Source organism: Ammospiza nelsoni, chromosome 4 (assembly GCF_027579445.1).
Source record: "Ammospiza nelsoni isolate bAmmNel1 chromosome 4, bAmmNel1.pri, whole genome shotgun sequence".
Lineage (NCBI taxonomy): Eukaryota > Metazoa > Chordata > Aves > Passeriformes > Passerellidae > Ammospiza > Ammospiza nelsoni.
The window spans coordinates 70,151,820-70,223,908 of NC_080636.1; the positions used below are offsets into that span (position 1 = coordinate 70,151,820).

General features: G+C 35.4%; 1 long non-coding RNA gene across 2 annotated transcripts; it reads left to right on the forward strand.

The window, feature by feature from the left end:
• The first annotated feature begins 17,067 nt into the window (after positions 1-17,067).
• On the forward strand, positions 17,068-38,794 carry LOC132072788 (uncharacterized). Of its 2 annotated transcripts, XR_009418393.1 has the most exons (6): positions 17,068-17,195; positions 19,088-19,189; positions 25,942-26,106; positions 35,284-35,306; positions 37,687-37,789; positions 38,398-38,794. It is a non-coding gene; the product is annotated as an uncharacterized LOC132072788 (long non-coding RNA). The 2 variants fall into 2 exon arrangements; XR_009418392.1 differs by lacking the exon at positions 25,942-26,106.
• The last annotated feature ends 33,295 nt before the right edge of the window (positions 38,795-72,089 follow it).

Genomic DNA, 72,089 nt, shown 5'->3' on the forward strand with positions numbered 1-72,089 from the left:
TGAAAAGGAAGTAATTTAAGACAATCCTGCCTCTGCAAGACTGTGAAATGGAGACCTAAAACAACTAAAATGTCTTATTTTGTAATAACAGTCCTTGTTGGGTTCCAACAAAACTAGTGCAGTGTTTGTCCAACATCAACATGCTAACTTTGTAATAGTAGTGCAATTGATTCTCTGAGATGATGATGAAAACTAATACTAAAACTATGCAAATTGTGGAACATAAAGGACACATTTCAGGTGGCCATGCATAACTGAGCCTTTGGTATTTGGGCAAAGAGTTGATTTGCATACTTGAATATATTTTGCACCTTATTTGATCACTAACTAATCAGTGCATACAGATGGCAATCAGATTTCTGATCTGAATACACAAATAGTACCTTGTGAATTCAATCAAGGGCTGTGAAGCTGCAGATGGGGAGCCCTACTCAGTTGGAGTGAAAAGTTATTAATATATCTCCTATGATTATGAAAGTGGAGGAAACAGGGTTTTTCATTAGTACTTTGAAAGGACTTGCTAATTTATTCATATGTGCAAGACAGTTGAGAAAGTAAAAATTGGCTGTGGACTGACTCCAGCTCCACTTCCCAATTTTTATTTTTAAACCTTATCTGCAAGAGTGCTATAAGTGTTATCACTTACTGAGGAACAGGTGAATGGTTATGAGTACTTTCAGAGTACTTTCAAAGATTTTTCCCATTTCTTTCTTTCACTTTGCTTAGGAAAAAGAAGAATTTCTGTGGATGCTATGTGAAGGTGCCCACATGGGCTTGCATATTCCAGACAAGATCACTGAGATTATAACACTGGAAATGATTCTTTCTTCCTATATGATGTAAGTTTTCCTGGCAGTTTAAGAATATGTATGGATGAGTCTGAAATCTGAAGATTTCACTTGATGTTTGCCTGTCTTTCTCCTAATTTTTAATTCTGTGTTGATAGTTGGATGGGTAAATTGCAATGAAAGATGTCCCTGCCCACAGCAAAGAAGTTAAATGGTCTTTAAAATCTTTTCAACTTAAGAAATTTTGTAATCTATTAGAACATCAAGCAACTTTTATATGATCTTCGGATTTCTATATTGTCTTGTAAAACATTGTATTTTTGCTTTGTATTTCAGCAGCTTCTGGGAGATACATTACCCAGCTTTACTTATCAGTCATGCAAGTAGCATTCTTTAAAAAGCTGGTAAATGGGGATCTTAAATACTTTGTGACTTGTAGAGCTACTTTTTTCCCAATCTTGTTGTTCAGTGGTCCATAGCCACTTCAGCCTTGGAAGTTATTTTTTCCCATGAATGTTGTCAGCTATAAAACTCAAGCTATTGACCTATCAACAGGCTTCTCCCTGAAAACAATTCAATTTCAGAGCCCTGTTCTTTCAAGGAACTTGACTTCTAACTGGCTTGACCTTCCATTGACTCCCCAGCCTGCTTTTCACTGAACTGAAATTTCTGTAATGGTAACATCATTAAGAGTGCAATTTCCTTTCCCTCTGAAATATTACCTACATTGGCAAAAGCCTTTGTACAAGCATTTTCATCTGTGCAAAAAGCTGCTGTTCAAGAGAAAACACTGGTGTTGCTTCTTGCAATAGGGTGTTGATTAGATATGTTGCAGTGATAAAGTACCATGGTCCCTGCATTAAGTGACTCTATTGGCCTGTCTCTTGAAAGGTTTCAATCCAGGTGTTGTAATCCTGGCCAGCATTTTATTATTTGTGTATTTTACTGAAAGATGCAATTGATATGCAAGCTGTGTTTTTGTTGTCTTTTATGTTGCAAACCAAGCTGCTGCTGATTTTTAACTGGAACTATTGTGTAGCTGTTTCATTACTAGTTTACTCAGCAGCAACTTACAACAATATTATTTTAAATGTAAAAATTATAAGATAAATGAGTTTTATGTTTTGTTATTTAATTTACATTCCTATTAGATGGAGTAATCAAGTAGACTAAGGCAGCTTCTTAAAATAATGAGATTTTATTTTATCAGAGTAGACATTTGTTTTAAATGAATCATTAATCTTGTAGTTAAGGCACTGATTAAGAATATTCTCTGATTTGCATTCCTTTGTCTAAATTTGATTTAGGACAGAGGCTATTATAAAAGAGGTTGACAAACCTATTTATTATAAAAATTAATTTCTCTGGTATCTTGTATATCCTTAGCTATTCATCATCTGTGCTCTGTTTTACTTATTGGACCTAACCTTTCAAGCTCTGAGACAAATTGGTTTAATATTTTTGTTTTCAATAACTCAAGAACTATGGGACTTGTCAAATTAATTTGAAGTGCTCACTCTGCATCATCAGAGGTGTCAGTGAGTGCTTGGAACTCTGGCTTCTGGGGCTCTCCACAGGCCTTTCTGCCCCTGTTAGCTTTGCTGTGGTGACCACTTGTACCCAGCCTAGGGAAGGGCAGACACACTCTGCAGGGCCTGTGCGGGGCTGGGTTTTGGGCGGGAGGAGGCAGCTGCTGCGTGTGAATTGCTGCTGCCTGCCAGCACAGCCCAGCAGTGCCAGGACTTGCTTTTCCACAGCTGGGGAGCAGAAGGCTTGACGTTCCGAGGTGTGAAACCTAAAAGATGTGGAATCACTGTAAAGAATGAACTCTAGAAATAGAAATAGTTCTAGAAAACTGCCTGTTAGATGATATCTGAGTCTTTTTTAAATATATATATTAGCACAGATTTTTATGCTCTTCTGTTTGAAATCCTTTTTGTCATTCAAGTTAAGCATGTAGGGAGTTATTAAAGAAGTGCAGTGAGTCCCAATTGCACCAAAACAAGTTTGATGTGAGTGTCCTGTAATGGGCTGGGAAACTGGTCACTGTTTCTACTCTCCACCTCTCATCTCTTTAATTGCAGGTAGGGTACTCTTTGCAAATTCAAGATCAAGACTTCTGTTTCTATGCAAGAGTGTATGACTTTCCATGTTTGTGCTTTTTCTTTCTCACTTGTTTCCTTACACTGTATTTTACTCTTTGCTTGAAGAAAATAAAACGTGTAACACTAATATATTCTCTTAATTCAGAGGGCAGGAACCCACCAGAAGTTTGCAATTTTTCTCCCTTCCCCTCTCTCCACTTAGACAGACACATTTCAGAACTGAAGCTTCTGTTTTCATAAGTTTTAGAAAAAAATGACTTCTCTTGCCCAAAATTAAAAGCTCTAAATATAAAAAATGATTCCCTTATGAAATCTCGCAAAGATGCTGCAGGGAAAGTAAGAAGGTTTTAATGTGATGGTAAAAATATCTAATTTCTCCATTGCTGAGCAGCCCACTAGTATGAAATATTTGTTTTATCTCTTAAGTAATTATAAACTAAAATGGAAAACAAAAATCTTTGTGGTAACATTTTGGATGCTAATTGTATTTCAGAAGCATATCTCTTAAACAGAATTCTTGTTTAAGAGTCCTAAGTGTAAGATTTGGAAATCTAAATGTAAACTAGCAGTTAATACCTGTAAATTATGATTTTTTTTTTTTTAGTTTGTTATTACTCTGTTCCTTTTGTGACTTTGAAACTTTGCCTCAGGGTCAGATTAGAAAAGAGTTGTACATAGCCAGTCATAGGTTCCTGCAATTCCATGTTTACAGACAGAGTTACAAACATCACTTTGTAAAAGATTCCAATAAAAAGAATGTACCACTCTAATGCTCCAGACCAAAGGAGGATATGGAAGTGATGTTTGTCTGAAAGAGAAAACATCTCCATCTCCTTCGTGCAAAGATGTGAACAGTAGTGCAATGTAAATCAAGAACTTTCAGGTGGTGGTGCTCCATCTTCTCTCCTTCAGGAACACAGAGACCACTTAACAATGACTGCCAATATTCCATGCAGGAATTTAGAGCTGTAGGTTGGGTTTTCTTTCTTGGGGTATTGACATATATTGTCTCAATTGTTTCTTTTGTTAAGTTGCATTGATAGATCGTTCATTGGCACAAGTTCCACAGGTCTGTTTTAGTTCTGCAGGTGTGTGCTAGGCTGGGCTGTGCTTTGTTATACACCCAAGTCATGAGATCCCAAAAGCAGAAGAAATGTGTTTTCAAGTCAAATGGTCAATGAGTATTTCTAAGTTAATTTAATACTTCTTTTTATGACTAGGCTATTTTGTGATAAAGGTAATAGTATTAAGATTGGACATTATTTTTTATTTCATTAACTTTCAGAGCTATAGTAAACCTGTAGAAGAACTAGGGCTCACCTTCCCTTGTGATGCCTTTCCTAGGAATTGTTCTCTCATAGTGGCTATGTCTGGGCTCCTTGTTTGAAACCATACACTGAAGTGGGACATTTGTGTACCTTGGCTGTAGCTGAGGCTTTGGCTTGTGTACAAACTGCTGGGTATGATTGAACTTGTTGTTAAGTAATGTTTTTTGCTAAGTTTGTGTTGTCCTGCTTTTGCTGGTTCCCCCAGTGTTACAGTCAAAGCTTAGAATTGGATACCTTTTGTTGGGTCAGTGAGATTCTTTTTGAACTCTTCACTTTTGGTTTCATGTCAGGTAATTACCATTTCTGGTGCTCGAGTATCTTCTGTGGAAAGGCTTGATCTGGCACCATTAATTGGAGATGGAAGCTGAGTGCTTTATCTGTGAACCTAAGAACAGCCTGGGAAGCACAAAAGTGAAAAGGAATAGGTTGGTCATTCTCTGCATCCAATTGTGCAGGGCTGCCATAACATATGTGGTGATTGGCTGTGTCAGGGCACACAGTGACAGTTCCTCAGAATTCATACTCATGGCAATGTGCCATTTATCCACTGCTGATGTGACAGCTCCTGCCCCCATAGCAGAGTGTTTGCTCTCCAGCCAGAAACTTGTCCTGGTAGCTTAGTCTTAGATTTCAGTTTGCAGCCTGCTCATCTTCAGAGATGGCAGTAAATTCTCTTGATGGAGTGCAGAGATTGTGTTCCAGAGGCCCAACTTCCATCTAATCCCTCCCTAGCCTTTAGCCACCTAACTTTTCTTACTCTGGCTCAGAGCTTCATGCCAATGCAGCACATGGCCTTCAGAAATGATTGGTTTGTTGTGCTGTGCTGAAAGAATCTATCTGCTTTAAAGGAAAAAAAAAGAAGAAAAGAAAAAACCCACAAATAGTATCCACCATTTTTAAATTGCAGGAAACATGGTTTAAAAATATCAGGACTTGGACTTTTTTATATGTACTATTTTCTGTGGTCATTTCTATAGACTCACTGGGAATCATTTCTGCCTATGGCTGTTTTGTAATATAGAAACAAATTTTCTGTAATAGTATCTTTACACTTTCCTCTAAAATACTTATGAGCAGTGTTTTTGTACTTTCCTAATTACGATGCATTGTGGATTTCTTCTAAGAGAAAAACATAGTAGCAAAACATAGTTGTGTTTCAGATTTCAGGCAAGATAAAAAGGTTGGGAGCAGTGGTGGAAGCTTTTAAAATATTGCAGTGGGCATCTCAAATCTGGAAATATGTTTGGAGGAAAAGGGAATAAAGCCAGGAAGAAAAGCAGGGAACTGGTACTGGTCAGTGTAAATCTTCATTGGGATGGGAGAAAAGAAACCTGGGGCAGCAGAGGGAGACAAGTTGCGATCTGAGTTTCAGAGCATTTGGTGCCATGAAGCATGACTGTCCCAGCACCTGTGAGTAACAGCCTGCTTTTGGGAGGAAGGGGTGGGGGATTGTTGGTTTAGAACTAAATTCTGGCAATGGTTCTCTACAGGATAATACGTAAGGAAGGGATCAACAGTGGGATGAAAGACTAGCGAGCTGGATCCTGGTTTTTGATCCATAAAGTGAAGTTCCTAGGCCAAACCTGAAGAATGTAGGGTGACAAATGCCTTCCTGAGGATATAGGTATAAGAAAAAGAAATGCCCCATGAGCTGCCTGCAAAGCTTCTATTGTCTAGATTTGAACTGTATGGGAAAGAGAAGGTCTCCTGCAGGACCTGTGGAGATAGCATTTTTCTGATGAATAAACACTGCCTTGATGGTCTCAATTGGAGTCTCAGATGCTTCTGCAGTCCTATCAAAACTATATTTTCTGATTGCCTGACTTCTTTTTCTAGGTAAATGTAAAAAATCTCCATTGTCTGAGAAAAACTCAGAAGTTTTTACTAAAATGTGGGAGGTATTTCCATTTCTTGGGAAGTAAGATTAAAGAGAAAAAAATATTCATTATCATGCTGGGCAATGTCTTACACAGACTAATATTGATTGACCATACTGATTATTCTAAAAGTTATCCACAGTTCCTGATTTTGATTAGTATACTTGCTGGTAGATATGATGGCAGGGAACATTTGCATTTGTTTGGAGTTTTGGAGTTCAAACATCCTAACTTCAATCTGCCAATTGGAGAGGATTAACACATCACTTAAATGTGATGTCTGTTTTAATTACAGAGTCTCCCCAATTTACTCTGTAACTGTGAGATTATGGGACTATTTAGGATCTCTGTATTATCTCTGTTCCTTTAAACTCTCTTACCCAGCTGTTCATGCTGAAATGTTTGTGCCTTTCAGGGTGATTTTTTTTATTTTGCTTAGTTTTGCTTTGTGGAACCCAGTCTCTGAGATTTTTGAATAGTTGTTAAAAGCATCTTTGTTTCAGTGGTAAAATATTGTTTTGTTCTGACCTGTATGGGGATTAGTATATTTTCATACTTCTCTTTATTCCTTCAAGTGAAAAATGTCCTCAAGATATTTTGTTATTAGGATCTTTGCATAGATCAGGACAACACAGACACTCATGAATAATACTTGATCTAATTGTGTATTTATTAATCATGTGAATCACACAAGGTCTATTTTTTTTTTGTTTGTTTGTTTTTTTTCCGGAAAACAAGTTTTTTTATCCTTAGGCCACTGTTTTCTCCTTTTTCATGGTCAACAAATATACTAGTATATAGGCAGTTTATTGATCATTATTCTTTACTCTCAGGGAAAATATTCTATGTGTGCAGTGGGCACAAAATTCCTCAGTAAATGAACTGGATGTGCTATTGCTATTTATTCCCATAAATCCAGACCGCTGGAACAAACCTCAAATGAAATTTCCATTATCAAATCTGCACAGAAAAAATCCCCCAGCCTTTATCTGCCAATTGCTATTAAAAACAGGCATGCTGAGAAGCCAGAAGTCTGCAGTAGGAAAGGGCTGGTTTTCTATTCAGTGGCTGGTCTTCTGCAGTGGGAGTCCTGGATAATCATTCTAGTGTGTGATTTTCTCTTTTTGATGGAAGTTCAGAATTCTGATTTATTATCCAGGAAAGCATATTTAGTGTAAAATAATTCTGTGTTGAAATAGAACAGTTCAAAGGTGTTTGATAGGACAGCTGCAGCAGTGTAGCTAAGAAATAAAACTTGGATTGAATTGAGGGGGAGGAATTGCGCCCTTTAGTTCATATTATAGTACAAGTGTCAGGCCTCTAATGCATCAATCTCCTTGTTTTCATGGTTTACAATTTACAGAGCCTCAAGAACATTGGTTAGTTCTTAGCCCTTATTTGAACAGGGTGAGTTTTAATGTCCTGAATACTGGCATGTTGATCTCTTTAGGCCAAGCCAGAGCATGTGGCTCTGGTTAAGTCTGTGTGTCAATGCTGGCTTATGGAACTGGTCTGGAAGTCAGTGGAGATTCGAAAATTGGAGGGTGGTGGGGATTTTGCTGTTGTTGTCCTGTTTTTTTTATCTCACTGCAGAGAAGCCTGTTTGACTTCTGAAATAAGGGAAATAAACATTCAGAAAACACTAATTGCTCTATTATTCTTTGTAAATACATTAATGCATCATAAATATGCCAAATATTTTTTTTTAAGTAGCCATAGGAAAAATTACATATTGTCTTAAGGGTGAAAATTAAAGGTGTTGCAACTATCAGTAGTTGTAGTATGAGTGGCTCAGAGTTGCACAGCAGTTATATTCCTCATCTGCCAGGAACAGGTTCACACATGCTCACTTGTTTTATGAGCATCAGTATTTGATTTCCTAAGCAGTCTCTTGGGAGATTAGACTTGGCCACAGCAGCAGCCTTAGAAAGTTTTCTTGATCTCCTTGCATCTGGTAAGTGTTAATATGGATCAAAATAAAGACTTGTTTACATAGTACATGTGTATTTTTATCTTACCTTAAAAATGAAAGCAGAGGTTACAGCAGCCCAACTATCCCTGGATTTTTCAAGCACATGCTGACCTGATCACTCTCTGTAATGCATTTTCTTTACTCATTCATCTTTTTCACCTGTCAGGGAAATGTAGTAGAGATGGTTGTACCTGTTTCAAGTGCAAAGATCATATAAAGTGTCAGCACAAAGCTTTAGAACAAGTTTGTAAAACCATTGTAAAATATTACCTTTGCATTTTAGAATTCTAAGTATGTGACTGTAAGTCTTCTGGCATGTCTCTCAAGTCTGTTCTTAGTGATATGCTGTCTTCTTTGCAGCATGTCTGACATGCAGACATGTCTCCCATGTTCGCCTTAGCTGCCACTCTGGTCAGTTCCTAGGAGTGCTTTTGTGCTCTCAGTGATTTCCCAGTGCTCTGACTCCACTGACAGCACATGGTGACTTCTGCATGTGACCTGTGTCTGTAGCCCTGTTAGTAACTGTAGGGCTATACAAATTGAGTGAAACTCCCTTGTGAGACCCCACCTGCATTACTCTGCCCAGGTCTGGGGTCTTCAACACAAGAAGCACCTGGACCTGTTGGAGGAGGGCACGGAGATGGTCAGAGGTATGGAGTACCTCTCCTTGAAGACACCATGAGAGACCTGGGGTTGTTCAGCTGCACAAAGAATTAGATTTGGGGAGACCTTACAGCAGACTTGCAGTGCCTTGAGGGGGCCTATAAAAAGGAGAGAGAGAGAGAGAGAGAGGGCCTTTGTATGCAGGCAGATAGTGACGGGACAAGGACAGTGGTTTTAAACTGAAAGGGGAAAGGTTTACTCAGATGTTTGGAAGAAATTTTTTTGCTATGATTTTAGTGAGATACTGTAGCAGGTTGCCCAGAGAAGTTAGGGATGCCCCATCCCTGGAAGTGCTCAAGGCCCTGAATAAATGGGTCGAGTGGGTTGCATCCCTGCCCACAGCAGGGGTTTGGAACTAGGTGATCATTAAGGTGTCTACCAACCTAAACCTTTGTGATTCTGTGGTTCTCTACTGATTGTTTGGGACTGTAATACCAATTATTTGGGAAAAGATTCAGTGCCATTTGGGCATACAAGACACACTATCTTGTTTGCAGTCTCAAAGTTCAAATTCAGACAGTTCAGCATTTTTCAATATTTTATTTGTGAGAACTCACAAGCTCTGTACAGTAAGCATGAGATTATTCATCTGTAGAAAATTTATCTCAACACTTTCAGTTAGACTTTAGACATATAGTTAAAGTGCCTCAATACTTCAATGGGTTGAGTATCATATAATCTTTCAAGCATTCAGTGATAAATCTGTCAAAACACAATGTATTTTCCTTAAGCTGTGCAATTAAGAGTTTCTATTTTGTTATAGTATTTAAGCATTTGCAGACTTCACAGAAGATATGTTTTTAAGGTGGGTTTTGTAGCCTATTTACCTTACCTTAGTATGAAATCCCTTTTTGTATACATAAGGATTGAAAATCATGTGATTTACTGTAAATAAAAAGCAAACTTTATTGTTGTCCAGAGTAACATGGAGAAAAGAAACTCTTGTATGTTTAACTCCCCACTCCACCTCCTACTCTACTGGAATGCTGAACTATTTTTTACTGTAGCCAGTAGCACTAAGAATTGGTATCTATAAAGCAGTATTCCTTCCAAGAGTCTCATAGTTCATTTCACAGTCCTTGCTACAATTACAGATTAAAGGCAAGCTCCCTCTCTTCTCTCAAGAATCTCTAGAAACATGCCCTATGATACTTGTAATTTTGAATGGTAATAAATCTGATAGGTTTTATTCCTAAAATAATGATTTAAGTGAAGTAGTGATGGTAATGAGTTGATAGCTCCACCAGACAAAGTGAAAACATATGCATCTAATTCCAGCTTTTATGAAATAGAAATGTTACAGGGCTAATACAATGAGCAACATGCATGGAGGTGCTGTTAACTATTCAAGATACATCCACTGAATATGCTCTGAAGTAATTTAGTGACTAAAGATACCTCCATTTTTGTTGGTTTTGGTTTTTTTAAACAGATATTGTATAACAAGTCCTAAAAATGTTTGAATGAACAACAGTTACTTGTCATTCCATAGGTTTGCTGAGAAAATACAGTAATTCCATAAATGTTTCCATAAAGATTTCTGTAAAGATTTTTAGTTTTTAAAACTATCTTAATTATTACTCAGTTCACTTTGAACAGCAGTATTTAAATTTTGCAGCATTTATTGCCTTAATTCAGGATGTCATTCTGAGAGTACCACTCCCAGTTTTCAGGTAATGAGTTTTGCTTCATTTCAACAACTTTTAATTGTGATGTGGCATCAAATATAAAACCTTGCTTTGATTTTCTTTTCACTTTTTTTTAAATTGCCTTTACTAAATACAGATTTTTTTGCTTGCTATTATTCAGTAGGAGAAAATGTGTGTCAATATTTGCGTGTTCTTCCTCTTTTTTTTAAAATGTTCTCTACAAGGTGTATATGTATAATCCTGATATCTTTAGAGAAATATCTACATAAAAGAATAGGTAAATATGTTCTCCTAGGGAGAACCACAGATGTATCGGTTTTATGGCAGGGAGGGAGAATCAAGCACTTCCTTGACCATAAGGATTTCATCTGTGTTTCCACTTGTTTTGAAATTGTAATACACGGTATATTGTATAAGGTTGAGGAATCTTTTTATTGCAGTGAATGTACATCAACCTTAATACCTGAATGTGTTTCATCATAAATTATTTTTTTCTTCCCATTTTTCAAATGTTACTTGTAAAATAATAGTTTATTACTGTTTTCGAATGGTTTATTACTATTTTACAGAATATGTTGTGGTAGAGGTTTTTTCTTCAAAGATATGTTGGCATATTTCATGTTTTACTCTGTGATTTCATTGAGACTGACTCACTAATTCATCCTTTTTGTGTTGTGTCCTATTTTACTTCTGCTGATGTCAATGACAGTAATTTATTTTACCTCACTTGGTATAATTTTGCTATAATTTGGTATAATTTGCAGTGTAAGAATTATTTTGTCAAAAATTTTTTAGGACTAATATGTAAGAAAAATTAGTATGGGACAATTTAACTATCACTTGTGCAACTTGGTAGAAGTTCACCCTGCATACCTGGTGAAGAATAGTGAGCATGCAAAAATTTATTCAAGTTTATGATGAGCACAGGGTGCCAGTGGGGAAAGACAAATAAAAACTTGAAGCTCTAAATCAATACCACTGAAATGGGAAAATTTCCAATGAGTTCATAGATTAGTCTTAATGGAAATGCGGCATTTAAGTATTGGTGATCTTGATATTTCAGCTGGCATGCAGAAGCATACCATTACCATAATTTTGCACAGGCTTGGAAAAACAAATCCTCAGATCTGTTTGGGAATGCCTTATGTAAGTAACTGGGAATATGGTTGCTTATCCTGTAAGCAACAGATACATTCTGTTCAACTCAGAGTTTGCATGTGGACCACTGAGTGAATTCCATGTGGCTGTCCAGGTCACATGAATTTTGCCCTCTAAAATGTTGTTCAATATTTTTCTCAAATACTTAACTGGAAGGAATTTTTCGCATTTCTTTCTTTCTATGATAGAATAACATTTTGACTCAAAATGTACTTATTTTTGGACTCTTTTTTCTAAAATTAAAAAAAAAGAGTTGAGTAATATGCAAAGCTTAAAACTACTACAGTTGTTATAATTTGTATGGCATTGTACTTCACAGGCAGTGGTGCAACACAAAGAATACATAAATTATTTTCAAAGCATCACATAAGAAATTTGTATTAAAGGTAAAATAGTTTTCCAAGTCAGTAGTTAAAGATCATTTTCATTTGGTCATTCTTTACTTTTATGTTTACAGAGAATGAGTCCATTGTATTCTCAATCCTTGCAGAAAATAAAATCAGGAGTCTTAGATATTATTTTTTATTTTATATACCTATTTCATTCTTTAAGCTCCACTTACCCTTTCTGTGCACCAGAGTGGGTTTTTCTTTTTTTTCTTTTTTTTTTTTTGATAATAAGTTATTAGAACTGCTACAGATGTGGTTTTGATTTTATTTTTTTTAACTTGAAAATGCACAGAACTTGTGTAGAAATAAAGCAGCCTGTAAAAGTTTATCTGGAAATACTATTCCAACTCAGGAATCGTATGCTGACCTATTCAAGGTTAATTTCTCACTTAAATGACCCGTAAGAAGTATCTGAATGTCAAAATAAGGTAGCCTGTCTAGGTAGTTACCTAGACAGTTATTTATATAAATGAGACTGAAATGGGCAGAGAGACTGACAAGGAGTCATTTCTGTCTGACTCCTCTCTTTTTGTTTGCTGCATGAAAATCTCAAAATGTCTTAGGTCCATTATGGAATAGTGCTTATGGAATTATGCTATGGAATACCATAATAGCATTATGGAATAATGCTATGGAAGTGCTTATATTTTGAAAAGGCATGATGGGTCATGAATGCCAGTTCTTTTCAAGTTCTGTGAAAAGTAACAACCTTTCAGAGTTTTGGTTTTGGTTGATTGATTGGATTTTTGTATGTACTTAGAACCTAGTTGATTAATAACCAAGAGTGGGTAGGTGTTCTGTAAATAAATATTTGTGTCCTAGCAGTGTGATTTAGCAGAATGAGAACGGATCAGTAGGAACCTGACTCCTTACTTCATCTGCCTTCTACATGGTGGATTCCACCTCTCTGTGTAGTCTGGAGCTTCTATCAAGGTGAGAGCTTAAAAATGCAAACAGCCCATTTCAGTAAAGTGCAAAGAAACCTCAGTTAATTTGGTTGATGATCTGTTTCTATAATTATCAAGAAAGATTTGCCTTGATTGTGATATTATGGAGAATGTATGATTTTTTTTGCTAAGTTGTCTTACATTTAATGTTTTCTGGGTTCATTTTTTTATTTTCTTCTTTGTTATTGTGGGATATGTCCCTTTAACATAATTCAAGTAAATGCCTTTTGTATAGTATATAAATACAGAACTTCAAAAAGCTCTATAGGTTGCTACTGCTATTTTAATCAAACTAAAATTGATAAGTGAAACAGTTGATACAGAAATGTCATTCTGACAATGTGATCTGTAGGAGTCTTCTGTGTGTTTCTGTTATGGGATATACTGGTTATATTGTTATTTCAGAAAAAGGTATTTTCTTATCAAACAGCTTTGAGTTTGTGGACTGTTCCTAGAGGAAGGCTCCCGTGGATATCCTGCATTTCCTATCTGAAGTATGACATTAAGCTCCTGTGTCAGGTATTTTGCAAAAAGACCCAGCATATGAGACCTTCCATGCTACCACTGATAGCCTTTATTTAAAAAAAGGTTTTAACCAATCTCTTGAGAATCCTTCAGTGATGTATGGATAATGATTTGGTGGGGAAGGAGTACAGGAAGGAGTGCCAAGCTGACCTGTGATTGTTTCAAACTGTTGGATAGTCTTGTACTTCCCATTAGGCATTTAGTGTATTATAGTGGTATATGGTCAGATTACAAAACTAAGTTTTTATAGTAGCTATCAACCTTTATTTTCTAGTTAAAAAGGGGAAAATTCATTTCATTAAACAGTAGAATGTAGAACATGGAATATAAAATTTAAGCACCTTTTTTAATTTTTCATAGTGACTCATTAAAAATGAATGGATATTGAAAGGTAGGACTTCAAAAAATTCACCCTTTGGCAGTCTCTTTTCCAGTTTCTCTTGTTCTTCCTCGTGGTAAATTCTAAAAAACGTGAAGTGTTCTGAGCTGTGTTTTGTGTCTGTTATTCCTTGTACTATTGATATCTTGTTTATATTCATCCAGATAATATATTTTTATTCACCTGTGGGTAATTTTGTATCCTGTCACACGTAGTAGAAAATGCATAGAGTGATCCACTGAACATTGATATAACAGAATTGTGGGGTGATTCATTTTGGAAGGGGTCTCAGGAGGTTTCTGGTCCAAAGTTCAAAGCAGGGTCAGTCCTCAGGCCAGCCTGGGCTGCTCAGGGCTTGATCCAGCTGGATCCTGAAAACCTCCAAGGCTGGAAATTGCACAGCCTCTTTGGGCAGCCCTTTACAGGGAAAGAACTGGCTGATCAGGCATGATTTATCCTTAGTAAATCCATGCTGGCTCTTCTCAATCACCAAGCTTGGCACGTACTAAGCAACATGAAGGCTAAATAACTTCTCAAGTGCATGAAATGTGACAGATTTGTTAAGCCATTATCCTAGCGAGTCATTTCAGAGGAACCTTGGTGTACATTGGAAACACAAATGGAAACATTTTAAAGGTCTGGTGGGTACTATTGACCTTGTATCCTTTATCTCAGATTCATAGTTTCTCCATGTCTTTGCATTTAATTTCTGTTTCTGCTGTGTAAAGTCCTGGGCACAAGGGAAATTAGGAAAATTTTATTTAGATCTTTTTTTTAGCTTCAGAGTGTGAATATCGATTTTTTTTTTTTTTTTTTTAGTTAGTTCTAAAATTTCTGTCAGTGTTTTGTCATTCTGAAATGTCTCTGAGCCACTGAAAATCTTTTACTTGGTACTGCAGTACAAATAATGGATATTTTAAGAAATTCATGGTTATGCAACTGATAAGCCTATCTAAAAGCGTGAACCTTCTTTGCTGTTAAGCGAGAAGCAGTTGACTATAAATGTAGCAGTACTTCAGTGAGTAATCTCAGTTTAATCAGCTTTCAGTACGTTTTTATTAGAGGAAATATTAGAGTTGCTTGACAGTACAAACCAATTTTTAATGTCACATTCTCTCCTATTCCTTATGTTTTTATGACATAGGCCGACATGACATGACTAGACCCAAACTCCAACAGAATGACATATTCTGTATTCTAGTCAGATTGTTCAGGCCTTACGTCTCAACTGGGACAGAAACCAACCCCGGAGCTGAATATAGATGTATTTTACAGCCTGACTGTCTGAGATATATGGCCCATAGGTAAAATTATTTTTTTTAATATGTGTAAGGAAAGAATTCATGAAAATCAATTAATTTAAAAACCTGTTTGGCAATGGGATCTGTTAGCTATGGACAGAAATGAGGAAGAGGGTAAAGGAAAGATCTGTAGTAAATGTTGAGGTAATCTCGAAGGTCTTTAATAAGTGTATTTCTTTTCCATTTGATTTTAAAATTCCATGAATGTTAAATTAGTCTAAACAAAATCTGAAAGAAGGTGGAGTATAGAAAGTTTAAATATAGTAGATCCATTGTAGCTAACAAATCAATTCTACATAAGCAGACTTTTCTTTAAGTGTTTCTTTTTCAGTCTGACTGAAAATTGTATTTGTTGGATGTATTCAAGATCAGCTAACCAAAAATATTAATATTTCTAATCTAATGTAGTATAGTAGTGATAACTGTGATAAAAAAGTGGCTCCTGGAGTCAACCTTCATTCACTAACATGGAATTAATGAGCTAGGTTTTATTACATTAATAAAAAATACTTCCAGTTTATAGAAAGAATTTATATTTCATAGAAAATAGAGTGTATAAACCATATATTGTAAATGCTTAATGAGAAACGTTTATATCTTGATTTTATATTTTGATTCAGAATGATTTCTCCCATCCCATTTTGGACAGAAGAGTTTGCCCATTGTGCAGTTAAAAGAAATAACTGAAAAACTCAGGAGTTCCAGGCTGGTGGTAGTGCCATTACTGTGCCTAATATAGATCACAAGACACTGAAATGCTGCCTGTGGGGGATATTCCTAAGAACACATTTTCACTACTGTAACTCTACTTCCCTTTTTATGTGTCTTGCCAATTTTATCTTTAACATATTTAGTTGGCTTTTAATTTCACCAGTCCATTTCAAGAGTGCAATGAATTATGTAGCTAATACACAAAAAACCACAAAAAGATGCTTGTGAACACAGACAAAGCAGATAAATTGCAAAGGCAGCAGGGGTTTTCAGTTACCAAATGTTTGGGCTTGTAGTCAGAGGTTCATCATACAAGGCTTGTTTTTATTAACTGTTTTTATTAATTCCTACTTTTTTTTATTAATTCTCTTCAAGATTGAAAGAACGAGAATGAGTGGGTTACATAATGCTTGAAATTACCTTTTTTTAGTGTAAAAAAATTGGGGTAGAAGTTGAAAAATTGAGAGCCTCTATTTTTTTCTGTACAAATGAATGTATTTGAACAAGGAAAAGGATCATTATGGTTTGCATAATCCTCTGTCACAGGGAAGTTACAATGCAAAATAGTATTTGAAGTTCTCTAACTTCTTTAGGACTAAACTTATGACTTTGGAGAGTTATGTCTAATGGTTCATCATTAATAATAAACATTTGAACAGCCTTACGGGTTGATTTTAACTTGTGGAGAAAAAAGACTATTAAAAAATAAGTTGTAAAATGTAATTCAAGTAATATAAAATTATTCTCAGGTCCAGATAATTATTTTATTCTGATCTTTTTAATAATTTAGTTTTGTATTGCATCACTCTTTCCGTTTCAAAGGTACCTGAAATGAACCAGAAAGAATAGTCCTAGCTGTCATCGCAGTACCTATTTTCCCCCAGCCCTATGCTGTTTCTTGCCAGCTTGTGGCTCTGTTCCAAGGTTACAATTACCCTGTTAGAGAAATAGAAGAAAGCGTCCTGTCAGTCAGCTATTAGATACCAGATAGTCAGCAAGAGATACTGGAAATAAAAAAAAAAACCTTCTGTATTTGTACTTACATATTGGATTGTGGAGCAGAGATAATCTGTAGCATTCAAGACTACAAATGCTTACACTGACCTTTATTCTTTCTCATGAAAGAAGCAACTATTTTCTCTTAAAATAAAACAACCCTCCCCAAATGCTTAACTGATTTTTCCACAGGCACTTTTTTAGGTCTATTCCCTCTTCTATGCTGCCACTGTCTTTTCTCTAGATACTGTGTTTTTTTGGTATTGTGAATCTTTTTCCAGGGAAACAGGGAGAAAGGAATTGAAAAAATAGCAAGGCTAGTCTCTGAATTGGTTTTGCCACTGCTCTTGAAGATTTGTAGAGATGGACCCAGAGCACCTGGCACCTGTTACCTTGCCAACCATAAAGTAAGTGTATTCAAGTTCTTTAATTGATAAATGAAGAGCTCAGTGGCTGTTCCATTGGTCTAGACTTTTAGTGCAGTGGCCAGGTCAGCAGGATCACTACTTCTGTGAGAAAAACCTTCTCTTCCTATATATATATATGTATGTATATATATATATATATATATATATATATATGCACAGAGCCCATAGCAAAGCTTTTGTTTTTTTTTTCAAAGGCAGAAAAACTGGCAAAGTTGAGCAGAGGAAGTCATGGGAATAGGGATCGGTGTAAAAAGGAAGGAATGGAGAAACTGGTCAACTTAAAGACAGACGACTTTGAAACACATGAAACATGCTGCCTGCTTATTTATCTTATAATGAAGAAATTTAATCCAGCTGTGGTTTAAATGACCCAAATCCAAGCCCTTTATGCAAAATCAGACCCTTCTTTACTAAATACCAAAATTAAACTCCTTCGAGTAAGAGGTTAGAAAAATTACAGTAAGGTAAGCAGGCATGATTGTAATGATTTTTTTTATTAGTAAGAAAACTCAGATCATGAATACAGATTGTTTACTTGTTTGCTTGGTTTTGCTGAGGAATTAAAACTATTTTAACTTGAACCTGTTAATTTTTTTTTTAAAAATACCTTTCTGTACTTTCTCCAACAGCCAGTGAGTGCTGTTCTTTTAATGAGAATTTTGTTGTTTCCCTGCAACTCTCCCTTTCCATGTTATTTACTGGGAGAATGTGACCTTATTCTGGGTCACGATTCAGTTTAATCTTTTGGTATGATTTTTATCATGGAAGAAAGGACAGTTTGTAATAGATCACAACATGAGCAAGGTTATTTTTGTGAAGATTATTTGCTGTAATTTTTCAGTAGCACGCTAGTAAAGAACCTTTATGCTTGCCATTAACCCTGAGTATAGAGTTATTTTATGCTTTCTGAATTGCTGGAAGGACTTTTAATGAAAATAAAGCCTTCTGACGGGAGAAACTAGAAATTTCTGTTCATAAAAAAATGTTTAAGGGCTGATAAAGTCTCAAACTAAGACAGAGTAAGCATGAATGATATGTATAGTTGTTATTTTACTGTAATTTATGGAGAGTGGGTGGATGGACAAAACATTTCTCATCTGTTTTTTCTACGGATTCTAAATTGGGCCTTGCAGAATTCTACATGAATATCTAAAACAAAAGTCTGCTCAGGTAGGCAGGTGTAGGAGGACTATTGGTCTTGTCAGATAGCCATATATTTTAAGAAATTTACCTTCTAAGTCCAGAATCTAGGCCTATCTGTGCAGATGTACTGTAAATATTCTGGTCCACAAGAAGAAGCATTTCCTTAAGCATTTTAAAATGTCAGAAATATTTTTATAATTAACAGAAGATCTGTGAGAAAATGAGAAATGTGAACTACCTAGGCTTTTTCGTGTATTGACAGCCCAGATGATACAGGAAATAGGAGAGATCTTACTGCCTTCATTGGTCTGCTCTGATCCATCAAAATCTCTGTAGAGGAAATTTATGTTGATTATGAGTCTAATTACAATTCCTTTTTTGAAATCTAATTGCTTGTAAAAGGTACAAGAATGAGCACGTAGGAAGTTACTACCCTCTGTACATGTTGGGTAAAATTCCAGCTGGCAGGGCACTGCTTTCCTCATCTCATTTATCCTCTGTGCTTTTAGCCTTGATGTGAATATAATAGTAGCTTGTTTTATTTTCAGCCTGATTTGGGTTCCACATTCTCTGGGAATTATTCCTGGTCTACAGATATGTAAGGGAAAGAAAAATAGAACTGTAATCCTCTTTTGAAAGAATCAGGGTCTTTTGGATATTTATACATATCTATATAATTGGCAGCTGATTCAGATTCATTGGAGGGCTCTTTTTCTTTCTGCACTTAGGATGTGGCCAAATACGAATCTCTAGGAATAAAAAAAATCTGCAGGACTGAGAACAATGAGGCTACAAAGGGGACAGTGGTTCCAAGGTTATACGTCCCTCAGGTATGTAACTGTGAATGGACTTTGTATTTTCATATGGAAGGGTCTTTTATCAAAACTGAGATAGCACTGCAGACTCAAAGAAACAGAAAAATCCTGTGAATTCTGCCAGAACTGAGATTAGTGCCATAGGTTACAGAACCACTTTATGACGATAAGACCATTCTCCTTCAGAAGCATCTATGCCCGTATGACTTATTGGAAAATGAGCAGCAGAATTTTGGACAGAAGTAGTGGCATAAGTACTGTTTGTGGAACCTTAACCTGGGCCCAGCAGGCATTTCCCAGAGGAAGGAGCTGTCAGGGGAAGTTTCCTTTGGCAATTCCCTTTGTCAGACTTTTTCTCGCCCTGTGCATCTGGGTTCTCTTTGGCAATCTCTTCCTAACTAGATGGTCAGATGAGGCTTTACTGTGGACCAACAGCCATGAGTCACAGAGAAAGGTTTCAGGGGAAATTTCTTTTATCAGCCTTCTTCTTTGGCAGGCCTTTTAGCCCTACTCATACTGCAACTCTAGCGCGCGTTGTTTTCTCAACCTTAATTCTATGTCTTCATCTGAGCCCTAACCCAAGAACTATAAAAATAATTTTCTGCAGCCCCCCTCTTGCTTTGGCAGCCCCTTTTCACACTTACCTGGCAGCTTTAGGCTTTCTTTCTTTACAAAATATAAAAAAAAATGACAGGTCTTAACTACAGTTTATGAGAGTGTGTTTGGCAACTTCTTTTACTCTTTTAGGGAAATGTATCAGTCTTTCATTGTTGTGCTGAATGTGCTGTAAATTCACATGCTGCATGCTGAATAGGCAGGCTGTTAGTGCTACTCTTCTCAAATACTTACATAATTAGTTTGTACTAAAATTCATTCTGAGGGGAGATAGTTATGTTTATGGTATGGAATAAATGGGAACTAAAGTCTAAGCTCCCTCAGATGAACATGTGTGATATCTAAAAGTCTGTTTAAAGGCTGTGTAAAGAAGATTGTCTTCCATCATCTGACTGCTATGTTCTTTCACTCCCCTAAAGTAATTGAAATACCTAATTTTGTGGATGCATTCATGATTCATACAGAACCAGAGTGCATAACAAGGATATAAGCACTTCTATATTTTACTTCAAGGAGGAAGTGGTCTCTGGTGATTTGAGTGAATATCACTGTCACACTTATTTTAACAGCAAGTCCAACTACATTTTAAACTTGAAATTTAATAATGTATGATTTCACTAGACCACTTGTCAGAAAAAAATAAATTTTCTTCTCTGTGTAGGGGGAAAAGAATCACCTTTGCTCATTAGGCACATGCAGAATGTAATTTCATCTGTTTTACTGGCAGATTTTGTAACATGGCTGGAGTGATAAAGCTCAAAACATAATTAAAGCGGCAAGAGTTTAACAATCCCCCAGTTTTATTGCCTAAAACATAACCTGATGATGTTTCAGAAATTCATGTTTTCAAGTGCTGGGGATAAAAAAAGTAAGTATGTAAGTAAGTAAAGCTACTTCATCTTGAAATATCCAGGAGAGGAGAATACTAACCCATGTGAGGGTGACTCCATTTTGGTAGGAAAAGGCTTAGAAATATATATGATCAAGGTCTGAAAAGTAATAGCTTAGGAGGAAAGTGATGACAAGCAAAAATGTAAATCACAAAAGTCCATGGTTCTGGAGTTAAGGGCAGTCCCTGAAACCACTACGAAATCAGTGGGAAATAAGTATGTTTTCATGCAGAATGTAGAAATTTTGAAATTTCTCACTCCAGGAAGTTATGGAGTGGCAGAGTTTGAGACAAACTCTGCATGGAACATAAGATGTCACAATAGAATCTTTTACATTCTTAAATGTCAATCAGTTTCACTTATGTTCTGGTTTGTTTGTTTTTTTTCTTGATTAAAGCAACACCTTTTCTGGTAACATCTATCAAAAATTTCATCACAATAAAGATGAGTATTTTAATAATATGAAGAATCTAATAAGATTTTAAATTTATTTTTTTAGCCTATTAAAATGAAATCTTCCATTTATGACCCTTTTCCTCAGTAAATATTGGAAAATCAACATAAGTGTTTCATCTCCTGTTCTTACACGCCAATACCAGCGGTCAGATAATCTTGTCTTTGTTTACCAGGGTCTTACTTGGGTCTCTTAGAGTCTGAGTCTCTTCATGATGGTTTGTTTTAGAAGAGACATCTAAATACGAGGCAGCCAGTTAGAGTTCTCCTGGAGGAGTGTGAACATCTAAAGTCTATTGGAAATTCTTTTTTATTTTTCAGTAAAACAGGTCAGATTTTTAAAGATAAGGAAATATGTATGTTCTAGACTCAAACAATTAGCTCTAAACAGAAAATTTCTGAGAAATTGTTTGGGTAAACTCTCTCCATGCAGTTTGCAAGGGTTCATGATAGAGGCTAGTTAGAACATTAAAGAGAAAAGGAATGGTGGTTTTTCTACCTAGAAGGGGATTGAACTGCTCAGCAGAAAACTGACAAAGCCTCCTCTACCATTAGGAAGAAGGAAACCAAGGATCCATTGCCTTTTCTTCCATACTGTGATCTTATTAAATAGCTCTTTTCCACCTTCATCCAATGCAGGACATTATATGTGATCTGGTCGAGAGGATTATATTGTGCAAAACTAGCATGCATGTTTTTCTATGTCCACTTAAAATAGAAAAGTATTGTTTGTAGATTTTTTTGTAAAGAAAATATTAGAATCAATACATACAGCATCCTGATTTAAATGATAGCACTGTGGTTTTTCACTTTTATTAGTTTTCTCTCAAAACTTGTTCTGCTAAAGGCTCTGCTGTTGACAAGATGATCTCATTTCTCTTTTTGTGAAGAGAACTTTCCAAAAGTTTGATTTAATAGAAAACAATACTTATTCTACTAGCACTAGGGGCTTAGAGAGGATTTTATTTCATTTTTCTTTTCCCAAAGTAAACATTTCCCCCAGAGTGGTGCAGTCCATCCTGAGATCAGCAGCAAAAATTGAGATAGTATTTACAGCAGAACCAATAAGGAGCTTGTCTGTCCTTTTGTATCCAATCACTTTTTTGGATTTTGGCTAGGCGAAAATAATTTTTGACTCAAATATATTCATAGTGCCTATGCAGAGAAGGCAGTAGACTCTAATTATCTTTTTAAAGTTCCATTAAAATATAAAAGCTAGAGTAACCAAAAATATTAGAGAGAAAGTATTCTTTGCAAGAACACAGAATTTTATTTCTGCCTTCAAGAAAGGCTTAAGAAATTTGAAGATTTTAAAGATAAGATTTCTTCAGTCACAAACATGACCTCTGCTTGCCCCCCGTTCCCCATTTTTTATTTTCCTAATTTCTTTTTTTCTTTGATATTCATTCTAATTTCAGGGTACTGACTTTTAAGAGACCAGGTAAAGTGTTGCACATTCTTGGGAGGAGTTTTACTTCAAGGTTTGAAAATATTTGGGTTTATCAACTCCTTTTTTAATACCCTTTAAAAAAAAAAATTCTTCTTAATAACCTTCTGGTTATGGAAGTTCACTCCTAGTCTGAATTTTTCGTGTCTGTTTCTCACTGTAATGTTTACTGTTATGTTTCTGTTGTGGAAGCCAGTCATGTTCGCTCTGAGTGATAAAATGATAGAGAATAGTTTTGTTTGTTTTTTAATCTCACTAATGCTTCCGGTAAATGAATGGACATTTATATATGATATTAAAGTAAATTTCCTGCAATATTATTTAAATAGACTTTTGGCATTCAAGATAAACCAAGGAAAATATTTAAGTACAAATTATGTTCTTTATTTATTTAATATAGAAGTAGATTTACCTGTTTAATTATATGTGGTTTTTTTCCTGCCCTTTGATAGTATTTTCTTATCTTATGCTTCAATGGAATTCTAGGAAATAGCCTGTATTTAGACTTGCAAGTATATCTTCCCAGAAACCTGTTAATTTCTGAGTGATGACTCTTTGTGGTGAAAGCATATTCATTTTTCATATTTTAGCCATCTTAAATGAACACTTTGTTTTAGAAAAGGTCATACTTTTTATATGATTGTGAATTGCTAGAAATAATTAAGCATTGGTTTATGTACTGGTAAACAGGATATAATGTAAATTTGCCTTCTCAAACTGTGGAACATTTTAAAGTTTCTTTTCATTGTTTATGTAATAATTGATTTCAGATTTTCTGTTTATTTTCCTATAGGTTGTTCTTGATGATATAAATTTCAGATTCGTTTTACACAGAATGTTCATCTTTGATGAAAACACATCATTTACTTCTAATAATGATTTCTAGAAAATGTAAATGATGGATTCATTTATGGCTGAGCCATAAAATTAGAATTTTAATTTATAATTATTTTTGCTTTGGCAAGTTCTCCCTAGAATGTTAGGAACCAGGACTTAGTCCCAGCAGACATTTGTGTATTTGATCTCAAATAGTTTCAAAGCAATCTTTTCTTGTAGTAGAGTTAGAGCTCATGATTTAATGTATTATTGCAGCATGCCATGGAAAGTTTAATATTTGTTAGTGTACAGTGAAATAGCATGTTTTCTTAGATCCAGAGCCTCAAAAGCCCTTGGGTCTCAGCTGTGGAATGGAGTGCCCAAATGGAATTACTTTCTGACATGGTGCTGCCTAACTTGCCTTCAGTTAAAGTTTTCTGGGCATCTAGGCACCTACAGGGAGTTTGCCTCCATTATATCACGGTTTGATGACCTGGTATATATTTTCCGCTCAAGGCTGCTCCAGATCCTCACAAAAAGGTCCTTCAAGAGTTTACTGAGAGAGACTACATTCAATCAGCCTCTTCTTTGATACACCACAAGCATGTGCTTGAATTCCTTTAGCTCAACATTGTAACTTCCTTTTGCAAAGGTATGGTAGTCTGAGACCTGCTGTCTTTTAGCGTGTGAGGAATTTTGCCTACTTTTTCCATACAGATGGATGTTAGAGCTGGAGGCTTTTGCTAATTTGTTTGGAGGCACTTGCCATTCTTTTATTGAAATTGTTCCGTTATGTCGTGAACAACCAAATTATTGTTGGAGCAGAAAAAAAGCAAGCAAAACTGTCTGAAGGGATTTGGAAATTCTGAAGAGGTCTGCTCTTCAACTCATACTTCCAGACAAAGTCAATTTAGAATAGACAGATATTTTAGTGAAAGCACAAATCCAATCTTCAGAACAGGTGTCCTTTCAGTTTCTCTTCTCCTGCCCACATTCCCTCTCCACAAGGTTGAGACATTTTGGGCTGCTGCAGTTACTAAAGGTCATCCTTCCCTGTCAAAATCTCCTATGAAAATCCAGTAGACAGTTGTTACTCTAGATCAGTTATGTTCAACTTTTTGAACCTCTTTAGAAAATTCACATTAATAGTGCTATCCAGCATAAGAACTTGCCTGTCTTTATGTAATGTGGATTTTTTTAGAGATAGTTGGGACATACCTTGTATTATCTATAGAACAGATATAGCATTACCTGTAGAAGAAGCAGAATTATTGCATCTTCATGGTTCCTTTCTGAGAATACCAATTCCCTTTGGATAGAAAACTGAATTTAGTTTATGTTCACTGCTTCTAATGATCTGGATTTAGGTTAATGATCTTTAAATAAGAATCTTCATCAATTACGAGTAATTTGGTTTAAATTCCACAGGGTTTTTTTTCAGCAGAGGAGGTTTAGGGCTAATGATTACTTTGGAGTAAATTATTTAGTGTGAGTGTGTAATGCATACATTGTAATATATTTAGTTCTTCAGACACTCAGATTTTTAGCCTGAGATACTCAATAAAAGCATTAAGCCTATATTTAGAATACCTTTAGTTCTTTTCATAAAGACAAGCCATCTGCAAGGTCTGTCTGTACATACATTGTGGGAGTGGGGCATTTAGAGATTATATCTCTAGCAGTCTGGTTCACTTAAAGTTAATTTATTTTCTTATGTAACTTGAGTCCTTTTCACTAGGGCTGAAAAAAAATCAATTTCTATGATACGTCACCTCTTCAAAGTCATAACCCATGCTGCTGATTCATGACATGATTACCATGCCTTCAAAACTTCAATTAGCTCAATCTGAAATAGAATTTCTAAAGGCAGTGTTGTCCTTTGAGGTAATATAAATGTCAGAAAAAATGTACTAGCTGAATAAATACCATCCACTTACAGTTAAATACTAGGACTGCAGATGGATTATGGCACTTAAGCAAATAGAGCTGTATTATAGAAAAGGTTGCAAATATGCCTTTCAGCCCTGTAAGTTCTGTCCAAGAAGAATCAATAGTAACAAAAAATGGACTTGCAGAGTTCTAAAGTAAGGTGCTTCTCTAAGTTGTGTATTTTTGTGAAAATTTTTCTGCTTTGAAGTTAAATGCACATGAATTTGTTTAGTTGCTGGTTTGGTTTTTTGGTTTTTTGTGTACTGCTGATATTCTTAGTTCTTAAGTTTCACTAAATTTCAAATTGAACTTCACATAAATTGAGAAAACAGTACTATTTCCATTTTGAAAGAGTTTAACTTTTTTGGTGCATGGAAACCTTGGCACCCAGTGCAGCATCCATGGATGTGGGCTGAGCTCTTCAACTTTGCACATCATGGATACACCTCTGGCTTTTCTTTGGAGAGATGACAATTGCATGCTTTGTACAGTCTTCACTTCTGTTAATCTGGTAATATGAAAAAAGGATTTAGGGTAAAAGTAGTCGCTGGAAAGGGAGGTTGATAGACAAAGTGGTTTAAACTTAGCCCAAGGTTACTGTGTGCTTTTTCTTAAAGGGGCAGAAGAATATCCCATAAAAGCTGTGAGCTGTGGTGACAACTGTGAGGAATGCTTGACTGGCAGGTTTATATGAAGAATTTGAATGGTTTTGGATTGTACAGCATGCAATATGATACAAAGCTGGCTTTAATAGTTTACCTACTGGGCCTCAAAGTCTTCCAGTAAGTTGTCACAACACCAGTTTCTTTTCAGAATGTTTGTACTCTCCTTCTCTTTGTGTTGCTGAGTGACTAATGTGGATGTGTGGTATACAGCTTACTGTAACAGATCTAAGGCTTAAGAATAGTATATGTTTAAAGCTTTAACATAAGAATATGAACAGTGAAAAACATACAGTGGAAGTCTTCAGAAAAAAAAAAAAACTCAGAAGCAGTGTGGTTATTCGTACATGGATTTTTTTGGGATATGTGATTCTGAATTCTCTGTATTCAATATACCTCATAGAATATACTAAGAGCTGCCTAGGCATGCAATGATGTGCTCTGTCCAGGTGTTGTCAACATCTTGCTGTTTTTTCTACATCAGACCCTAATTTAAGACAATGTAAAAATGTTTAAGGAGTCAGTAAGTGGAGTAAAAGCAGTATATTTGGTGCTTTTGCAACCCTCTTGATTCAGCTATGCTCTGCAAACCTATGTGTTGTGAAAAATATGCAGAAAATAACTAACGTTATAATTTTCTTCAGCCAAATTACGTTATGAGGGAACAGGTTGGGATTCCAGTGCACAGCTGAAAGTTATGGGGCAAGCAGGAATAATTTAGTAGGGATGCTCCTCTGTCTAGCATTATATCAATCAAAACAATGGTTTGGGTTCAACATTCTCATCAGCAAAAATTCCTCCATGAGCCAAAATGGAGAACAGGACAAACTGTTCATTTTCAGTTCCTGTGCAGTGAAAATGGTGGTGGTGCTATAAATCAGTTTCTGAAAGCTGCTAGAACTATCAGGCATAATCCAAGCCCTGCAATTTATTTTTCAATGTTATTCTCTAAATGGCAGATTTTAATACTGCTCACCATCATTTTTTCATCTTCTGGTTGGTGTATCTGAGATGCAGAGCTGTGATAATGACCTTATATTACACAGAACCCTGTGTAACAACTCAAGCATATTTTCCAGGGCATAATGAATGGATTTGATATGAACAGCTTACTTTTAGGTTTAGTGTTGGGAAAAATAATTACTACAAGGTAATTGCAATGCTGCTGGTTTTGTTTGGAACACAGGGTGATTATTCCAGCACAATTTAGGATGAAATCTGCTTAGATTTTGATAAAATCCCAAGTAAATATGCACCTGAAAGAATCATGTTCTGTCTGATAAATATCCTGTATCAATAAACAAAAGCTGTAGTGGAAACCAAGCAAAACTTCATGTTTCCTATGTTAATCAGATGACCCTGGTGCTGGACAAGATGGGTGTTGAGGGGAAAGACCCTTAATTGGCTGAATGTTTTGGTTTTTTTTTTCCATGGCATGTCAGCTTTTAATTTTGCATGGTATTTGCCATATTCTATGTTTTACTTTTTCTTGCTTAATAAGTAAAATATGAACTAGTTGTGCTTTGGGAATGGTGTTCTCCAGTTTATTAGTCTTGCCAAAACCATGCCACTGTTCACTTCTGCTCTCGCCCCGCAACTGGAAGCCCAAAGTCAAAGATCGTGGGTGGAGCTGCCTTGTGACATAGGAACTGGCTTTCTGACTATTTCTCTTTTTAATTACTAGAAATACTAACGTGAGCACAGAACTACAGGAGCCCAAATAGAGTCCTGTATTGTTCACTAAATAGTTACACCTTTGTGATGTTGTAACTGGTTATTGTAGAAGGGATTACAGGGTACCAAAAAGAATTGTGACTTTAAGTATTGAGTCAGAGAAGAAGCCCATTAACACCTGTGTGAAATATTGGAGTGATCTCAGAAAGAGACATATAACTGTCTTGATTTCTTCCTAAAGTAATTTTCTCCAGGTTTTTGAAAACTGAGTAAGAACTTTTCCCTTGCTGAGAGATACCCGTGAAGTTTGTCATGTAATGTTATGCAGAATATATGGTGTAGAAGTACAGGCATTTGGAAGAGCCTGTGGGAGAGGTGAATGGAAAGTGTTTGTATATCTCCTTTATCAAGTATTAAAAGTATTACCATAGAGAAGATAGCTCTCTGGCTGTGTAAAGCTATGGGAGGCAGATACTTTCAAGTACTTTCCAAATTCAGATCTTAAGCTGCATCAGTCTCTTTGAAAGGTTTGCTTTTGATTGACTCCACATAACTTACACAGTATCTACTTCATGATGTTCTCATTATTTTTTTTTTTTTTTGCAAAACCAAGTGATACCACTGAAAATTTTTGAAGCAAATCTATTCCACTCTTTTTGATGAGGAAAACAGGAATATAGCTTTACTGACAAGGAGTGCAACAATACTGAAAGAATAGCACCTCAATTACCTTATCTCTTCAGGACATAAATTACATAAGTATGGAATCTGAAAAATTGTATTTTTGTAAAGCTCCAAATATCTTGAAAATAATGAACTTGGTGTAATCAAATAAAAATATTTCTAACTTAGCTTTATGTTTAAAAGTGTACTTTCTTCAGCTAAGAAGTATATTTTTAATTGAAGTGTGTGTCAGAGAGTGGCCCCGCAGTTATCTGAGTAAGACACAATGAAACTGGAGAAAGCTGTAAAACTGATTGAAGTTCAAAACTGTTCTAATGAATAGGTTTTTCCAGAAAGAAATACTTTGTTTTATAAGGACAAAGAGCTGTTTTTTTTAATGTTATCAAATTAGAAGCACTGCTGCCACTGAGACTGAGACACTTTCTTGATAGGTCAGTGCTATTTAAAGATCACACAAAAAGCTATCAAAGGAAATACACAAAGAAAGGGCATACAGTTGACTCTTTACTGGAGGTGACCAATAACAAATATAGTTTATGTGGAGCTTGTAAGGAATGTGATTATTTTAGGAGGTTGGGCATGGAAAGAAAAATTGGAACATCTGAATCTGGTAACACTTTGCACTTAATAAGCACTTTGTGTGTAATAAGTGGTGTTATTTGTAATTGTAAAAGTCATATTCTGAAGCCTTTAACTTAAGATATTTTCATGTGACTTTCAGAGAGTCAGAGCTAAAGGATATGGAAATAATAATGTACTCCACAGCAGAAATGATTCCTAAGCTTTTGGTTATGCAAGCTCTGAAATGGGATTTATCAGTATTATAAAATACACAAGTTGTTAGAATAACCAGTTTGATATTAGATTAATAACAATACTAGAGAAGGATGAGTGAAAAACATGCAGCATGAAATAAGTAAGAGAAAGTTGAATGACTTTCAATTAATCAAGTAATATTTCCAAAATTAGTGGTTACTAGATTTTTCTTTGAAACAAAACCAAACTATTAAAAATAATATCTTATAATTTGCCAGTTGATCACAACTTACAATATATAGGTACTATATATTTCTTTGTTTGCTAAAATTATTTTAAAATTTATTGAAAATATTTGGGAGCATATAATTGTGCAAGTAATATTGTGCTGCCCTTCTTTTATGCTGTGGTAACAAAAGCTTTAACTTTTCTTTTTAAGTGCTGCTTATCATTCTTTGTGCTCTTAGCCATGTTGTTTCAGCATTTAACACATTTGTTTTCATTAGTTAATTTCCTGAATTATTATTTGCTTTTTAATTCTGCAGTCTTGGATTTCAGTGTTCTTATGTCATGACAGTACCGTAGATATCTGTATCCTGCATTGATTAACTGAATGTAGCAGCAGACTTAAGGGTGGATTTCTGATTATTTCATGAATTTTCTGATACTGAGACACATCAGACTGGGTGGCTCCTGTTGTCAACTATTTTCTTACTCTCATCGGGTCAAAATTGAGTTTTTTGGTATAACTCGTATTTAATGACTTTAGATTTGATTTTGAATCCTCTGACATCATTGATTGTGTGAAACGAAGCATCAGATAAATACTACAATCAGATCAAGTCTGGATTAGTAAAGTATCAGACTGAAATATAGGATATGCAGGTTCTCTTTACTTTTGGCCTAGTGACAAAGCTGGACAACTGCAATTTTTTGAATAACCTAAATTTTTAACTTAACTATTGAGATTTTTTTGTTTGTTTGGGTTTTTGTGGGTTTTTGGTGTTTTTTTTTTTTGTTTTTTTTTTTTTTTTTTTTTTTTTGTTTTTTTTTTTTTTTTTTGTCTTGTCTTCCTTTCAAAAGGAAGAAGTAGCTCTGTTCTTTCAAAGATGCACATGTATATATATATGTAGTATAAAGGAAAAGTGGTATACTTTAAAAGCCGTATGAAACAGATCAGTAACTTTAAAGTGATGTGGAAATAAACAGTTCTCTTTGATCTAAAAGTATAGCAAGACAAAATATACAGATGTTAACTCACACTTCTAATTTGTAATCCTCTGTGAAGGTGATTCCCTTTATCTGAATTTCTGTCTGCACACCAGAAGTGCACTTATGGAATTAGGAGGATTGGACAACTAGAAATTAATGATATACTGATAATATCCAGTTTTGAGTAAAAGCATTAAAACAAACTTTAATATGCTACTCATAAGTAGTAATAGTAGTATGAAATTAATTTCTTGTTAATAATCAAGTATAGTTCTTCTGTTGCAAGCACTGCTAAGATCCTCCTTGATCCTCCTAGTTTGTCATCTGAAAAATTACTGGTCAAAAAGTTGCTTTGGACCTTACTTGGTGTTGGTGTGGCCTCCTGCAGTACCTTCCAACATGCAAAGGCTGCAGCAGGGATTGACAGACAGTAAAAGAGAGCTAAACTCTCTAACCACAGTAAAACACAAGACTGTAGGACAGCAAGTACCACTGTAAAGGGAAACAAAGGAATTTCTGTTCACACGTTATGGATTCTTGGGTTCTGTTTCATGTCTCACCAGCTTGGGCAGGGGATGTTCCCTTGTCTCCAGCCACATTACTGGGTGGCAGCACAGTGAAACAGAGTGGCTGCTGTCTGCAGGGGCTTGTCTGGTGTGAACAGAAGAATAAAGTCAGTGTAGCAGTAAGAACTAAAGCAGTATGTAATAACACTGAAAAGTACCTCCTTATTCTGTGAATTGTGTGAAACAAAAATTTCTTTGGTACCTTATCCATAGATTGAAAGGACACTGGAAAAGAAACTCCAATAAACCATAGCAAAGATAAAAAATAAGTTTTTTGGTTTTTTTTTTTCTGCATGAAAAGAGAGTTTTTTGAACTATGCTATTTATATAAAGTAGAATATGGAAGGAAGAAATGTTTACTTAGAAATATCCAAAAAGTAGATGTGTAATCTGGGATGCGTGAGAAGTACATTCCTATTTTGAATCTGTAGGAATAAAAAACCCCAGAATTTCTGACATTTAGGCAAGATCCTAAAAGATGATGATGCGCTGGCTTGTAACAGTTTCTTAGAAAAGTTTGCCTATGACTTTTTTTTAAGGTCCTGTGTGGTTATCAGATCAAACGGGTGTGCAGTGGTCAGTTAGGAAGGTAAAAGAAGCCAGAGTACAGTGATTTTGGAGGGGCTTAGAGGATTATGCTGTACTGTGTGAAAGGAAAACAGTTATTAAGGTCTCCAGAACTAAAACATTTATTCATTCAAGAAAACATCAAAAATGAAACAAAATAATTCTGATTCAGCCACTGACTGAATCTGGCTATATATTTTGCTACATTCACCTGATTAAAGGGTTGTGGGAGTTGAGGGGTCTTGCTTTGTTTTTTTCCTTAGGCTGAATTTATATAGTTTCAAGCAGAGGTTCTCATTAACTAGAAAAACATTAGAATGAAAGAACTTGAATAGCACCTGTGTAACCTGTCAAATGGATAAATCTGCAGCCTTACTACAGAAAGGCTTTCACGTGCAAAGTGTGCCCTCAAATTTTAAATAGAGTGTTTGAAATCAAGTCCATCTGGTAATGACTTTGTTGAAAATATTGACAGGGTCCAGGTAAAAAGCTATATTCATTGTCATCAATGCATGGCAAATAGTTGATTCAGTGTTCAAGAGTTTATCTAGATGATTTAGTACCCTGTAGTACAATTCTTGATATATCACATCTTCATTGCCTTAGCAGCTTTGCTTAAAATACCCAGTACTTACCTTAAAAAATTCATTTTCCCCTTTTTATTTTGAAAAAAGGTTGATGTATATTTATTTGTGGGGAAATAGAAGCAGATGCACTTCTACATAATGTTTAGGAACTGTTATTTAAATTACTTTTTAAAAATTCTGCCCATGTCTTCAATGGAAATCTTAATTAGGTTCTGGATGCCAGTCTTATAATGTAAGGTATAGTATACACAGAAGCACAGAGGCTTCTTGTACCAAAAATGTTAAATTGTTTGTTTTTTTTTTTTCCATAATAACTGTGACCTTTAAAACCATTTTAAAATTAGCTTCTTGGTTTCTTAATTTTATGTCAGATTATATGTAAACTCTGTTGTTCTGCTTTGGAGGAAGTCATGCATAATTTAGTAATAAACCAAATATGCTTTGTTATGCTCTTTAAAATCTCAGCAGTTCTGGCTCATATCTGATGTGCATGGGCACTGCAGTCACTAGGAGATGCCACAGCTCATGTCCTACAGTGCATTTCACAGGAATCTGTACAATTCTAAGGGAACTGTAAAATACATACTACATGCATATATTCTTTTCTATAAAACACGTGTGTATCACATGAATCTCTTGAAGAGTCTGATGAATAGTTTCTTCCTTTGTAAATTAAATGGAAGCAAAATAAAATCCTCCCTACAACTTTTATGGTCCATATATGAACTAAGATGTAGACCATACCTAGTTGTCATTTCATTTCATATAATGAAAATGCATTTCTTTTCTCTCTAATTGAGAATTGGGATGTCTTTATAAGTCTTTTGGTGTCCCTGAGGACATTTTCAGTGATAATGTAAAACCCACAAGGTCTCCACAACTCTCTCCTAAGACCATGTTTTTGTCTGGGAAGTTACAGAGTGTAATATGAGATACAGCAGTTGCCAAGGTAACTGTTTTTTCCCATTTAATAGCAGCAGGTGAATGGTTGCCTGGATATCCACAGTAATTTGCTGGGGCTCTAGTAATTCATGAAGGATGTACACATTCTTTTCCAGGCTTGTTTTTCTCTCACAGAAGCTTTGACTAAAACCCCAAGGTACATGATAAGTATTAAAATATTATTCAATATTATTAAATAATTATTCTTCCTTTAGTGCTGTGTTTTTATTATTAATATTTTAATACTGTTTTAAATGCAGAATATTAGACCAAAATCTTTAAAAATTATGATAGTTCTTTTCAGAAGAACTTATTTTATGATTTTTTTTTTTAAATCTTGGTTTGCTATTTCAAAACACTTCAGAAATTTAACTAATTAACACCATATTTAAGTCTGGAGCTAATGAGACAAATTTTAAAGTGCAATTTCTGGTTTGTTCTTATTGCACTTTCCTTTAGTGAAACCAGTAAAATGTTTGGAAATAAGACTAGTCTCATTCTAATTCTGTTGCAGCATTCTCCTGAATTTAAAAGCAAATACACCCAGCAAAGAGGTGTTCAGATTTTATGGGCTTTGAGAATAGATGGGAAAGTTCTCATGAAATGTGACATAATTACTTTCAGTGACTAGAACATAAGTCTTCAGTGTGTCATAATTAAGTTTTAGGTTTACTCTTTAAGACTGTTTTATTCAGTCTGCTGGCAGGTCTAGAAAGAATCTGTTGCATTGTTTATAACTCAGTTTATTATCTCATTACATTTATATAATCAGAATGGAAATAAAATCTTAAGTTTGGGACAAACAAAATATATTTTAGAGATTTCACTTGTGCATAAATTTGGCCATCCGAGTCCCTGAACATGTCATCTATGTGTGGTCTGAGTTCCTGCTGTTAAATACCTTAGAACTGTGAAATCTCCTCACATAATCTCTAAATTTAGCACTTCATGTGAAGTAGCATTGATTAAAGAAAAACAAATCTCTCTTAATAATTCAGTTGTTATTATGAATAATACCCAAGTCCCCAAATGCTAGCATTGCAACCAAGCTGGCAGAACATAAGTAATCAGCTAAATAAAGCCAGCAGCCATATTTATGAAGAGAAGGGCAAGACAGGGTCAAAGCTGTTCCACCTTTAACAATTAAATACATATTCTCAGTGGAACTCTTCTGTGTAATAGCAATCATGACATTCTAAGAGATTTGATGGAAGTCTTGTACTTATTTAATTTCTATAGGTTTTCTCTTAGAGCACTTGCTTTCTGAAAAGCACAATTAGTGCTGGAGATGAGTCTTTTAAAGCTGACAGTGAAACTGCTTTATAACAAGTTTAGTCTGCTTTCTTTCAGTTACTGAAATAAAATGGGAGGTGTGTCATTGTGTGGGATAGACAGTTCTTGGCTCAGAAGCAAGTTGTTTTGCCTCCCTAAAAAGGGATTGGAGAACAAGTAGATGTGTTTTAGGCATTCATCTTAGCCAAGACTACCACCTGACAGGTAGACTCAACATCTTGACACCCTGTAAATGTTAATGCCATCTCTGATTTGTTTTGATAGCCTCATCAGACACTTATTCACCAAATGTACTTATTTAAGTAGATCAGACTCTTAGAATTAACAAAATTACTGCAATTCCCAGTCTGAGGACACATTTTTACTGGGGTGTGTAACTTCAGACAGATGTGATAGTTGTTTTCTTCTCCTTTTATGACTTGACACTAAATCCTGTAGCTAAAGTGAATGACAGCAGTGACCAAAGCACAGCTCTAAGATTCTGAATTGACTTGTAAGTTACCTGGAGTGCAGCAGTTTGTAACAAATAAACCTCCTCAAGGCTTCTGGAGAAGCTTTCACTGAAATTATTTTTAATGTTTAATTAATAAAATAAGTTTCTCTCTCTTCCTATAAAGATTTCCAAATTCAAGTCTGCTAATAAGTCAAGGTGAACCAAAAGAATGTTAGTAGAGCTGCTAATCATTTCTGAACAATAGAAAGAAAATGCCTTATTGATACATGTTTATTCACTCTGATTCTACATATTTTTGATTTATAAAGTATCTCAATAGTGGAATAGGTTGGAAAATACTGTCCTTTTAAGCTGTCAAACTAGTACTCCTGATTATTTCAGTAGGGCAAAACTGACCTTTCTTCAACGATGCCCTTGAAGTTTGCAGCTTCAGTACAGTCAAATGCTAGAAACAAAATTAACCCAACCACACATAAAGCAACCAACAAAACTGAGAGTGAGAGTACTTAGATCCTTCTACAGTTGCATTTCTCTGTGGTAATTATATTGTTTTCTCCCACAGGTGTAAAAGAGCTTCTAGAAGCTGTAAGTACCAGGCATGTGTTTTCTTCAAAGTGACTATTGTTGCAGAGGTGATGAATCATCAAATCATCCATGTGTTGTGTTTTCAAAATTCTTTTTAGTTTGTAGAAGTAAGGGTTGGCACTCACTGAGAATTTTAACAACTCTGGTGAATCAAATCTCTGAAATACAGACATAGGAGTCCAGAAAATAGCTTTGAAAGGATTCAGTTTTACATTTGAATAGAAGAAACAGTGAATTTATTTTTTTTTAATATTATGCTAAAGGTTGAGCATTTTTTGTGTGTATGCAGAAGCTGCATACACAAAACAGATGTAATATTTACAAAAAGATTAGCAACATAGCAATGTTTGAAAACACTCATCTTGTCACATGAGCAATCTTTACAAATTGTTAGACAACCATGTGATCTGCAGCAATCTTCTCATCATCTCACTTTATCTACTCCTCTTGTGACTGATTTTTGATGTCTGAAAGGATAGGGTGGAAGTCACTAGAGAGCAACTTAACCCCTTTGCAGAGAGCAAAATTATATATGTAAAGCTTTCTTAGGTGAGTTAGTTCTTCCTTATAATATGAGTGAAAAAGTTTTCAGGCTATGGATTGAACTTCTGTCAATAGCAAATCAATATCTGATCAATTAAAAGTATGTCTGAATGTCTTTTAGATTTCCTATAGGGCTTCAGTACAACTACTTATATAAACACTGTTTTTTCCTTATTGAAATGATACAGAAGTAATTTTGCTGGCTATAATTCTTCCAAGGTAAGTTGGTTTGAGTTGGGGGAAGGAGCTGTGAGAAAACAAATGCTAGGACTCATGCAGTCAAGGAGCAGAAATGTATTATTTGCTTTGATTTAGTTACAGGGACTAAAGTAGTTAACAGAAGTGAGTCCTGTGGATGAAGAGGCAGGTTAAAGTAGATTTTAGTTTGTTTTGAAAAAGTGGCTACACTAAGGTGGTTGCATGTTTTACAGCAGATTGAAGCGAGCCCTGTGAAGATCAGAGCTCCTAAAACCTATTTCTAGAAATAAGCTGTGTCTGCTGTTTACCAGGCAGTGGGAGCCCAAGTGTGTGTGTTTGGGCTTCACTGCACTGTGACAGTAAATAATGTTATGGACTGTGTGTGAATTACTGAATCTTATAAATGGAATTTATCAATGTAACTGTTTTTGAAAATAATGATTTAAAGAATGGGTTTGAAATGAGTAAAGTTTTTCCTATTGCTTATGATGTACACTTTAAAAAAACACTGATTAGGAAAAACAAAGGTTAAATCACAGTTTAATCTTGTGTCAGTCTAAATGGCCACCACAGAACAAATGCTGGTATAATTCTACTTTAAGTTATTTTGACAACATCAACAGTATTTAGGGACTTAAAAATTGAATGTGTGCAAATGCCATCCAGTATAATGTAAAACTTCATCTCCAGCTTTCAGTAGGCATTCTCAAGTTCTGTGTTTTGTGGCTAAATACAATCCAGGCATTTATGAGTGCAGATGGTGTTTTTAACCAGCTGTACCACTGTGATGTAAAAGGAATTCCTTGTAACATAGAAGGGCACCTCATCAGCTGAGGGGAATGCAAGGAGAAGTGCTCTAAATGAGCCCACAGAAACATCTGTTGCAGTCATAAATATATATGAGTCTGTTCAGCTGTATAGAATTAAAATTATGTTTCAATAACACTTATTTTAATAAGCCATAAAAGAAATTGCATTGCAAATTATAGATGCCGACTGAATTTTAAAATCAAACTAATGCTTATTTTTGAGCTGCATTTTCATATCAAGATAACATTGTGTTTCCCTTAATACAGTTAGAAATAAAGCATTTGGCAAAGAAAGTAACAGGCTTGCCCTGTATTTTTTGTGAAGAGTCATACTTTGGGCTAGAAATTATTAATAAATTTGAAATATATTTGTATAATACTCTTCACTTAAGAAAAAACCATAAGACATTATCTCCTCTTTATCCAAGCGCAAAGTCTCTTTAACATTCCTGTCATCTTGGAACTAGCAAAAAAGGCTTTTTTAATGAAGCTCCTCATTGTCTTCAATGGTTAATTGATTTAATTAGTTTATAAATTAGGTTAATTGTTTTGTAATATTTACAGTCTTAGAGAGCTCTTGTCAATGCTGGTAAGGTCACAATGAGTTTGTATACACTTGAGAGAAAAAGGAGAATGAGTCATACCTATATGCCAAGGATGGAATTGTTTTCTTAAGCCTTAATGGCAGAATTCCCAATCACCTAAATAGGGCAAAATTTCTCTTTTCATCTCTTATATTTCTTACCTGCAAAATAACTTTCTTAACATGTTTTCAAAGTTGTGCTTCTGTCAATCCCCAGTAGTTTTTCTTTCTGTTTTTTATTTTCCAGAATGATCCTGTGGTTTAACCCTGGCCAACAACTAAGGACCACACAGCCACTTCCACTTTTCCCCTCTCCCCACCACTGCCATGAGGGGAAGAGAATTAGAAAGGTAAAAGTAAGAAGACTCTTGGGTTGAGATAAAGACAGCTTAATAGGGAAAGCAAAAGCTGTGCACACACAGAGCACAAGGAATTTGTTTCCTACTTCCCATGAGCAGGCAGGTGTTCAGCCATCTCCAAAAAAGTGTGGCTCCAGTGTGTGTGCTGATTACGTGGGAAAACAGGTGCCATCATTTCAAATGTCCTCCTGCTCCTTCTTTCCTCAGCTTCGTAGGCTGACCATGATGACAGATGATATGAAATATTCCTTTGGTCAGTTTAGGTCAGCTGTCTCAAATGTGTCACCTCCCAGCCTCTTGTGCACCCCGTCTGCTTGCTGGTGGAGAGGTGTGAGCAGTAGAAAAGGCTTTGGCTGGGTGTAAGCCCTGCTCAGCAAAAACTGGAGCACCCCTGTATTGCCATAGTGTTTTCAGTACATATCCAAAGCACAGCCCCATACTAGCTACTGTGAAGAAAATTCACTCTATCCCAGCTAAAACCAGCACAAATGGATAATTCCAGCCTTTCTCAAGTTGACTACTTGTGTGCCCCCTTTAGAGTGGTGAACTCAATTTATGATGATTTTTTTCCATTATTCTATTATCATTTTGTTCTACAGGTATAGCCTACTCTGATTTCCTGCTGCAAATCCGGTTTCTACTTACTGATCATCTTCAAGCAAATATGGAATACTTGCCATAATCAATCTATCTCAGTACCCTAATCAACATCCCTTTAAATGCATCACAGGTTTTACGTCTGTCTGGACTTGCCAGTCTAACAGACATAATTTTGATTTATTAGAAAAGTTCTAAATACTGTTACTCTGTCAATTAAAAATAAAACTCCTGAAGTAGTCTGAAGAACATGCAAGTTGATATTTAGCACTTAAATTTTTAAAATAACCCATTTAACTATAAAAATGTCATTAATACTTGAAGAGCAGATTACTTACTTACAATGCTTAGCAGTGTATTAAAGTTGTTATCTCAGAATATTTGAATAGTGATTTAAACGAAACGTTGAAATGTATTAATCTTTTTACTCCTCATTTAGGAAGAATACAATAATGAAAAAATTAATGGTCTAAAATTTTGTGCACTACTTAGAGAGAAGCTTGGATAATTCCTTCTCCTGAAGGACTATTTCTGTCAGGCCTTGTTATGCTTGACTTGTACCATCCTTGGGAACTGCTCTGTCAAATTGATGTTTATTTGTTATATATTTAATTTCTCTCCAGTAAATTTGTCCAAACACATGCATCATGTGCACACATGCCTGCTTGTATGCTAAGAGCATGAGCAGGAAGGGACACTGGGAGATGTCAATCCATGTTTTGGGTAGTTGTGGCTGTCTGTATGCTGATAGGCATCTTCAGCTTGACTGCACCTTCTACTGACATTCGCTGGGTTCTGCCTCAAGGTGGAGCTGTTATATTTGCAATGGAAATCAAGACTTGAAGAGCACTTTCTTCCCCCAAATGCCGTTTCTGATATGAAGAGATGTATGACTTAAATCGGTAAAGAAAAACAGCGAGCGATTTTCGTCCCCCTCAGCGAGAGCTGGAGTCATCAGAGTGTCACGCAGGCGGATGGGCCTGCAACTCTGACTTTTATTCAACCTGACACCACCTTTTGTAGGCTCAGGAAGATGCATGCCTTTCACTTACAGTAGGATTCTGACAAGGTGTGCATTCCAGCTGTCAAAGCAGTGCTGTTCTCCTCGTGACTCTTTGTAATTGGGAATGTTTTCCCAGAAGACAGTATGTGTGTGTGTGTATTGTGTTCCAATTAAGACTATATGAGGCAGTTATGGCAGGCTGTCAAATCAATAGGACGCTGGGAATATTTTAGTCTCCATGCTGTAGTCTAAATAACCTTTTAAGGACTCTGTTCCCTCAATGTGGTAAATAAATGCTGCATGTTTTGTACTTAATAGGCCTTGGAGTAATGTGTTCCACATGGCTTTATTGCTGGAATGAGACCTTCTTATCACTAAATACACAATAGTGACATGAGGTCATTTCAGCATGAAGAGATGCATAAATCTTATAGATGAATGAAGTCAGTTTATTGTGAAGTTTAGTTAAACATGAGTATTCTAACGTAAGCCTTGCTGGCAAATTTAAGGAAAAGGAGAGAAATCCATAAATACTTAATTTAGTCATCTTTAACCTCTCAGTTTGATACTATAAATGTCTGTCTCAGCTGGATTTGTGAAAGTGATGTTCACTTCCTGGCTATTTATATTTCTTTGAGTGAGAATATCTTTATTCTGATCACTTAAAACTTTGACTATATAATTCATTTCTTAAGCTTCTTTCTTCAGAGTGTATGAAAGAGATTGGGCCAAGCCTCTTAACAGGTGTAACAAGTGACCTGCTTTTAGGTCATTTTGTGTGAAGTTTACCAGAAGTGAGAAGAAATTAAATTAGGCCTGGGATAGCTTGTGCAACCTGAATTGGGAGCAGGTCTGGAGGACTCTGCAGGGCTGGCTACAAAGCTCCCATTGGTGAGGGAGTTCACACTTTGAAGCATTCTATGCAGAGCTGGGTAACACATTATTGTTAAGATGCTTACTCACCCAAAAATGCAGCTTCTAATTTCTGACAGTATTGGTAAAATTGGATTCAATTAGCTTTGACTGGCACAAAAATGGAAAAAAAAATTCTTGAATGGTGAAACATTTTAGTGTTCTAAAAAATCAACATTTTTATCATTTGGGTCTAGACTGGGATCATGGACACTTGAAGAAACTGAACACAAAATTCCTTATTTGGAATTAAAATTCTGAACAAAACTGAAGACAAATTCCTTATTTATATTCAAATCTTTATTTCAATTGATGTTTTATTTGCATATTAATGATGTATGGTTTTGTACATTTTGTCCAATTGCCTCCAAGGTTTTTATTGTTTTACCTGTTACTGAGAACTTTTTTTGTGCTTCTAATACATGTATTTTTTGTGCTTCTAATACATGATTCATGCAGGGAGAGAATTCATTTCAGGTAAGTACCCTTCATCACTGTGACAGATTGGTAAAATTAAAAGCAACACTGATTCATATCTTAGTGATGTAAATGATGATTCTGCTTTAATTCTAAACCTAGTTCTTCTGTTAAAAATTACTGGGGTACAAGTAGTTCCAGCTGGTTGAAATAATTTTTTCCCTAATAATACTGGGCCTGAAATATGAATAAGTAGGACTGAAAATTGTGATAATTCGAGCCTTTTCCTTTTTTTTTTCTTTCCTTTTTTTGATTGTTTGTTTGGGGAGCTCTTCCTCAGGAGGAGCGAAACCTTGTGGAATTAGTCTGTTTGCCTTAGTCTGTGTTGGTTGTCTTGCCTAGTGTTTTTCGGAGTATTTAGGGACATATTTAATACCCTTGATGAAAACAGATGTTGAAATTCTCTGCTAACAGGAGTCCAAGGTATTTGGCTGTGCAGTTAGTTCTACCAATTTACTTCTGTGTTTTCTATGTGTTTTAGGTGCCCCAGGCCCAGTTTTTGGGTAATTTTCGTTCCTGCCTCATATGCTATTTATGGCTCTTGGATGGTTCATGCCTGTTCTGAGAAAGATAATTCCTTACAGCAATATTTAAAGTTATTTGAAACTAATTGGAGGCTGTCTGAAACTCAGAGCACAGTTTTGTGAATTTATTCTAAGTTGGTGAGAATTAACTTGGGCTCACTTTCAGACTAAGAAGCAACTGAACACAGCCTTGGCAGTTGTCAGGATTTTATTGCAGGATGATGATGATGATTATTTATTGTTGTTGTTGTAGTATGCGTGCATGAGTGCTTCCTCTTTGTTTTATAGCTAAGTTTCTTAATTTTAGAGCTTGGATCCACAAGAATTAAAATTAGTGTGGAATACACCTTCTATCCCTATCCCATCTTTCTTCTCAGCTTATTCTGAGAGCTTTAATTTCTGCTTTCTGTCTTTCTGCTCAGATTTTCAGAAGTACTGCAGATAGCAGCATTTTAAAATCAAACTGTCAGTTTCAGACCCTGCTCTTGCTTATCTGTGCTGGTTCCAGCTGGCAGCTTCAGCTCAGCTCGCCTTGGAGTGGTTGGTGTTGTCAGAAGCAACCTTTGCTATTCTCTCAGCAGAAGGGATCTGAAAAACATGGCAGAAGGAAGATGATGAGCTGAACAAACTTCTAGCCAGCTAATAAGGGTAAGTTCACAAATCCAGCAGGGCTTGAATGTCTGAAAAGCATACTAATGCTCACGTTTCCTGAGAAGGGCTTGCTGTGCTGTTTGGCCTTAGCAGTGCTATGTAGGTGGATAACTCATTTCACAAAGATACTGCTCCCCTTCTGTCAGACAGGGTATGCCATCAGGAAAGAATCTCTAAAATTTATGAACTGCAGACTCACTTGCATTTTTCAGCCTTTGCTGGTATTTTACATATACTGATAAAGTAATGAATAGAATATTCAAAACATACCCCCATTTTCTTTAAATTTTCTGGCACATTTTAGTTTGTTGAAACTAAAAAGGAATCTGAAAGACAATAAATTCATAATGTTGAGAGACTGACTTGATTATGAAATTCAATTATAAATTATAGACAACAGCCAAGTTGTCCTGTCACTCCTCTCAATTCAGTGGTCTCAATCCTTATCCTCCTCCAAATAATTTTCAGAGAGAATGAACTTGGAATATTTCCTTGGGATTTCAGCAAGTTGTGACACTCTACAAATATCAACTATACTTATTTATGATGAATCTATACTGGATATTATGATGCTCTCAGAAGTTATCTAAATATCTGAAAGTGCTGTATTTTGTGCCCATGAGAGTGGGTGCCCAGCTGATCAGACACATGCTGGACAGACACCTTCTGTATAGAAGAATAGATCCTATACAGAGCTCTACTGTGTGACTCGATCTTCCTGAATGAATGGGCATAGCAGCCTGAAAGAAGAAGAATCTATGTGGGGAAAACCCCCAAAAAAGCACACATGTGAAGTGAATTCTCCAGGAAGTGTGTTAAAACACATGCATCTGTAATTTTTTTATTTGTGCATCACACATATAATGAATTTTGTTAGGGAATTCTAAAAGAAAAAAAAATTAACCTCATAGGTTATTTTTTTCTGTCAGGCTGTTAGAATATCTTGACATTATTTAGAAGTTCTGGAAATCTTGCTCTTACCAAAATAACATTTCTTGAGCATTGTGTTACCCGGTTCTGTTCGTGCTCTTCTGCTGTGTCCATCACCAAGTTATTTGTTTTCCTGATCTGTTCCTGTGGGAACCATGTGGTTTTAATTACATGTTATGATGTGGAATTATCTTTTTTGCTTTGGCAAGATTGCTTAATGTCATTCCATCTCTGTAATGAAAAAAAATGTATTTTTCAGTTGGCATAAAAATATTGTCAGACAATAAATTAGTGATGATACTTTCCCTAAATTCCATTAGACTGATATTTTGGGACTCCTTATTTCTTCTTTGAGGTTTATTGCTATTGTTTTTAAAGTATTCTCTCTAAAAGTCTTGCTGTTGTGTGCTGATGTGGTGGGTGAAGGAAGTAAATATAGTCATTGTGGAAGATGTAAGCAGAAGTAGAACTGCATTTACTTGCAGAGGAGTCAGATGAGGCAGTGTACCATTTAGAGATTGAAGGGGTATTACAACAGCCTTTGTATTCAGAAGTTTTGGCTTCCTTAAAAAAACCCTGCATTTGCTCAGGATAGTATGTTCTCAAGTTGTAGAAACATTACTGCTCACAGCTTTTTATGTATCAGAACTAATGTATTCAGCAGTAATAACTGTAAAGAAAAATTACTGCCTGGCACCCCATTTTTTCCAGGAGGCATTTTTTTGACAGGTAGACCTATTGAGAAGCTGGCAAAAAGTCAGCAGGAGTGCTGGAGGTGATGCGTGGTCAGAAGGAGGCCCAGAGGCAGTGGCTTTGTCTACTGACTCTTCTTTTGACTTCTCCTCTTTAATTTTGTGATTTAGTGACCCTTTATAGTTCAGCAGACAAGAGCTGGCTGGCAAATACATCAGTGGGGCTTTGGAGACAATTGTATTTCAAGATACACAAAATACAGTTGTACAGTAGTGGTGTTGAGGGAAGTGTGAAAGTCAGAACACTTTTGCCCAGGTGTTTCTTGTATGGATTTAGTCAGGTATGCTGCCATGGGTAGTGTGAAAGTGTTCTGTGAGTGCAGTGATTGAAAAAGTAGTTATGACTGGCCTTATTCTGGAGTGTGCTGTCTGAGAAATACATTAAAGCCTACAGAAACTGAAACCCTTAATGGAACTTGTCTGAGCCTTCTTGTAATGAGGAATTTTCAAGGTTATTTCATAATATTTCATACTAAGGTGAAAGTTGATATAATTTCAGTGCTATTTTTCTTTATGCTGAGATAAATCTGCTAAAGGTAATCTACTCAGTAAATTCTGTCAATTATGCAATTTTTGAAATAAATTACAGTCCCTTTTTTCCCCCCTCTCTTGTTTGAAAGGTTCTACTTCAGCATAATCCTTGTATAATAAAAAGCAGGGAATCATATTTCGTTTCTAAAGTTTAGCCACTCGAATTAAGAAAGATGTCATGGCTTTGAGTTTGTGTTAAGAAATTCCTAATTTCTGTATTTTTGTAATAACTAAATTGGTTTTCATTTTTCTGTTCCTCTTCACCACAGCTTCCAGAAAAAGTAACCTTATTTTTACAATACACTGAGGACGGTAAGGGGTGTGTGTATAGGGTTAGGGATTGTAGGGTTAGTGTTTTCTTTCATGTTAAGTGTTTTTCTAAGCTGACATAAACAGAAAATGATAACATTTTCTACATAACATCAATACATGTGTTGTTGTCTTCTTAGGGAGAATAGAATGATCCCTTGATTTCTACTTTATTCCAGAAAAATGTCAACTACAGTTTTGTAGTTAGATATTTCTGAGTATTTTTCAAACCTGCAGAATAAAAAAGGGTGATGTTATATCCAGGTTTTACCCAATAGCTTCCTGATTTCATGTCAGTCTTTAGTGTTTTCATGAAAATATAGACTGAAAAGTTAGCATTTCCTTGCATGCTGTTTGCAAGAGGTTGAAATGGGTAATCTAGTTTCTTAAGTATTTCTATTAATTAGTTGGAAATAATTACAAAATGTCATGAGTCATGACCTGAAATGACCCGTATATTTCTATAGTTGCTTTTTAGAAAAGAGAAATATTTCTGTTGAGATTTGACATACATGTTCAGACAGAGCAATCAATACAGGGATTTCTATGCTATTGGTAATGCTTGATTTCTTAGCATTACTGGTCTATAAGTATTAAGCTGTCTTTTATAAAGCATATACTTTATATGGAGGTGGAAGTTATAGATGAATGGAGTGGGATTGTTTTGGAATTGCAGTGCACTAGCCAGATGATCTAAGCCTGTGATGTTCATAAACACTGAACTGTAATGTTCATAAACACACTCTGCAAACTCAGTTTAACTGCTCTTTAATTGATAGGGACTAATTGAGTACTTTCAAATGCATTTGCAGGAATTAATTGTTGTTTTCTTGTTTTGTATAATCTCAGACCTCATTGACTTTAGTTGTAATCAATGATGATCACGGTTTCTAAAATCAGAGACATCATAAAATTTATTCCAGTACTTTTTGTTGACTTTAACAGTAAAAAAATTGTGAAATCTAACTTGAGAGTTTTAGGACAACAGTTGTAACATCATTATCATTTTGATAATCTTACTGTAGAAATTGATTTTGTTGATGCCTGTGTTACAAGAGAAGGAATTTCTCTTGAGCCCTTCTGTGCCACTCAATATGTACAGAAAACCATGCCTCTGATGAGAATGTGTATTTCGAATCATATTCAAAAAGAGAATGTTTAAAGGAAATTAACTCCATTACTGCAAGCTCTTGTCACTTGTCTTTTATAGTAATGGAGACTGTGTTGCATGGCAAAGAAAATTGGGCTGCTTTTATTTGCTTTCTAATCTAATTAATTGTAGTATTGCAACATGAACTTTGGTTAAATACTTGTATGTTGATGGGAATAGCATTCTACCTTTTTCATTGTATGTGAACATTTTTTGCTAGTGGAAGAAACTATCTTCCAACAGCTTGAATATCAGGTTTGCATGCATTCTCTTCAAAAGCCAGAGTTAATGTCATCACAAAGTTCACCTGAAATAGTCTTCTAAGAGAGCCTTTCTTTGTGTACAACTTAGTGATTTGCTTTCCTTTTGCTATTTGATTTTGGGTTTTGATTGTTTGCAATATTTTGAAGATTTTTCAAAACTTTGCAAATGTGTTGTAACAACTTGTAGCAATCAAGGCATTCTGTGTTTAATATTGTATTTAAATTTTATTTTCCTTTTTTTTTCAACCAGCTTGAAGTGTAGTGTTGTGCACACAGTAAAATATTTCAGGATCGCATCATTTCAGTGTCTTACTGTCTCACTTTGCCTAAAGCATTTGAACAGCTGTCTTTAGTAGTTTAATGACCTCATTGCTCAAGTATTTGCTGGATTTAGTTCTGAATTTCCACTTAGAAGATAACCTTCCTTTGGAGTAATGCTTAAGACTTTGCATGTATTTTAATTGGATCAGTATTTTAAATCTATTCTACTTTTTCTCTAAGACGTATGCCAACATATGAGAACAAGTTTGATGACTCACTGTAGGGCAACATTTACCCAGTATTAACTGAACAAACTTCTGAATCTGTAAAGTGAATGATTCAAATGATGAAGCTTTTATCACAAATTTTACTAAAATGTATCAAGTAAAATATTATTAAGTTGTTAATAGCTACCTTATTTACATGTGAGTGACCTTTTCTTCATTTTCCCCAGAATTCAGTTATTGCTTACTCTTAAATGAAGATTTTTATTACATTATTACTAGGTATACCGATTTTTATTAATTTGGATTTGAATTGTTTCATTGAGTGATTTGGGTGAGCTTTTGTTGTTTGGGTTTTTTTTGGGGAGTGGGTTGTGGCGGTGTTTTGCTTTGCTTTTATTTTTATCAGGAGCAATCTAATTGCTTATTTTAAGTAAAAGTCACATTTTCCTACTAATTATCTTAGTGTAATTCTCAGTACCAGGAATTATTCAGTTATGCGTGGATGCCTTCATCTTGGATGCTCAGCATTGTCTTTTATCTCTGTGTAGAAATAAGTCAAGAAGTTTGAAAGCTGTTGAGGTCAACTAATCTCCTTTCAGTCTTCATATATATTTTTAATAGGATATGACTTTTGCTTTTTTCTCTAGATTTTTTGCTAATCTTTTATTTCTCCAAATATCCATACTCATACAAGTGTATGAATTTCTGGATATCAGTAGTGTCTCACAGCATACACCATTGTTGAAGTAAAATTGTAGTGAGTGGTTGTGGATTTTCCTAGGTGTGGCTTTTGATTTGAATTGTTTTTTAGCTGAGTATAGGCAAAAAAAAGAGAGTCAGTGCCTGAAACTGAAGTCCTAAAAGAATCATAAGGAAAATGCCATTGTGTCTATAGGCACAGCCAATGGGGTACACAGAACAAATTTATTTCCCAAAACACCAGGCAGTAAGTGGTTGTTTCTGGAGATTGTTGCTCATGTATTAGCAATAACTGGAAAAGCTGATGGTCTTAAGATAAAGCATCTGGCTACAAAGTAATATTAAGGTATCCTGAAAATTGTGGTTTTGGGACCTCATATACTGTGAATTTGGTGCTAAACAAGCAGTAGGAGATCTAGAATTTTATGTCTCGAGCTCAGAAACTGGTGTGCTTCACCCTACATTCTCAAAGGACAAGGAGTTTTAGTGGTTTCAAGTGTGTGCTACACTTTGGGTCTTGTCAGGAAACATTTGCTCACTTAGTTTGTGCAACTGGACTTAATAATTAAACTGTTAAGATCTTCGCCTAACGAGTTTAAAAGGGCTTAATAAAAAGTTGGTAGTACATTTATTAACATTTTCACCAAAATAAATTGTTCAGAGCTCTTAATATAGTTCTGCTAGATGATAGTCTGAAGTAGTTTTGAATTTAGGGCTTGTACTTTTGGCCACGTTGTTGGAGATTGGTCACTACCTCATTTTCCAGTGCATTCTGATTTTTACTTTATATGCTAGGTAAAGGCAGAGCATGGATAGAAGATTTGTCCCTTCAGGAGTTGCTGGTAAGGTTTGACAAATGTCTGGACATAGAATGTACAGGGGGAATGAATGGATATATGCATGGGGGGGAAATCTTGTCCTTATATACATGTGGAAAATGTTGAAATTCCAAGGTGTTTCACTGATGCTCTGGACTTGGCTGCGATTGTCTCTTTATCTTGTTATAGCTGCAGGTCTTCAAGTGTGTATGTGGCAATGAAAAAAAGTAAAAGGAGGGAGGAGTCCCATTAAAATCAAATGAAAAATCTGCTCCATGAAATGTCAGTTGGACACTGATTTAGTTAAGTATAACTAAGTGTAGTTCCCTGCAGTCATCCTTCAGTATCATTACATTTTTTCCATGAATTTGCTGGCTGGCACCTGCTCCTTTCTCATCCTAGGTGTCATCCAACCTTCTGACATGGACAGCTGCTGCATTGGCTCAAGCAGAGCTGTGGGTGGTCCAGTGTGGCTTCTGGCAAGGCCAGCGATCCAGTTCTGTAATTTATCACTTTTTGCAGGCAGTTCTAGTGAGGAGGTGAAGAAAGGCTGGAATTAAAAGGAAAAAAATAAAAAAAGCTGTCCTACTCATCCCACTGGCACCTCTTGTCAAATAGCTGAGGTGCACAGTGGGCAGCTGCCTGAAGGAAACTCAGTTTGCCTATCTGTCTTTAGTAATTTGTTCACATCAATTTGGTGGACAACGTAACTTGGTAATATGTCAATGTATTGCACAGAGGCCTGCCTTTTTTCTGGGCTTTTTTGGGGTCTTTTTTTGGTGTCTTTTTAGCAGATCCTCCCATATTTGCTGGTTTACCAGATTTTATTTGTCACAAAGATCTTGAAAACTCAAGGCAGAATTTGGCTTTACATCAAATGGGAGATCTCCTAGTTCTGTTTGGATTGAGATGTTTTTTTGAAGACTACAGCCAATTTCAGCTTTCTGTTAATACAGTGGTCTTAAATGGGAAAAAATTCTAAGTCATTAGGTATCAGTGCCTTGTTGTTAATCATATCTTTTAAATCATACAGATATTCAAATTGAATACAGAAATCCAAACATGCTTCAAAATGCAGATAAAGGAACACTGCTGAAATTACTTCTGAGCAACTTTTAGTTGTCTGCTACATGAGAACTAGTTTTTGATGGCATAGTGGAAAAAGAATTTCTACTTTTTTTGGTCTATGCACCTGGTCCTCTTCATGTGTGTCTTGAGAACTTGGCATATGTGAGCCTGGAAGCAGTACTTGACTTCTTTCAGAGAGAAATAAAGCTTAAGCTTTTTTGTTTGTTTGTTTTAAATTAATTTTATTCCTGTAGTGTCTGTGAGGCATTGAAATACTTTTGGCTGGACTACTTGATTGCATGGCTGTAGGTTAAAGATCTATCTCAACTGTCCCTTGTTGCCAGAGGTAAAAATTATGCTTATTTTAGGAGAGCTGGTTATCACTTTGACTAGAAAAGTAACCTTAAAATACCTCGTTCTTTATAAACCAAATTCTTTTTTCATTTTTGCCTCTTTCTTGTCTATCTTTGTGCATCTGCCATGTCTATAAAACCAACTGCTTACCATATGTGATTTTAATGTGTTGTTAAATTACAGTTTAATATAACAATTTACTTTAATGAAGTAAATTTCAAGCAGTAAATAGAAAGCAGCTTCAAATGTATTCACAAATGGCTAGAGCGTTATTGTACTAGAATGTTTGCAATAGAAATTTTGTCTCTTACATGAAAATTTTGTCTCTTACATGAAAAATTTAAAATTGCTATTTCTCATTTGAAATTTTTTAACTTAGGAGAAAGGAGATACAGAATTTTCCTCTGATGCCTCTTTCCTTTCCTTCTCCCACCCTCACCAGTCAAAAAGAGACTTAGAAATACCACTAAATCTCCTGTGAATTAGTTCAAGTGCCTTATGTCTCTCATGCTTGTTCCTCAAGACCCAGTTTTCAATTTAGATTGTTTCCCATTACATACGGCAGAGATTCCATGACTTCATTTATTTTTCAGTGCTTTAACACGAACAAAAAGTTTGAAGAATATTTTTTGTAAGGGGCTGTGGGACTATTTCCCAACTTTTTTATTTTGTTATCTGAAATATTTGGACATTATTATTTATTTTTAGATATAATATTTTTCTCTAATGCATTGTTTTAGTATTTGAAAATTTGCAGTTTCTCATAGGAAGAAAAATACACCTTTTCAGCTGTATTTAATTCAGTAAGTAGTGTTGCAATGTTTCCGTTTTGATCTTGAAATTGTTATTATATTTCTTCCATTAGCACACAGTATTTCATTGGTCATCATCATAGCAAATATCTTCAAAGATAGTACATTTTCTCTTAGTCTTTTGGCTAAAACCACAACCACTGGCTGCTGCGTTTCATTCCTGTGTCACAAAACAGCAAAATACAAGAGGCAATATTTCCACATACTAATATAAACAGTATGTAACACAATAATAAAAGCTGCCTTGCAAATGCCTCTCTTTCCATGCAAATTAACTTATTAAAAGTTAAATAATGGAATTAGTTTTATTGAACTTATTAATAGTTTGGCTGGCCATGGATTCTCAGCCCCTGAAGTTCACAGGCAGGCTTTGGGGCTGTAACAATTCCAGTGCTTTATAATTGCTGTGTTGCTGTATAGAAAGGAGATTTTCAAGCAGAAAGGGCTGAAAAAGCTCAGCTTCAAAGTTTTTGCTTCTCAAGCTGCAGGGTTTCTGAAAGCAATAATGAGTCAAATCTGACTATTGGGACATAATCCCCTCCAGTTTAAGAAAGTCCCTATTGACCTCAATTAGAGTAGAACCAGATTGCTGCTGTGTGCTACAAAGGCTTTTGCTCTTATAATTTTCAGAGTATCAGTATTAAAATTGGGTACTATCTTATTATGTGCAATGAGAGATTTTCCTGGGGTTAGAGAGAGCTTGTCTTCCTGATTCTTGCCTTCAGGTCAGATCTAAATAATTTCTATTGGAAATTGTAAGGTTTGCTCCCAAATTCCCATTTTTGAGAGTGAATAGCATTATGCAGTTTGGCCAAAATGTAAATTTGCAATACCCTTGTCATAGAATGGAAGCAGCTTTATTACAGCGACCTGAGTGGGTCGCTGGGGTGGTGAGAGAGAAAGACGAGAATCTTGTTTCTTGATCAGAAGGCTGGATTTATTGATATATGATATATAATACATTATAACTATACTAAGTAGAATAAAGAGAGAAATTGCAGAAGCTTGCTAAGCTAAGAGTAGAAAGAATCCAAAACCAAGAGAATTCTCTGTCTCTGTGTTCCAGAGAGTTTGCCCTGTGATTGGCTCTAATATTGTACACATGGAACATGAACTAATCACAGGTGCATCTTATTGCATTCTACAGCAGTTAATAACAATTGTTTACATTCTCTTTCTGGGGCCCTCAGCTTCCCAGAAGATAAACAATTTCAAAGAAAAGATTTCTGTGAAAAAATGTCTGCGACACAGCTTGAATAAGAATAAAGTATTTTCATCCATAGCTTTGTCAGTTAAAGATAAGTGCCTGATATTTCATTGCCGTTCTGGGAGAGAGTGATTTATGGGGAAAAGACAGAAATTAAAAAAAAAATAGAAGTCCCTAAACTGGGACGCCATGCTCTTTAAATTACTTATAGGTTATCAGCACTTAAGGCTTGAGATGTTGATTCTGAACTTGGCTTCATGAAGCAAAAATAGTTTTTGTTCCTTCTCTCTATGATTCATATCTTGGAAAACACGGCTGTCTTTGGAAGAACTCTTACCATTCTTGCCATGGTGCCAAAATCAGTTCTCTTAGAATAAGAGATCAAGAGCACCCTTGAATATTGCTGCTCATCTTTAAATTAGGAAAAAAAATTGGCATAAGAAAAGAGAACTTTATAACTTAGAACAATAAATCCAAGTCCTAGATAAGTGACTGAAAGAGAATAGAGAGGAACAAAGTCTGTTTAGTTGAAATATAAACACGTACTTACACTTTATTCCACTGATTTAAAATATATTACCCTTTTTAGCTTTCCCATAACATTTGTACAACTGGAATGTCATAAACCATTTATTTTAACTTTTCTGGTGATCAGAAAAAATAAGCAGATGGAGAAAAAGGTGCTTGTCAAAGCACATCATAATTATTTTGGTAGCTTGCACACTAGCATTAGCTTTTCACTTTTCTGAGTTCTTCATTCATACAGTGGCTTTTAATTTTGATCTTTTACCCTAAAAATATTTTAAAATGAAGAGAACTGGAGAGGGATGAGGGGATGTAGTAACTGGTCACAGAGAGATGTTTGTGTTATTTTGCAAATCAATTGATAAATAAACATTTTATTTTAGGGCACTGCAAGGATGCTTCTCAGTCTGGAAGTTTTTCCAGTGATTTTTCTCTTGGAAACTACAGAATAACAAGAATTCCATAACATGAAAATGTGTATTTGTACTATGATACTGGTAGCTGGAATAGCTGTCCCTAAAGTCAGTTAGGAATATTTAATCCTAGAATTTTTGAAGAACAGAAGCGACCACTCCTTGTATTTGTGCAATGTAATCATGATTAAAGTTTTTAGCTGAAACAAGTATCCTATTTAATGATAATTCAGTCCCACCAAGCCACATCATCAGCATATATTCCTAAACTAAAAAGTGACATAAAGTAGAACGTGTTTGAAGCATTAAGTTCAGATCTAAAAAAATCTTGCTACTGCAAAGGATGCATTTTTTGAAATGGCATTTTAAGTCTCCCAAAATTGTGAAACAGACTAATGAGAAAATACAGATTTCATGAGAAGAATTTATGTTAGAAGGTCTTATTCCTAGTCCATGTTTTATTATTAATAAGATAATATCCCATAGGAGGAACTTTAAATAAGAGAGCATTAGCAGAGTGTTTTGGTTTTTTGTTTGGGTTTTTTCCCCTTTTTTTCATATTTTGTTTGCTTAGAAGGAAGTACATCTCAATGTGGTTAACAGTTTTCTTTTATACTCATATACTATCAGGTATGCTTCAAAGAAAAAAACAAAACTATAGCGGCAAGTTTATTTCTTTATTTCCTTTAAAACCAAGTTGCTAATCTAATTTTTATCGTGAAATAGTTTTTGTGATGTATAAGAAACAAAAGAAGGATTTTGCGGCCCAGATAGTCTTACTGTCTTTTCCGTCGCATGGCTACATTTTAAAAAAAGAAAGAAAAAACAGTGCACTTTTCTGCTCAATGATACTGCATGGAGAATTATTGATAGAGGCCTTATTGACTTCCATGGAATCTTAACACCTGTACTGTTGCATATACTTATGTATCGTCCTGTGCACATCTAAACTAGGTTCCTTCACTTTACCTACGGGCTTACTGATAAACCTAAATAAATCAGGTTTTTATGGAAGTGTTATTACAACAGTCCAATTGCCTCTTCCCACTAATCCATTTAATAGCATTGGTATTTTATTGTGTTTAAACACATACTCCATTCAGTTCTCTGTGATAACACAGAGGTGTGGCTAGTTGTTATTCATGTGAATTCCATACACAGCAACGCCCAACTCTTCAGCTGGGTTCTATTTTTTGAGTTTATCTATGTTACACAGGTAGTCCATCTGTTAAGTTATACTGGGGCTACCAAATCTTTACTATTCTGGAACATGCACTTTCATGGACAACTATCCAATCTTTTGCAATGTAATTTTGTTGGGAATGGTCTGGTTGGCTGGCCATGCTCCTGGTAATGTAGTTGATGTCAAGTGAGGCAGGGCTCTGGGCTGGGGATGCCAGTGAGGTCTCATTCCAAATGATGATGATGACATGCCCTCTTTGCTGAAGATTCATTAGTGTCTGTATGGCCTGGAATTCAGGGATGCTGCCTTAGCTTGATTGTAATTCTTGGTTTTGCTTCAGGGCTTCTCACTCTGTATCTCACACATACACCCCGAGGGGAAAAGGGCAAAACGACTAAGAGTATGTTAATGGCTGGGCTGGAGAATACACAGGTCCAAACACATACAAAAGTAGGTGTAATGAGTTTGCCATATCCTTCTAGACTTGCTTATGACTTTGTTCCACTTCTACAGATGGGAAGGGAAGGTATTAATAAGGCAGATTATATCTTACTGTTTTTTCCGTGGAAAACTATTGAGAGTGACTCCAAAGGATAGAAAAGATTATGATCTTAGTAATGAAGGTTCCTCCTCTAGAAGTTAATAAGAACTGTTATTTACAGGCATTTTTTTAAATGTCTGCACAGCCATGTTCCCATGTAAGCCTGTTGTAGTACTTGGGTTCCCTACTTTACACATTAGTCAACACCAGAAAGATACATTTCATACATCTACTTGATTAAGAACATTCACCCCATCTTTGTCTGTTTGGAAGAGGTTGCTTTTTGGTTTTGGGGGGTTCTTTTTGATATTTTGGTTTTGTTTGGGTGTTTTTTTGTGGTTTTTGTTTGCGTCTTGTTTTGGTTTTGGTTTTTGAGTGGAGTGTAGGTATTATGGTAGGTTTTGGGTATTTTATGGAAGAAAAGTGGATAGTGGTGAGTTAGCCTGATTAATTTCCTCTACTTAACTTGTAGTTGAATTTTGTACTTTGACTTGAATGATATCTGGGACTAACCAAAAAAAAAATGTGCCTCTACCCAAACACTGAGAAGCATCTAATATTTGATCTATTTTGTTTTGTATAAACTAATGAGGAATGTAGTTCAATTCTGGTTCAGGTCTCCAGATTCAGAGCCTGGTTTTACTTGGTTGCCCTACAGTCTTCTCTTAAATTGGATTTTCACGACTTCCCTTAAAAAAGCCGTGGTCCTTACTTAGTTATCTGGGGTTGAATCCATGTGAGATAAGTGTTATGGCAAAGAGAGAACTGCCTGGAAATGACAGTGGGTTTGGAAATGCTCTGTTTACAACTGTAGTGAGAAGTTGAGTGAAATTTTTGAGAAAAAGCTGAAGGATATTAAGTTTATTAATTCATGTATATCTGCTCTATGCCCCCACACACAGCTGCAACAGATATTTCTGGTTAAAAGAATTTGATCTATGTGTGCATTTATATGGACAGAACATATTGAAGTATTGCATTTGCTGTGAGATATGATCCTTCTGAGCATGGAAGTATTTTATTTCCTAACTAGACATATTGTAGGCTCTGAAATTAAGTTATCTTTGTCTGATGAAAAAGACCACTTGTGAGTTAAATGTTAAATGAATTTGTTGTCATCATTGATCGTCTTTTAAGATGCAGTCTAAGTTTAGTTTCAATCTTTTTTTAGGATAAATCTAAAGAAAAATGAAAACAGTTTTGTTTTGCATTGAATGTATATATACAGAAAAGGAAAGAAACTATTATTCTTAACTGATTTTTTTACTGTGATTATTTTCCTAATATATTATAAATACTTTTTTAATCTTCCTAGTTATCACAATGGTCTCTTTTATACTATATCTCTCTACCTTATATTGATTATGAACTTTTTTTTTTGTCGTAGCCATAGTAAATTTGTAAACCAAAGTATTATTTTCTTACTTCAGCAGTTTTTTCCTACATATGCCTGAGGCACAGCAGCAGTGAAAGAACGAGGAAACATAATGCTTGTTTTCCTTTAGACACCTTCCATATTGTACTAAATAGCTTCCAGTGTGGGAAACAGCCTGTGAGTAATTCTGCTGATAAAAATGTAACCTTTGCACCTACATTTCTGACAGCTTCCTTTTTGAAGCAACTTTTTTTCAAAAAGACAAAGAAAACCCTCCTGCAGAACAAAAAAGTGTGTTACAAAATAAATATTAGTGCCAATGAACAAAAAGACATCAACAGGACACTCTAATATGTATTTCCTTGTTTTCCTCATTCCATTCACTGCCTAACCTTTTACTGGTCTGATTACAAGCCACACCTTTTAAAAATTAAAATGTTCAGTATTACCACTTCTATGTCATCAAGTGAGCCTGTTTGAATTCTATTAGAAGAAGAGGGTAATGATGCATAAACAGATTAAATTAGTATCACAATAGCAGTGGGGTTTTTTTCAGGTACAGGGCAACTACAAAACGAGGAAAATATTCTGTTTCTATTATTAATGGCTGCCTAAGTCAGTGAGTGATTCAGAGAAAAGTAGAAAACTTCAGGTATCCATTTTCAATATTTGACTACACAGAAGTGCTACAAGAGCTGCTGGAGACCACATGTTTCAGACCACAATTAGACCCTTTCACAGCAGCTTTCAATTAAAATGAGACATGTTCACTTCCATTCCCACCACCAAATCCCCCCATCAATACTCTGAGTGGAAGCCTGTTCCAAAACCTGATTTTTTGATGGCTAGAAATCTTCTTTTAATAGGCATTTTTTCCCTAGTCTTTTTTTCCCCCTGGTGTTTTTCTCTAAAATAACTGCTTGATAAAGAAATCTATTATCTGTTGTATCAAGGATTGGTCTACAATCTGTTTCTGGAAATTCATCCTCCTGTAATGACGTGATTCTTAACTTTTTACAATAGCAATATATAGATCTTTAATATATCCAGGTTAATGTGTCTATATGGAGGGAAATGGACCTTATTAAACTTCCTTTAGTACCTTTTTCAGTTTTGTTTTTTATTTTTAATTTCCTTCCTGAAACAGATTCTCTTTTTTTTTTTACAATTTTTTGATTCCTGACAAAAGAGGAGATGCTTTCTGTCTTCATAATGTGAAATATAGGTTTTCTTAGAGCCTCTTAGAGACACTTTTTGCTTTTATCAGGTGACAGCATCTTTTAATTTCATAGCATGTCATTTTATTAAATTGGGTAATATCACTGCCATGGAGAGATATACTTGTTATGGAAAACCAGGTCCTATTAAATGGGTGAAAATCACTTAGAAAGAAAAAAATCATCTGTGATAGAAAAATTTCTATCTGAATAGAAAATTTAAAACATTATATGGAAAGAGAAAACTTCTTGCTCTACATTTAATAGCACCATGGATCTCTATGTAATCACAGAACAGAATGACAGAATATTCTGAGCTGGAAGGGATCCACGGGGATCATCAAGTCCAGCTCTTTATGTGAATGGTCTGTACGGGGATCAAACCCACAATCTTGGTGTAATCAGCACCATGCTAATCAGGTTATCAGGCCTGGTTTTTTTCCTAGATGGACCTGGTGAGGATAGGCTGAGAGAACTGAAAAAGGGCATGAATAGTCAATTTTAAAAAAAATTAAAATCAGATCTTTAAGTGACAATAGCATCTTAGCCGATTATGAATTTTTGTTAATTAGCAATATGAATTACTTTAGAAGTAAATTTTGAGCACTGTAGTAGAGAGTAATTGAAGCAATGACAACCGTGTTCTTGTTAAGGACTACTACATAAAAATGTATAATATTTCTGTAGTTCTTAATTAAGCTGATTCATAGCAATGCAAGAACAGAAGACTAGTGTAAAAATGTTAAAGTAACTGCTGTGGGTTTTATCAGGAAAGGAGTCAGCCTGGAGAATCAAGAGTTATAACAAGTTTCTTCATGGACCACAAATACGAGGCCAGTGGGGCAGAGAGAAAAGGGTTTTGAAACTTTCTAACAGACTTTAAAATAGGAAGTTTTAGAGCTATGGGAAAAATATATCAGAATGGCCTCCTTTTCAGTAGTGCACCATAGGAGAATGTTTGATTAACAAGGAAGGTATTGATTTAGTGCAAGTTAAGATGATACAGTTATGTTTTCTGTTATTGCAAATTCAGTCTCTCTGAAACACCAGAGATTATGGGTTGTGAATTGATACCTCCTCCCACACTTGCTTTAATCACTTGGTTAACAACAGCAGTTTCATTTCTTGTTTTTGACTGCTGAGAATAGATAGATATTAATTTCTGAGCTAAGCAAAAGTAATTACTTAGAAATATTTTCAGATGCTTTAAGGAGGTGACTTTTAGACCCTTTTCAGAGAAAATTAAAGTAATTTTATTAAAACTTGATGAATATTTTTACCAGAGCTCTGTAACTTTAAACAGAAGGTCATTTAAACCCATGAAGCCAAGAAGATATTATAAGATATAAAAAAAAAAAATAAATGGCAATGTCTAAAGGGTGCTACTTCAGCAATGTTTTGATAAGATAAGGAGGCATTTCTTTACCATTATGAATGTCTCCTTGTCATCAGAGATACGCATTTCTTCATGACAGGGATTTTGGCCTGTTCATCTGTCTGTCCTAGGCCCTTACACAGGGCTGCTCATCATCTCTCTATCAGAAAACATTCAATGAAAATTTATATAGTGTCAAAGAACCAAATAATTTTTCATGGATTTTCTTGTTGTCTCTCTTTTCTAATGTGTACATTTTTGGATTTGAAGTTTCAATTTGTCTTTTGTTGCAGGGACTGGAGAAGAGGTAATGACCTGGGGATAGTATAAAAACATAGTGAAAAAAAATTCAGATTTCAAAAAATATATCATACAAAGAGGGTTATAAAGATGCTAATTATAGAAATCTGCAATATAGGGGGTTTTGCCAGAAAAGTACTATAAGTATTGCTGTTTTGGAAGGAAAAGGAAAGGACTCCATCTAATTTATATCATCCTATATAGTTAAACATTTTGATCATGTGAGTAGAAAAATAATGGTAAATCAAGAAGGTAAAAATGGAAGCACATGTCTCCTGTCATGGGCTCCTGTGCCCTGCAATGTCCCCTGAACAAAGTCCAGGATAGAGAGCAACTACAGGGTAGTTGAATATCTGATGTTTCATGATGTAATAGTTGATTTTGATGAGGAAATTTTAAAATTTAGTTAATAAATACATTTATTTTGATTCTGCAACCATAGTCTGCATTATAGCCACCTCCATTAGCAGCCACAGTAAAGTGCCAATTAAATGCCCACAATGAATACAAACAGTGTAGCTTTCAGAATACTGAAGCTGATGAAACTATGCTCTTAACCTTGTTTTCCAAGTATCAGACCTCAGATAAAGACAATCTGTGGTTTCTGTATCTGAATTCTGCACATACATGGAAAAAGAATTTTGGCGTGATTTCAAATTTTTATTTTTATTTTTTTCATGAAGTAGCTATTCTGCATGGGCACTGCTTTCCCAAGAAATTAAGGGTAAGAGCATGATGAAGGTTTATCTTGGTATTAGGGGAGTCTATCTGGGGGAACCCTCATTACTTTCAGAAAAAAACTACTTATCCAACATAAATATGTATTGTCTAGTGCCTAGAAGGATTGTGTTCTGATCCAGATCCTTTTCAGGATCTTGCTTTGGACTCAAGCTTTTGTAGAACTTGTTAACACATCCAGCAAAGTTGATAATGCCAGGAATATAACAGTCTTTAGTTGACAGACCTTCAATTGAATGCAATAAAACATCTCTCTTTATATTGTTATTGTAGTTGCTGTAGTTCAATTAATGACTTCTGCATAAATAAAAAAAAATCACATAGTCCCAGTTTAATTTTGAATGTGTAGCTAATAACAAAGGTACAATAATATCAGTTAAAGAATAAAAATACAAATCCTCCATTCATTTGTTGAACACTGTTCTATTGAATTTCCCATGCTTCTGTTTATGACTGTTTGTGCAAGTAGGTTAAGCAGTTTGCAGTGTAACTTAGGTAAGGAACTAAATGCTCTAAAATGTAGTTGTCAAAGAATGACACTCTTTGATTTCCATTCTCATGTGAATTATCCAGAGATGCAAACAAGCTTAGGCAGATAAAAAAGCTGCTACGTACAATTTTAAGTTGGACTCTGTGGAAGAGTCAGCCACTAGAAACAAGAATTCTGAGTTTGATGGTCTATTTCTCTAATCAGCATGAGGATTTATTTGGTATGTTTCAATCTGATAACCCTCAGCCAAAAAACTGGCTGTGGCACTCTGCTCTTGCTGCTGATGTGCACCGCATACAGAGTGCCTAAACTAAAATGATCTCCTCTTCTTGTGTTCTGATGTTTGCTTTACAGAGAAGAAAACAGACAATTCCCCTTTGCCAGCTGCATCATTCACTTTTTTAGGCACCTAACCAGAACTGATAATATGATCATTACAATTTAGAAATGGAAAAAAGACACAGTATAAATACATCTTCTAATGAATACTCAAATTGAATTGAGTTAAAACCCACTACTCACTAAACATTACTATAAATGGCACTAAGTGATCTCAGAAAGAATTATTGCTCCTTCACATTATTATTTTGACCATGCGTAGTCCCTGATGCTATGAATGTCTTGTTTTCTGAATATGCCTCTCTGTGGTTCCACACAGGGCTGGAAAAAGATTTTCATATTCTCTCCAGATCTTGAACTGGTTAGAAATGGAAATGTTTAATTAACTTTTCTCTTGGACTGATTTACTCTTATAGAAGGTGGGAGATGCAAGAACCTCTGGATTTTTTGCCATAGCTATGAACAGCCAGCCTTTCTGCAGAGGATTCTTCTGAACAATTGTTTTCGCCTGTGGTGAGATGTCAGGTAAATGCTCTAGTGAAGACCAGTAGACCAGTGCTATAGAACAAGATGACAGAATTTATCTGTGATAAGCAAGTAAACAAATTACAATAATGTAACTGGTTTCTTAAAACCAAACCTAAATATTGGTGGCTATTGTTGGGAGGTCGAAACAAAGGTCAGAAAATTGTCATCTATTGACTGTGATGTTCCTTGCTAGTGCAAAGAAAATTTTCTGGTCCCTTTAGAAATTCTTCTTCAATTTAAACATTTTTCAATACTTCAAATGTGACACTGTGTACAAACTGAGAAAAAAAAAACCCCAAAACCAACAAACCACCATCACAATGGGAGGAAGGAAGATTATCCATTTGATCAATTAGACAAGTGATTCTTGAGTTCTGACTGCTATGCTGAACTCTGAGATGAATGCCAAAGCTTATCCAGCCCAGAGGCAGTTCCATTTACACCCTAGAAGCTAAAAATCAATTTCACTTGTTATGTAGAATGTAACCTTCTGTATAGTGTTCAGAAGACTAATTAATCAGCATTTTTTAGGTATTTCAAGGTGCTACTGAAAAGTAAAAATTCTTATTGTTTTACATTTACAGTTTCCTACTGAGAAATAAGGAAGACTTACTTTGTATTAAATTTTTGCAGATACTGTATGTATGTAAATAATAAATGTTGCTGTACTTTACTTGGCAGGTGAAATCCTTAATAGTTTAGGAAAATGTTTAATACTGAGTGAGTGTATCCCTAGTTAATAAGCTTCCTAAGAAATCAGAAAATCAGAAATCACAGCAAAGTTGATGCTTTCAAAACTGATTATTACAAGAGAATTCTAATAGATCACTAGATTATCAGTACATTTTAAAGTAATCCTGAGGCATTTCCAATGCTTTTATCTCAGTCTTTTCAACTCCATGTACCCTGACTTATCTTCTTCAAGATACTCTTCATACTGTTACTACTGCTAATAATGTCTCAAGTCTAAGAGAATAAATACCTTTAATCTGTATAAAATTTACTAAATCTATTTATCATATAATAACAGCACTAAAATATCTTTCAGTGTTAGGAAAATGTGACCATTGCTTCTTTTTGGCCTTGTTTATATTTTTAAAATATTCAAGCAGTCAAGAGAGGCAAAACTTCTATTGGTATCTTTCTCTGGATTAATTAATGAGTTTTCTGGTTTAGTTTCCATTAATCTGACATTTTGGACTGTGGGGAAGGAGAAGTAAAATTAACATGTGTTCGCTGTGCTGGATGGCACTCTTGAGCCTGCGTAGTTCTGTGCTGTTACTGCTTGAGGAGCTGTCCTGATTGCACAGCCCGCTTTCCAACATTTCTGAACAGTGGTTTTGGTTGGATTTTCTGTTTGTTTGTTGTTTGGTTTCAATAGCTTTTTTTCTTATTTCACTCTGAGGAGAAAGAGAGAATTTTTGGGAAGAGTTGTGCTACCATGTTTTAAAGAGAATTGGAAAATTCTCTAGAAGACATTAGGGTGGATGATTCTGAGGCTGTTGTCAGATTCCTCTTAGCAGCCAAAAATACTCAGTATTCTGCATCTGTATTTCAGAGAATACTTTAAACTAAAAGAATATTTTATTTAATTTCCGGAAGCACTCTTTTTTTCTTAATGGCAACCCCCTAAATTTTAAAAGCCTATAAAATCTGCCATTACACAGAAAATTGAGAGAAGAGAGTAGTGTAGTACTTCTAAGTACTGCACTGGTAATTAGATGTTGGATGGCATAGCTACTGCTGATCATTGACTTCTTTGTTCTTCATATACTCTAAGTGCTTAAAGGATAACAGAAAATGTCACTGCTTTCCCTGAAGGAAATTGGAAAATCTAATTTGTCTTGCAATCTTTCAGTGAAGCTAAAGACAATAAATTAGGAAGTATATTTTCTACTCTTCACAGACTCTGACATGGACTCCATGTGCTTTCAAAGCAGCTGTCAGTGAAGGCAGCATTTCAATTGAACAGCACATGTGCAAAATCCTGAATGATGCTAGTTAAATTGTACTTCCTGATACTGAGCTTATATAAAAAATACAGACTATAGACATGCATGTAGTGGATGTATTGAATGGATGTTGTAAGCCCTTCCTCATTATTGAAATACCTTTCTCACCCTGCCCCCAATGAAAACCAAATTCTACAGCAAGCAGAAATTGAGTATTCTTCCAGTGTAACATTTCCTCATGCATCCATACCTAATTCAAAGTAGCAATTATGAGATTTACATATGTATGTTGCTTTATTAATGAGGAATCCTCGAAGTTTTTCATATTATATTAGCAAAGTTTAAATTAATGCCTGAAAGGCAGCCCTTCCCTAGGACTGTGACTGTTGTCTGACAGTAAAAATTGAAATAAGACCATTTCCCTTTTTGTACTGAAAATATAGATAGCTGGACTGTTAATGGTAGGGCATGGCTGTACAAGTGTGTCAACTGGACCAGCTTATAAGCAGAGAATAACTGAAAGGAAAAAATACAAAGAAATTATGAAATAACAAAATAATGTTTGTCAGATCTTTGGAAAAATACCAAGGCTGGAACCTGAAGGACAGTGCATTAGTGCTTTGCAATATTTGTAAAGTGTGGGACAGAAGAGGCTAACAATGAGTGTATGTGTAAAATTTGTATTTACCTTTCCCTGTTTGTTTTCTTTTTTCTCATATTTATAATCCTGCATTTTCAGGATGCTTTGCTTCATGTGGGGAGCTTAACATTGCCATTATGAGTACAACAAATAACTCTGTCCTTGAGTATCGCCTTGCTATCAAATCTCAGAAGTACTGACTATGCAGATGCTATAATTATTTGAAAGGCCACTTATATGCTAGGATTTGTGGTTTTTTTCTTCTTCTGCTGAGTGAGAGTAGTTTGCTATAATGCTGAAGAAGCAAAAAAATTGGTTTTGTTTCCTTATTATGAAAAATAATCCTTATTAGAATTACACTATTCATAATCATAAATGCTTAAAATGCTCATCACTTAGAAGACTACTGAGCACCAGAAAGTTTTCTGAGAATGTATTTTCTAAAACCAGATATAAGATAGTAAAGGATAATTTTGCACTGATGCTCTCTACATTTTTTTGCTATGTATGTATATATTCTTTTTCAATATATACTCTGTTAACTGTGACCATCCATATTGCGAAATGGCTCATAATTTGTAAATTCTTCCCATAGTTTTAGCAGGACTACATTCCACTACTTATTCAGGAAGAAATACAGTAATTTATCCTTAGTTAATTATTTAAATGTTGGCTGGCATATGGTATATAAAGATGACAGCTGAAAGAAAACAGAGATAAGGGAATTCTAACATAGCAAAATGCCTTTTAACACAGAGCTTTGGAAGATTATTAAGACTGGAATAGAAAGGGTATGAGGTTAGTTTTCTGCAATATTAATGTTAATTAAGGCAGAAGAGCCTCGTGCAGTTTTTGTGCATGCATGGTGTTGGTGACTTCAAAGTAAGCAATGTGATGAGGACTAAAAGCCAGGGAGCAAGGAGTGAGAAGCTGTGATGCCATTAGGCTGCTTTTCCAGAGACAGAAGTTGTGGAGAGCTGAGTAAACAGGGGGAAGACTAGGGCAGCAGTCCAGGGAAGCTTGCTGGAAAGAAAAGTTGAAAAGTTCTGCTTTTGCTGTGTGAGGAGCCCAAAGAAGATTGCTCATGAGATTCCACAAAAATGAGAAGGTCATTGAATTGCACCTTGACAAAATTCAGGTTAATTATGAGCTTGATGAAAAGCATCTTCCATCTCTTCTCTGAGCTGTATTTCTATATTGATTCATTTGTGTGCCTCTATAGCACACGGTATGTAGATAATTTTGGTATTTCATTGTTGAATTCTGTTAAAGATCCCTGGTGGGTGCTGTCTGGCTCTGGTGGTGTGATATCCTTTGCTTGGCCTGTGTGTGCTCTATTCTATAGGATTCCCAAGTTAGGACCTCAATGGTTTCTTCCACAGAGAACAAATTAAGAGAATTCACTTTGCTTCTTTGTAATAATCTTGTCCTTTCCCTGTACTGTCTTCATGCCATGAATGCCAATTGGCACTACAGACACTTTGGCAGGCTTTTTTCTTTTTTCTCTGAGGTATTAGAAGAAGGATATAGAACTAGTTTTGATCCCTGTATCTGCTTGCTCCTCAAACTCTTTTTTCAGCCTTGCTAACTAAATTATTAAATTTAATCTGAAGTTTATGGTCCTTTCTTTATTGTTCCTTTGGTTAAAGTTTTATTATTTTAATGTTATCTTCTTATTTCTATCCCGTGGGTAGGATTCTAGCTTTTGTGTGGAAATATTTCTGGGTAAATTTCTGTAAATCTTCCCTTATTAAGTGAAAGTTCCAGATTTCAAAATTTAAAAAAAACTCTTTAAAAGCCCAAAACCTGCTCCTTATTTTGAAAAGTATATGAAAATTCCTTTCAGATTTTATGAACAAGACCTCCTCCCTACCAAAAGTACTTTGGGTGTTGAAAAATTTTGAAGAGGAGAAGCAAACAAAATCTAAGAATACATGAGCACATAATCTAAGAGTAATGGCATAATTTAAATTATAAAAAAAATATTTTGAAGGAAAGTAACCATAAAGAAAGGAAATAATGCAAGCCATAACCTTCCAAAGTCACCTTTTTGTCGTGGTGTCTTCTTCCCAGCTTCACCCTTCCTTGAATTTTAAAATTTAAAACATTTTGAAATTAACTTGCTAAACCATCTTAAGGCTATTTTTTCTGTTTCAACAATAAATAAATTACAACACATTGTCCTTTTGCAGCATATCAGAGCTGGTGTGGGCTGTTAAGTACATTTCTTGATAAGCTTCGAACACTTTTTCAAATAGTTTCCTGTATGCTGACATTCCCATACTTCTGGTTTCAGAATGCTGAAAGTTCTCACGCTTATTATCGTTTATGCTTGTATTTATTATATGGTATAAATGTAACATTATGTTAATAACTCTTGTCACATTTTCTTAGCCGTTTCCAAGAAAAAGTGTCCAAGCCAAAGCCATGAGTCAAAGTATATTCCTCCCTCTCTTACTTTGTTTGTATGTGCCCAGTTACCAAATCTCCTTGCAGTGCGCTGGCTTAGTGGTCTGGGTGACATAAACTGCTGCAGGAGATGGGAAAATGCCCTTTAAGACTGCAGAAACTGTAAGACCTTACAGCTACTGCTGTCCTATTTTTATCATTTTAGAGACTGTTTTTTGAGGAGTGAATGCATTTAAACGTATTCACAGTAGGATATTCCTTATCTGTAGATCTTTGGGGCTTCTAAAAATGTTCTATTATTTTGTAAAATAATATTGAACTATTTGGTGATGTGAATAAAATATTATTATTATGCTGATAAAAAGCATATTTATTGGAGCTGATAAAAAGCATATTTCCTGAGGCTGCCTCATGGATTCTGTGTGCCTTTCAGCTCTTAGCAGCACAGCACCAAAGTATGTTTCTAGATCATGTGCTGGAAACACCTTTAACTGTCTAGCTGGTTATCTAGGAAAATAAATAGAACGGGGAGAAACTACTGTGAAGCAACTGTGATTTTTTTTTGAGAAATGATCCATGCACAAGAGAAGTACAAAAGAAAGTAAGAAAATGTGAGCAAGCAACATCATGAATAATAGCAAAACTGAGAGAACACAGAAGTAATAAAAGATGAGTGTAACAAGGGAGGCTGAGTTATAGGAAAGTGAAGTTTTTTATGGTTTGCTGGCCATTTAAACCAATGTTAATTTTTCTTTTCAATGCAATTTGAGTCCCTCTTTCCCTCTGCTTTAGTTTGGTGGGTTTTTTTGTTGTTGTTGGTTGGTTGGGTTTCGGTTTTGGGTTTTTTTATGTTGGTTTGGAGTTTTTCTTGATTTTATTTGTTGGTATTTTTTTTGTTTGGTTGGCTGGAGGTTTTTTGTTGGTTTGGGTTTAGTTTGGTTTTTTTTCCTCAAGACGTAAAGGGTAAGGCACAGCTGAGTTGTCTCTGGAGCTTATTTGGGCTCTGGTCATCTCAGAAAGCAATAGTGTGGTACATGCCTCTCCACTGCTCCAGAAGGAATCCATGCAATTATTAACTGTACTTGGAAGAAATTATGACCAAATCATGAGGTAGGACCACAATCTCCTTTTTTGCACTCTCATTATTTGTCTTAATGGAATATGCTTTTCTGCCTGCTGGACTGCTGTGTGTATCACATTTCCTTCCACACACTTGTGTGAAAATGTTCAAAGCATCCCGATGGTGCCTTAAGCCTGACTGCTCAGTGAGGCATGTATTGGTAGTGAAAGCTAAATATACTGGAACATAAGAGGGACTGAAACCCCAGCATGGTCTAGCAGGATGCCTGTGCAGCATTGGATACCAAAAGCCTGACCCTGTCACAGCCTCTGGCATGGATTGCAGATTAGGAATGCAGCTGCTGAGGAACTCAGTAAGCAAGTAAGCTAAGAAAAGCAAGGCAGGACTGTTGAGTTTGTTTTTTTGTTAGTTTTTTTTTTTTTTCTGAGGAACCTCACCAAAATCAAGCATTCTCCCTAAAACACTGACCTGGAAAACACCAGTAAGAACATACCTCTGTATTTTCCACCTGGCTCTAAAATCCAGAATTATACCTCTACTATGTTGTGTTACATGAATTCTTGTTGCCTAAACTAATATGAAAATTAATGACCAACAGTTTACACAAGGCTGATTTTCTGGAATCTCTGTAAAGGCTCATTTTAATTTTCCTTAATTTCTTAAATGCATTGTCAATGATAAAACTGAAATATAGGAGGAAGTGTGTTCTTTTTTCTCAAAACCCAGAACTGAATTTTCTTCAGGTAGTACCAACTTGCTTGGGATAAGTTCATTCCAGTGACCTAGATGATGAGGATTGAAATATTTGAGTGAACTAATAATACCAATAATAGAGTACAGATAAAGGTCTATCTTTTTTACTATTATATAAATACTAGATATAAGTCTAGGTATCTGTTTAGATCTGTTAGGTATAGTTAGAATACAGGTATCTATGGCATTGCGGGAACTTTCTTGATGTCAGTGAGAGTATTAAAAACAATATATGAAAATCTTTTCCTTCTACCTACCTATTGTTTCAGTTTTGTAAGGACACCATTAGACTTCACCATGGAAAAGGCAAGAAGGAGAAACCTTTTGGACAGAATTTCTTTGCAGAGTTTGAGACATTAAGATTAAATTAAGTAATATTAAGACATTTATACTTCTTGAGGCTTACCTTCATTACAATAGATTTTAGTAATTTTAATGATGCAAATGTCAAACAATCCTCCCAGGTACTATGCACATAAGATCCAATTGTGAATACTTACCCCAAAACACCTGATTCGTGGGTGCCACAGGGAGCACCAATTAGGCAAATTGCATTCCAGATGGTGCATCTTCTGGCTTGGGATATTTGCTTGAAATGATACAGTGATGAAAAAAATAAAGTAGAAACCTTGCTGCTGTCTAACCATAGTATCTAAAAAGCAAAGGACCTTAGCCATTTGCCTAGGCTTTAGTTTTAGAAAGCACAGGCAATGCGTTTAGTGAATTCCTGATACTGAAGCACTCACGGCAAATGTGCGGTAGAAACAAGTTGTTTCACAAACCTGTTTATAGGGATCAGTTCAGCAGCAATTACACAGAACATTCAGATTGCCTGAGTGTGAAAAAAGCATTATACACCTCTGGCCTCTGGTGTGCTTTATCATCATAATATGATTATAAGACTGTAAAAATATGCCACTCTGTTTTAGTCCTCTAAGAGAGGTACATCCTCTTTCTACACTTACATCGGCGTGGTGTAGTAATACTGTCTCCAGCTGTGGATTTGAAAAGTCCTCTAGTAAAATAAACAGTGTGAAGATCAAACAGAACAGTGTAATTTTTTCCCCTAATTTCTTAGTTTATTGGCTCTCAGAGCAAGGCAGATCAAGTGCGAATGTGCATTGTGGAATTTGTGGTTTGTTGCATGAAACTTCTTACAGCCCTTGGTTACCTAATGTAAAACCACAAAAATGTTTAGAACCTGTTACAGAAGCAAACGAAGGGAAGAAATCCACCGGATAAGAAACAATCTGCTTATGTTGATGTTACACTTTAATGGACAGAGGGACAAACAAATTATTGTTTTCTTCCTTAGTCATGTTCTGTGTGTAGAAATGGCACTTGTAGAAGCTTTCCAGTGCTGTGAAATATTGCTGAATGTCAGCTGGCTCTTGTGCTCGAAGTGTGCTGGACTTTGGTGAGGAAGATGTTCGAGGGCAGCCTAAATTTCTGCTTCTGCAGGGATATCATGGTGTCTCTACATTTTATGGAAGTTCTCTCCATTAGAGAAGGGAACTCATTTTTGTGTTGGCAAACTTCTACAATGTTCATTTCTTTGAGCTGGTATTAGGAAACGTGTCCCTAAACAGAAGTTATTTGAGTGCTTCTCTTGTTTACCTTGTCTGACAACTTAAAACTGTAAGAACAGAGCTGCACAATATAGTATAAAATTATAAATGTTCTAATTTTTTTCAGTGGAAACTTTTTTCACAGTGAACCAATCTTCCTATAATATATATCAGATAGTATATCTCTCACTCTACAGATTTGAGAGAGATTTATGGTAATCAGAGTGCATTTTAGAAATACATCATAGTTCACTCTGGCGTGGTTTTGGGTTTGTATTATTGACATATCTGTTCTAAAAGTTACCTTTCATGTGTTTATAGTTTATCAGCAGTTTAATTTATCCCAGTGTTTTTCTGAATAATGAACTTAAGACATTTGGTTTATATTTCTATGTCATTTTCTCATTTTTTAAAGATACCTTTCCTGTTTCCCATGGCTTTTTAGAGAGAAATACTTACAACTTTGAGTTTGATACAGTATTCTAAAATGCATCTTATCATGCCCAGTCCCTCTGAAAACATCTAATTTATCTATATTTACTTCAACCGGTTCTCTCTTTATCCAGAACTTACCCCTTGAATACAGGTGTGAAAACTAATAGCAAGCAAGTCATAGGTGACACCTTAATGTGTATTGAGGAACATGAGGCAATAAATACTTTTAAAGTGGGTTAGGAGTTTGGTTTTAATGTCGATTAACAGCCTGAATTTAACCTCAGTTAATCCAAGAGATATTTCATAGAGCTAAAAACTGAAGCTACTAATTAACATAAATCATATAACCTCTGTCCCCTTCATACCACAATTCCCTTAAATTGACACAGGAGCTATGTACCACCCTCCAGCACATATTCAGATTTCACACATAAACTCAGTTTGAGAGCTATTGTTTTTCTGCAGTCTCAGTATTAATGTTGTTTTTGAATTTTTTTATCAGTTGGCAACAAGTCGCATTTTTAAATTGGTATTCCTCTTCCTGTATTTGTGGAATGATTTTAAAATATTTCACTGCAGTATACCAGGATTTGAAACATATGACCTCGTCAGCATGAAACAGTTCTTTCCTAGACTGCATCTTGCAGTACTGTTATCTGCAGGTAAAATCATAAAAAAAGAGAAAAGTTGCTGCCCTTTTGATTTATTAGATTTGGACTGGACTGCCATTTTATTATCATTCCTTAATAAGTGTCTACATAATGTTCTAGGAAGTAGTCAAAATATGTCACTTCCTCTACACCATTTTCTATTCTTTCTGTCCCCTTGTATTCATGTCTTTCCTGGAAGAAGTTACTTTGCTAACTTTAGAAACTTTTGTCATGTTTGGGGCCAGAGGTGTTGTGTGTGGGTATTTTAACAAATATTCTCAATTACATGTAGAATATAGTTAGATAGTGTAACAAATTCTTTTCCAAACAATTTAAGAAAAGTCTGTGAAAGTAACACTGCAGCTTGAATAGAGTTATCTACAAGATGTGCTTAAACCAGCTTCAACTGAACCATTTCAGAGCTTAATGAATACAGGTTTTTCAAAGACCACAAGGCTTCTGAACTCTCTTCTTGACATTTGATCAGTGTTGGATGATCTGAAAAAGAGGCTCCATTCATAGCTGTGTGGAACATGTTGAGTTTATAAATTTTTTTAAGGACTTTAATCTACTTGCCTTTATGTTCATTGAATTTTGGTTTGTGTTTGGATTCAGCTGGATCTCAGAACTCCAAGTAAAATACTGGTTTCACCCAATTTCACAATGCAACCATGCAAAACCCACAAATTTCTGACAGGTTTTGATGTGAAACCATAACATATCTTGGCCCAAGTTCATACAAAACTATGTGAACCTTTCAGTTAATGTGGGCTGTGTTCCCAGTTTGTAATGAAACATTAAACCAAGCAGGTTTTTTCCATGGCTCTGTATGTGTTTTACATGTTTTGTTTAGAACCCATGTCAAAACATTTCCTGTACCTTAAAAGCAAGTCTGTTCTTTTATAGCCTTCAGTGTATAATTGCTTTTTCAGCTGAAACCAGAGGAAGATGTTGAGCTGAAGCCCTTTGAAGGGAAGTTGCTGCCAGAATGTCTCCTTTTCAGTTACTGTGGGTCAGAGTCTCGTTCTCTCTTCCTTGATTAGTCCATTTGTTTCAGCATTAGTCATTGTTCATGATTGCATAGGAAAGAAAAATAGAGCCCTGGATATTCTACTGTGGTTTTGGCTCACCTGTTAGCTGGGTCATGTCCCACTCTGTTAGTTCATGGTTTTAGTGGGACAGTTATAAATTCATACTTATTTTGGGTCCAGTGTATCAGTAACTAAACTCTTCTTTATGTTATTAAAAATATTATGCTTATTAAGCCTGGACAGAGAAGTATTCTTATGGAGAGTGGGAGAAGGTAGTCAAATAAAGGGCTTAGATTTAATCATTCCTTTTGTGAACCAAACAGTGTGAGATCTTGCATATAATACCAAGATAAAGCAAAAGCTACAGGTATTTTCACCACTGAAAAAATATGACTCAATTCTATGAATCATTATCTATATACCCTTTTTATTTTTTCCTGTGCTGATATCTACAAATATTTCACTGATTGTGAAATAAATTGTTGTCTTTGTTATTTGCTTTTAAATCTATGGCAGTATTACATTCCATTTGTGACTATGTGAAGACTGTAAGATCTGACACTTTTAGTTCTTTTCAGCTTCAGAAATTCCCAAATACTTGAGAAATTTAATTGTCTGTGTGTGGGAAAAACAGAAGTCGTAGTTCAAAGAGAAGTTTCTCAGTGTTTTTTATCCATTGTTTTTTATGCTTCATTTGTAGAAGCAGAGGGAGGAGTGGCGCTTTGCACTCCTTGTGCTCCACAGTGGGCTGCTTGTACCTAAACCAGCCCACACCTTAAAAGCAGTGAAAAAATGGGGAATGGGTTGCATTCAACCCATCCCAGGTACCCATGGAAACCAGTGCTGTAAGGAACAGTGAGGAATGTCTTAAGTGAATTTAAAAGGCGACATATAATTGGAGGACTCTTTGTTTCATATTTTGTTACTTGGTATTGCAGAAAATGCCTTTCATATTTCCAGTCTATCTTTAGTCTCATCTTGGGGTTAGATTGTGTGCTGCTTGGGGAGGAGGTAACCTTGTTTTCTTGTTTCTACTTTTCCAGGTACAAAGGATCTCAGCCTGTTATCTGTTCATACATCCATTTGTAATCGTGTAGAAACACTTGCTAAGTTGAGCAAAACAAGAAGTAAGCTTAAAAGCACATAATAGGGGTTTATGATGTTTTGAAACAAGCAGTGGTGAAACCTGCTTATCTTTTAAGT